The sequence below is a fragment of the Henckelia pumila genome, chromosome 2, assembly GCF_033568475.1.
Source record: "Henckelia pumila isolate YLH828 chromosome 2, ASM3356847v2, whole genome shotgun sequence".
NCBI classification, from domain to species: Eukaryota; Viridiplantae; Streptophyta; class Magnoliopsida; order Lamiales; family Gesneriaceae; genus Henckelia; species Henckelia pumila.
The window spans coordinates 152,876,127-152,948,215 of record NC_133121.1 but is presented as its reverse complement, the minus strand read 5'-3'; the positions used below and the strand labels follow the sequence as shown (position 1 = coordinate 152,948,215).

General features: G+C 34.5%; 4 protein-coding genes and 1 non-coding gene across 6 annotated transcripts in view; 4 read left to right on the top strand and 1 right to left on the bottom strand.

The window, feature by feature from the left end:
- Positions 1 to 1,928, top strand: part of LOC140878721 (uncharacterized) — a 6,187-nt gene extending 4,259 nt beyond the window's left edge. Inside the window, exon 9 of the mRNA XM_073282334.1 lies at positions 1,723 to 1,928. Within this exon, the coding sequence (XP_073138435.1) occupies positions 1,723 to 1,928 (206 nt within the window). The remainder of the gene's footprint in view (positions 1 to 1,722) is intronic.
- Positions 1,929 to 4,971: 3,043 nt separating this feature from the next.
- Positions 4,972 to 9,595, top strand: LOC140882776 (pentatricopeptide repeat-containing protein At3g26782, mitochondrial). 2 transcript variants are annotated; one of them, XM_073288970.1, is made up of 3 exons: positions 4,972 to 6,075; positions 6,168 to 7,252; positions 9,513 to 9,595. In XM_073288970.1, exons 1-2 carry the CDS (start codon positions 5,119 to 5,121, stop codon positions 7,209 to 7,211), a joined length of 2,001 nt encoding a protein of 666 aa, XP_073145071.1. In that variant the 5' UTR covers positions 4,972 to 5,118; the 3' UTR covers positions 7,212 to 7,252; positions 9,513 to 9,595. The 2 variants fall into 2 exon arrangements, with proteins under 2 accessions (XP_073145071.1, XP_073145070.1); XM_073288969.1 differs by lacking the exon at positions 9,513 to 9,595 and having other exon boundaries at positions 6,168 to 7,604.
- A 34,486-nt stretch (positions 9,596 to 44,081) lies between these two features.
- Positions 44,082 to 46,178, top strand: LOC140883114 (pentatricopeptide repeat-containing protein At4g32450, mitochondrial-like). The gene has a single exon (XM_073289448.1). The coding sequence runs from the start codon at positions 44,149 to 44,151 to the stop codon at positions 46,000 to 46,002; it is 1,854 nt and encodes a 617-aa protein (XP_073145549.1). The 5' UTR covers positions 44,082 to 44,148; the 3' UTR covers positions 46,003 to 46,178.
- Positions 46,179 to 48,001: 1,823 nt separating this feature from the next.
- LOC140883937 (GDSL esterase/lipase 5) lies at positions 48,002 to 59,058 on the bottom strand. Its single transcript, XM_073290559.1, has 5 exons — positions 58,740 to 59,058; positions 58,342 to 58,475; positions 54,504 to 54,734; positions 48,470 to 48,725; positions 48,002 to 48,379 (listed from the first exon to the last, which is right to left on the bottom strand). Exons 1-5 carry the CDS (start codon positions 59,023 to 59,025, stop codon positions 48,147 to 48,149), a joined length of 1,140 nt encoding a protein of 379 aa, XP_073146660.1. The 5' UTR covers positions 59,026 to 59,058; the 3' UTR covers positions 48,002 to 48,146.
- Positions 50,154 to 50,280, top strand: LOC140885993 (small nucleolar RNA Z247). The gene has a single exon (XR_012151403.1). It is a non-coding gene; the product is annotated as a small nucleolar RNA Z247 (small nucleolar RNA).
- Positions 59,059 to 72,089: the final 13,031 nt, after the last annotated feature.

Here is a 72,089-nt window from a genome sequence, read left to right as displayed (position 1 = left end):
GGCTGGTGTTGACAACACCATGTATCGCAGCATGATAGGGAGTCTTTTATATTTGACTGCTAGTCATCCTGATATGTTCAGTATGTGTTTATGTGCTAGGTACCAATCTGATCCAAAGGTAACCCATTTAAAAGTTGTTATGAGAATTTTGAAATATGTTTCGGGTACATTGGATTTGGGATTGTGGTATACGAGGGAAACCAACACTAACCTTGTAGGTTTTAGTGATGCTGATTGGGCTGGTGATGTGAACGATAGAAAGAGCACTACGGGTAGGTGTTTTTACCTTGGCAATTATTTTGTTTCATGGTATAGTCGTAAGAAAAACTGTCTGTCACTTTCGACTGCTGAATCTGAATATGTGGCAGCCGAAAGTTGTTGTTCACGACTTCTTTGGATGAACCAAATGATTGAAAATTATGGTTTTAAAAGTGAACCACCCATTGTTTATTGTGATAATTCGAGTGCTATTGATATATCAAAGAATCCAGTTCAACACTCACACACAAAACACATTGACATTCGTCATCACTTTATTCGAGATTTGGTAGAAAAAGGTATGATTCGAATGGAGTTTATTGGAACCAATAACCAATTGGCAGACATTTTTACTAAAGCATTAGATCATGAGAGATTCTCAACTCTTCGGAGGTCTCTCAGCATGTGTGCATTATAATCCTTTGCGGGTGTTGTCTGCGGTGTTACAACACTACCGACAACACTGTTGTTTTTTTTGTCATGAATTTTTAGGATTTTAGGCATTCTGCACTCACTCTGTTATGTGTAGTGTTTAAATCTCTGTTTCACTGATTCAATCAATGCCAAGTTTTTCTGTAAAATTTCTATTGAACCACACTGGCCCTTGCAAATCGAACTCTGACTAAACGACTAAGTAGTTGAGGGATGTACGTGTATTTCATGTTCTTGTCCCATGTGAACGGTGGTTTTGCAAATTCAGTGTTCAGCTTTTTAATAAAGTTTGATGACCAATGTCATATGTACAAGCTTTATAAATAATCGGAAGAAAATGAAAAAAGCTACCTGTTTGAGTCCAATGAAGACTGTTCTTTTAGTGTGCATGCTACCACTTCTGGAATTGTTTCTAAATCAAGGGTAATCAAGTGTGTAAGTCTCAAATGTTTTTTGAAAAAATTTGTGTTGTTGATGATGTTGGCAATATGAGAGGCAACACTACACTTGTCAACATATCGTTTGCTTGTGATTGCATTTTTATTTTATGTTACACTCTGTTTAGGCATAAAATAGGTCATGCATATGCATTTTTGGTAATAGGGTTCTGTTTTTGGGTAAGGTTCTAAATAGACGAATTTTGATAATTTACCCTATTTACTAAAAATTGAATTTTTGTGATTGATTTTTATTTCAGTGGAGTTAGGCTGATGTGGAGTTAATTCTAGAAGATTTGGGCTAAAATACGTATCTTGGATTATTGCCTTATTTAGGGGATTTTATCTCTTAAATCTCGGTTTTTTTTAAATCTTAGTCGTTTAGAAAAAGTTACCGTTTGTAACTTGGGGAGATAAGGGATCAGGGTAATTATGAGTTTGTTAGAGGGAAAATGTTACTGTTTTGTGATAGGATTCTTATATATTTGGTTTCCTTTGTATCGGGTGTTATCTTCTTCCTGATTTTCTCATTACCCGATTGAGTTTTTTGCAAACCCTACCCTTCTCTCACTCTCAAATTTTATTGCAATGGCAGGCTTTGATCCTCAAGACATTCGAAGCGAGATGGGTAATAAAGAACCCAATGTTGCTGCCGGTGTTACAACACCAGAAATCCCATCCACGGCGTCTTCTCTGTCGATTATTCCAGTTCCCATGGAACCCGTTCCACTTGCTGTTCTCATGCCAAGCGAACCTGGAACTCCATTTATCTCGAGAATCCACCGGATTTTTCTGTCCTGAATCGTGTAAACCCTCCTCCGCCGATGGCTCGCCGATCGAAGAGGCAAGCTGGGTATAACCCCGATTTTACCCAATCTAAAAGGTTTTACAAGGGTCCACGCATCTCCATGGCTGAAGAAGATCGCAGCTCCGGTGATGATTCTGATGATGCTAACTATGAATTTTTGGCGAGGAAGAAACCCTCTGGTTCTGCTGCTGCCTCTGCCTCTGCTTCGATAATTGAATCTGCTTCTGATAGCAAAGATTCAAACTCTTCTGATGGTGTTCCTCCTAAGGACACTCCTGCAGCTACTGTCCCTCAAGAAAGTGCTGATTCCGATGAAGATGCCACCTTGGCACAAATTTTGGAAAGCCTTAAGCAAGAAAAGGCCTCCTCGTCTGTTCCTTCTTCTGCTCATCTCTCCGATGATGAACCTGACGCTGAGATGATGGAGGAGTTTGCTGCAAACAAAGCCCATCAAGCTAATGATTCTTCCTCCTCTTCCTCCTCTGCCGAGTCTCATGCCGACTCTTCTGATAAGAGTGCTGATATTGGAGATGAAGAAGACTCTGAAGATATTTTCAGCATGGATGCTGATGAAAACCCTCTGGACCAAGAGGTTGTGTCTACTGCTGATGCCCGTGTTGCTGTTGGTGCTGACAACACCATAGACAACACTGTTGATGAGGACTATGACATGGATGCTGCTCATTCCCTCATGTTTTACTCTGGTAATGCTGCTGCTGTTTGGCCTCTCTTCGCTCATAGAGGTCTACTGGATGAGAGGAACATTGATGTACTCTCCTATGATAGGTACAATTTGATTGATTTTTTGAAGCTTAGACAGCTCTATTCTACTATTGTTGCCGTGATACCCTATTGTAAGAGGGTGATTCTGGAGTTCTACGCCAACTTAACCTCAAGCATTGAAGATCCAGAATTTGCTAAGTATGGCTTGGTGTATCTTCGGGGTCGGCTGTTCGAATTCACTCCAGTCGTGATCAACTCTCTTTATTCTACCCCGGACGTTGATGAAGGCAATCCTCCAGAGATCAATGAAGTGATTACTGTTCTCACTGGTGGTATGGTCAAACAATTCTCTGACTATTTTTCTGCAGCTAAGCTCACCTCATTTTATTCTGTGCTGCATAAGATAGCTGTAAGGAATTGGACTCCTTCATCCAACTCAACAGTTATCATAAGACCACAGGCGGTCATTTTGTATGCCATTGGGACTGGGAGTCCCTTCAATTTTGGAAAGATGGTATTCAAGACAGTGCTCCAGTTTGCTGATGGAGGACTCAAATCTACAAAGCTGCCATTCCCATCTTTGATATATGGCATTTTGGAATCTCAGGCTTTCATCCGCAATATCACAAAAGATCTCACTGATCAACCTGAGATTTTGAAGTTAGCAGCTGGACTTTTCAAGGGAAATCGGGTTCTGGATTTGCCCTGGACTGCTTCTTCTACTCCTACTGCTGACATTGTTGGTGTTGCACCCGGTGTTGCCAACACGGGTGACAACACTGAAGAAACAGTGCCTACTCCTACTACCCTGGAATTCACCACTTCCACTATTCAGCTGCTGATGACTCGTGCTGAAGAGAAAATCGTGCAAGCACAGGAAGATATTGTCTTCTACAGCATGGTCTTGGCTGATTGTCGGAGACAACTTGACATTTCTGGCCAAACAGGGGGAGATAGTGCACAAGCTGAAGCTGGTCCTGCACAAGCTGAAGCTGGTCCATCTGGGACTAAAGATGATGAGGATGAAGCCTCTGATCAAGATGGATCTGATAGTGATCAAATTTAGATTTTGATTCTTCTCTCATCTTTGCTTTAATAGTTTCATTTTGATTATAATGTAAGTGTTTTTGTTCGTTCTAGTTATGTGCCTCAAGTGCTCTTACATGCCTTAACTAGACTAACATCTTCTACCCCACTTATGCTCTGATATATGAATTATAGAATCCCATGTGTTATTGTCCATTTTATCCACCGTGTTACGACACGGGGGACAACACTTCAGGGGGAGACTTTAAAATTCAGGGGGAGAAACTTTTTAAACTCAGGGGGAGTTTTATGATTATTTCATACTTGTGCGGTGTTTTGTCCAGAAAGCAAAAGGGGGAGATTAAAAGGAATTTTATTCCTTGAATATTTTGGCCCTAATTAATTGGAGATTATAAGATTTTGCTTTCTAGATAAGATAGAATATTTTGTAAATATATTGTGTATATCACGATTATGTTAAGTTATATATTTTTCAAGTTTAAATCATGTCTTGATAAGGTGATTATTTGATATAATACAATTCGATATTATCATGTTTTGATTTTCAAATATTTGATAGAGTTTATTTCCTACTAAAAGATTGTTGCTTATTCTTGTAGGACTCTATCTAAGAAAATCTTCAAGATTTGAATGCTAATCTATAAAAAGGAATTTCACGCACAAGATGAAAGGAGACTTCAGACGTACAATTCTTTAAGCAAAGACTGAAGAATTCCATTGAAAAATTTGATGAACTCTGAAGCAAGGTTTGCAACCATCGTTGTTGCATGTCCCCGTGTTGCCGTTCGTGTTGAAGACATCAGAGACAACACTGTGGGAACTGTGTTGTTGAAGATTTTTTTAGTCTCTTCAATTTAGGCTACGGGAGTTGCATCCAATTTCTTTTATACTCTGTTGTATTTTAGGATGCAAGTTTGATTTCTCAACTTATTGAGAAATTTAGGATTTAATGACTTTTCGTAAAATTACTAGGATTGCTTTGTAAGACTGATCTTACGTTTACTAGTAATATTTAGCCCTAAGGCACCCGCACGAGTTTTTATACTCGTGCAAAATTAATTACTTGTGTTTTTATTTACGCTTTAAATTTCCGCTGCACTGTATTGTCTATGGTATTACAACACAAAAGAAAACACTGTCTATTTTACATAACCAACCACGTACATAGTTTCTTTCAAACATGATATATACCTTTGAAAGTGGATTTAAAATACGTTAATTATATTCCTACCACAATATTTTGAAATAAAATATGAAATAACCCCCTGCAGATATGTGATACGAAGTTTGAAGAGTGGCGGCTCCCATTACCATATATGGTAGAGTTTGTTTATATTTTGGACATATTGTAATAAAATATTTAATCGAATTCCGCTTCTTGGGCAATTTGCGAATGATTGAACAAAAAGGGGAATGATCAAAGCTGAGTACTGGAGATGGAATTCACGTGTATTGTCATGCAATTGCAAACGCCGCCTTTGTCTTTATTCTACTACTAATGCAAATATCGCAAATCTGTTCAACAAGTATGTGGACAAGAGTAGCATCTTTTCTTGGAACTCCGTCATCGGAGAATTGGCTCGAAGTGGCAACCCAGTGGAAGCTCTCAAAGCTTTTTCTTTCATCCGCAACTCATTACTCATCAGACCCAACCGTTCAACTTTTCCTTGTGCTATTAAATCCTGCTCTGCGCTCTGTGATCTCAACTCGGGTAAGCAAGCCCACCAACAAGCTTTCATCTTCGGTTACGCTTCTGATGTTTTTGTAACGTCCGCACTTGTTGATATGTATGCGAAATGTAGACAGTTGGAGGATGCGAGAAAAGTGTTTGACGAAATTCCGCGCAGAAATGTGGTTTCTTGGACGTCTATGATTAATGGATATGTTCAAAATGATTATCCCCGTGAAGCATTGTTGCTTTTTAAAGACCAGTTGGCTGAAGATTGCGGAAGCAGCTATGACGAGGAAGAAGAAGAGTGCATTGATGGGGTTGCCATGGCTTCCATTTTATCGGCATGTTCTCGAGTTTGTGAGAAGTATGTCACGCAAGTGGTGTATGGCTTTGTGACCAAAAGTGGATTGGATTCAGTTTTGGTCGTCGGAAATACTTTGATAGAGGCTTTTGCCAAGTGTGGCTCTGTAGAGTTTTCTAGGAAGGTGTTTGATGATATGGAAGAAAGAGATTTAATTTCTTGGAATTCTATGATCGCCGTTTGTGTGCAAAATGGGTTAGCTGCAGAGGCCATTGAAGTTTTCCGTTTAATGGTAACAAGTGCAGACCTCGAGTATAATGCAGTGACGTTGTCTACTGTTTTGTTTTCTTGTGCGAATAGTGGAGCGTTGCAGATAGGCAAGTGTGTGCACGATCAGGTACCTTCAATTTTCCTAATGGATGATGCATTTTATGTTAAATTTTGGTTTGGTTTACTTTAGCAATTTTTTGGTTTTCTTTGACTATGTAGGTTATAAAGAGGAATCTTGAGAACGATGTTTACGTGGGCACTTCAATTATTGACATGTATAGCAAATGTGGGAGAGTAAATATGGCGAGGAGAGCGTTCGATAGGATGAACGAAAAGAATGTAAAGTCCTGGTCTGCCATGGTTGCTGGTTACGGGATGCATGGTCAAGCAAAGGAAGCGCTTGAAGTATTCTCTGGTATGATTCGGGCAGGTGTAAAACCAAACAGCATCAGTTTTGTATCAGTCCTGTCAGCTTGTTGCCATGGTGGCCTGGTAGATGAAGGGTGGCACTGGTTTTGCGCGATGCAACATAGCTTTAATATAGAACCAAGTATAGAACATTACGGTTGCATGGTTGATCTTCTTGGTCGTGTAGGTTATGTAACAAAGGCGTATAAGTTGATCATGGAGATGAGGGTGAGACCCGATTTTGTTATTTGGTGTTCCCTTTTGGCTGCCTGCAGAATACATAAAAATGTGGATCTTGGGGAGATATCTGCAAATAAATTGTTCGAGTTGGATCCAAACAACTCGGTTTATTACACGCTACTCTCGAATATCTATGCTGATGCCGGTAGGTGGCAAGATGTAGAAAGAATGAGGGTGTTTATGAAAAACCGAGGATTTGTTAAATCACCAGGATTTAGTCTCATTGAACTAAAGGGTCGTGTTCATACATTTCTTGCTGGGGACAGGAAACATCCTCAGCATGAGAAAATTTACGATTATCTGGAAGAATTATCTGTGAAGCTGTTAGAAGTTGGATATGTACCCTCTGTAGCATCAGTGCTCCATGATGTTGACGAGGAAGAAAAGGAAATCGTTTTACGAATTCACAGTGAGAAGCTTGCTGTGGCTTTTGGGATTCTGAACACAGTGGCAGGGAGTACCATCCAGGTGATAAAAAATCTTAGAACTTGTGGAGACTGTCATACTGTGGTTAAGCTGATATCCAAGATCACGGGTCGCGAAATCATTATAAGAGATCCAAAAAGGTTTCACCATTTCAGATATGGTGCTTGTTCATGTGGCGATTACTGGTGATGTTATACAAGAATGAAAGCCAATTCTTCATGTTTTAGCCGGTAAAATTTTCCTATCCTCAATTTACGAATATAGAACTTCAATCCATAAAGAGTTTTCAATTTTCAATTCACAAGGCTCTGTAGGAAAACTTATTATTATTAGACAAAAAAAAAAAAGTAGGAGGATAAAATTTGGATTGGTTAAGAACAGAAATCTGATGGGTCACCCGTTATTCCCATAATCACTAATGTTGGATATTCTCTATCCAAACCAACAACTGGGTTGATGTTGGAAAAGTGAGAAGTTTTGTATTTTAATATAATTGTACTAATAATATATTATAAAATAGAAGCATTGGATATGGGGTGAGTATATGAGTTTGTAGTTGATGGAGAGGTTTGGATAATTGGTCCATGAAATATTCAATTATTTGGAAATCATGTCTTGCATATTTTTTTTTCTTTGCCTCCTTGTTCCTATCTATACATCAACTTCAAATTAAATCCAACTACCGATTCATTCCCCTTTTCCTGCCATTTTGGCTCACATATATTTTTCAAGTGGTTTAAAAAGAGAACGCGGAAAACAAATATATCACATCAACTCATGATTCAGGACTTTTGTCTATGATATTTTTAAAATCACTTTAGGGTATAATTTATTACCAACAATACTTCGGTGGGTTTAATTTCCTACTTTAATGCCACTCGATTATAAATATAGCTGTTATAATGAGCTTGATTTTTTTTAAAAAAAAATAAACAAATAAAATTTTAATCCCAAAACCATCTCGCGATCCTATCTCACAAAAATTTCGTGAGATTGTCTCAAAAATTAATTTTTTGACAAATCTCATATTTAACACCATCTATGAAAAATATGTTTAAGTGAAATTATCTCAAGACAATCTGCCCATTTTACCTTATATGGTAGTTATATATATATTTTATAGCCACAATGAAATTTGTACATTAATTTGTAAAACACAAAAAATTTATTTATCAAAATCTCATGATAAATTGAATACAAAATATCGCGATATAATAACAAAATCTCAGAGAATGTGCAGATATCCCATGAATTTGTTTCCTCATTCGTAAAATAAAACATGGATTAAACTCTAATGTTCGACATCCGTTATATCAAAAATTTGTTCCAGCAAAAGCATGACAATTTTTAAGTTCAACTCATTTTGTATATACTCTATCTCTGCACAACTGTGAACTTCAGATGATGACAGCAATTCTATATCTCAAACTACATCGATCCAAAGGATCATCATTAAAAAAAAAAAAAAAAAACAGAAGAATACACTCGTAAGTCATTGCTTAAAGAACTAATGCGAAAAATAGACAAGGCCCACGAATGCAAGAAGCAAAAACAGCGTCCTACAACACGAATCATTAAACTACGTACAATTCACAAAACCAAAAACCAATAATTGGAATGAAATGCGAGAAAGGCAGACCTACGGCTGTTTGCAGCGGCGGACCTACATGGTCCCGAAAGGGTGCGATCGTTCTTCCTGAAATTATAAAAAATTTTAGTACTATATACATAATATATATTTTAAATATAAATTTAATTTTGCGACCGCCCCTTTGAATTTTTTTTTAAAAACTTAGTTCTATATATAATATATATTTTAGAATGTTGATTTAATTTTATATTGATTAGAATGATATTTGATGAATAAGATAAAAATAAATTTATTTTAGACTATAATAGATTTAACAGTATGTTTTGTATTGACTCATATTTATTTTTGAAAAATGAAATGTCTTTTATGCTTGAATGTAACATGAGAAATTTGATTCAGTTTACTCAATTTTATCCACCTGATTTCTTCTTGATGTATTTAATGCATCTTGAGTATCAACTTCATAACTTTATTTTTGACATGCGAAGTAACAATCGGTTCTCTAAGGCTGGGAGGATTAGCGAACTTGCTAAAATGATGTTCCAATCGAATAAAGATCGATTATATCATTTGAGATATTTACTTTTAAAGTTAACATTGTTATTACTTGTTGCAACTGCTACCGTAGAGACAGTGTTTTCAACAATAACAATAATCAAAATATCACCTCGTAATCGGTTGGGAGATGATGTGTTAGATGATGGTTTGATATCATATGTTGAGCGTGATATGTTTGATACAGTTGATATTGAAATTATTATTCAACATTTTTAAACTATGAAATTTCGGAGTGTATTGTAAAATCATATGAAGTTAATATATGACTTTTTATTATACACTTTGTGGTGTAATATTTTTTTTAATTTATTAAATTCACCCCTCCTGATTGATAATCTTAGGTACGCCACTGGCTGTTTGGAGTAAGAAGTGGAGGAAGGACCCGCCCGTTTATTGCGAAACATCATGTAGCCCAGTGGCATCATTATCACATATCTTGTTGGGGATAGTCTTAAAGCATCGTAATCGTACATGTTTTTATTAATAATAGTGACATTTATTATCGAACAGTTTTGCATGCAATTATCGTCTTGAATATTATAGCAAAATCCCTAATTTATTGGATGTAATCATAATTTTAGTGTATATAAGAGTTATATATACAAGAGGATTAAAATTATGAATAATAAATTTAAATAAAATCCGTGATGAAATTAATTAAAATATGAGATCTTTAATTAAAGCTTCACTAATGCGGCTCATGAACATTATGAATGTGACCGTCTTATCCGGACTGTCGATGGGGATACATCTAGATGGAGGCATTTATATATAATGAGATTATGTAGGACTTGGACTGATTTAATTATATATTTCATAATAAATTTCGTTATTAATATAAAATTCTAATTAAATCATAAGATTATCATATATGAAAAATTATTAATTCTGAGGTGATTATAGACTCTTGTTCATTTCAATGTAATTCTTAATTTGCTTGTTTAAAGTTTACAATTGTGTATTCTCAACACTTGCATTTTAGATTTATATTTGAAATGAGTAGCTGAGAATATTAATTCACAGACATGGAATCCATTCTTTCCTACGGGAAGTAGAAAAACAATTCTCTCATTTGTTAATTCTGACACTGAATGTTGGGCCCAACTAATTTATAACTGCATTATAAATTGAACCACTCACTAGTGAATTAATGGTAAATGATGATAAAATAATTGGATAGGTCAACGAAAAATTCCTAGCTCCAAATTACAAATTGTCTATGGAGGATTAATTCATATGTAATGATTATATCAATGGACTGCTCATTTAGTAGAGTAAAATATTACATGATTAAGAAGAGTGCAATTTCGTATTTTTAGTGGAGTAATGACGAAATTAATAAGTTGGATTAATTGATTAAAGAATTTAATTGTTTATCTGATTTATGGGAGCTTCTAATTATGGGTCCATGGTCCCCGACACACCTTCTTGATAAATAACGGGTTAGAACGCAAATAAGAAATCAAATGTAACAATGCAAAACTGTTCCATATATTTAAGGGCTTGTACATATATAATTAAATATGATATATTTATTTGATTTAAATTATAATTATGAGATAATTATATATTTGGATTATTATGGTAATATCCAAACAAAAATCAATAATATATATTGAGAATATATATTATATATCTAAAAGATTTGATATGTTGGAATTCAAATTCGAAATTCTTGAGATAGTTTAGGATTTGTGAAATCCTACAATATTTAAAGATAAGAGATTTTAAGAATAAAAATTTTAAAATAACAAATATTTAAATAATTATAATAACACCAAAACGTTGGTGTTATATAATTATATATATATATAATATATTTTAAGTAAAGATATAAAGATATTTTTTGTTTTTTTAATTTTAAAATAGAATTTCGAGAATCCTATACTGATCAAGATTGTTGTATTGTTAGAAAACGAAAAAAAGATTGAGAGAAATCTGTGAGATACAAGCCCTCTACGTTTTCATGTGTTGAAAATAACGTAGAAAAAATTTGATTTTCTTTGTGTTTGAGTGCCCACTCACTCGTTGAAGGAAGGTTCGTGCTGGAAGATTATGGTTTCTGCACACATCGATTCGTGATAACACAAAGAGAAAAATTACAAGAGGTTAGTTTTCTAGAATTTTATTTGTAAATTTAAATTCTTGATTAATTTATATTCATGTGAATATTCCTAGATTTATGAAACCGCTTTCGCTCTTATTAGATTTGATCGAATTTATAATCATATTTTTGCCGGAATTGTTCCGGTGACTCGATGATTTCTAACAAATGGTATCAGAGCCGGGTTTCACACGAATATAAATTATTAGAATTTAGCTTACCATTTTTTAGAAAGCATCGAGTCACCGGAACAATTTCGATAAAAATAGGATTATAAATTCAAAATAGTTCTATTATACAAGCCCATCGAAAATAACGGTACTAATATCCCAAATACAGAAACCCGGTACAGTACAAATCCACTCTGTTGCAGCTCAACAGCCACTACCACTTGGTCCGTCCAACATGAGTCCTGTCCCATGAAATGGGGTGTCTAGAACAAAATCGAGGACATGAGCATAACAAGCTCAGTATGAAAGCATGAGTATATAAGTGCTATGAATGCTAATGCAAGTGAAGGATACCGGAAACCTATCCAGAAATCACTGCTCAGTCAAATGCGTCATGATATGTAGTACGCTGGGCCGTCGCATTTGGAGGCACTCCCATACTATAAATCTGTGGACATATCCGGTTCCAAAACTTTGGTATCCATCCACAAAATATAAATGGGCTGAGCAACCTCTCTACTGATTATAACAATAATACAGACTCAAAGTGTAATGCATACAACAATAATATCCCTGACATAATCCATGCATAATAATCAATGCCACATAAACATGCAACATAGAACGTGCATATACTCAATCAGGGTATCTCGGATAGTACGTCCGTACCTCAAAGTAGGCAACCTAGCGATACAAGTCCTCTAGTCCAAGCCTATAAGTATACAATTATTGTATCACTATTTATCCTCTAAAAGCTCTAACTAGACTAATAGATACTTACTTAAACTAATCTGTGTCTAGTAGTATACCTGTGTCCGTCGATATGTCTTTGATGGCGATGACCCCAAAACTTGAACACAACTCCGCTACAATCCCGGTAACAAATTGCTATTGACCGATCTCCGAAAGAATGCCCAAAAGCCCTAAAATCTAGTAGAAATCGAGAGGGAAAAGTTGGATCAACTGAAAATGAGCTCTCGACCCCCTATTTCCGATCTCGCGATCGGAGCTTCTCGTTCTCCTCCAACCACGTATCTCCGATTTGACCACTCACATGCCGACAGTAGTTCGGAATTACCGATCCTAATTCGGAACTTCCGAACTCCTTCTTTTCCAATCACCCAATCAAAGCCCATGCCCTATCCTACTGTCACACGATCGGAACTAACGATCTCACGTTCGGAACTTCCGAACTGTTTGTAGCATCCGATCAACCATACTAGCTTCAGAACACGATCGGAGCTTCCGATCCTCCTTCGGAACGTCCGATCTCTCCCAAATATTCGAAGTCTTAGAAACCATTTTTAATCATTTTGAATTTGATTATCAATTCTTTAAGCTCAAATTAGAATCCCTTAATCATACTTAAGCAATAGATTAGCTCAAGTAGGAGTCGGGCTACTAAAATTTTCCTATACTCATACTTCTGATATTGTATGTTATTGGTGTCAATAAATTGGGCATGATATTAGCCAACGTTCAAATGAGGTGATGAAACTGGTGGATTCTCAAGTAGAGTTTGAATCCAAGGTTATAGCTGATCTTGAATGTAAATTTGAAGTTGAGTATGATGAGACTCCAATGATTGATTAAGTGAATAATGAAAAACATGTGGTGTAAAGTGAATCTTTATATGATGAAGTAGTTTGTAATGTGCATGTTGTGGAGGATAGTCATATTGATATTACTAGTGAGACTAGTAATGAGTTATTGGAGAAACCATCGATTTTAACTTTTCAATTGACTCTAAAATAAGTTCTTGAAGATCGATTAGAATTTTATTGAGTGAGTGATATGACCGAAAGAAAGAGTGAACAAAAAATGAGATGGTCATGTAAAAGAAAGAAAAATAAAAAGAAGAAAAAAGAGAAGAGGCCGAAAAAAGAGATATGTCGATGATGAGGCAAAAGAGATTCAATGTGAAAATGATAAACATGTTTGATACATGTAAAGTTGAGCCCATACAAGGTGAGGTTGGAGGTTTGAAAGTTGTTTCCTTTGAAAGGTATGATTTAAATTCAAGTCTAAAATACAAAATTAATGTCAACTTTTTCAAAGGTATGATCTCAATTCTAAATTGCTTGGATTAAAATACTTTGATGAGAGATTTGAGAAAGTGCAATCTATGAAATATGCTTTGATTTCAAATCTTGATATTAAGTTGTTTAAATCTTGGTATGTTAAGAAATTGAGTGATGTGAGTTATATTGATGTGTGTGAATGGTGCATGAGTTGTATAGTTAGATAATCTTGTTTTGTTGAATGGTTAGTCTTATCTATTGGACTAATTAATGTGCCTAAAATTTTTATGACATTGATGAGTCATGTTTGCAAGCACATATGGATAAATTTGTTGTGGTATACTTTGACGATATCTTAGTATATGTCAAAATTTTTAATGAGCATGTTGAACATTTGAAACTTGTGTTAATTATGTTGGACTTAAAGTTTTGGGGTTATGAGCATGTCAAGGTTTTCGATGTGTCGGATGGTGATTTTAAGAACATCTTTGAACTCTGTTTGATTGGTATTCATGATACATTCTATGAGAGCAAGTTCTTGTTTAAAGAGGACAAAATTTTCACTCCATCTTCATCATTGAATGAGTTACTTGTTGAGGGAGCCCATAATATAAACTTGATGGGCTGTTTGGAAGAACCCAAAACAATGGATATTTTGCATAGATATTTGTTATGGTTACACATGAAGAGGTATGTCGAATAGAGTTGTGAGAGACATATTGCATGTATACAAAGAATTCCTAGGGCACAATTGTATGATTTGAATAAATCACCTCTCATTCCTAGAGTACAACGGTTATCTATGACTTTTGTGTTGCGGTTAACTAGGTCTAAGAAGGAGAAAAATTTGATTTATATCATACATAATGAAAATTTGATCATATTTTTGCATGCTAATGGTGTTAAGGTGTTTAATTTGGACATAAAGAATTTTGTGTTCTTTGACTTTGTTGTGAGTGTGCAAGGTACACGAGTTGATGATGAGAATATAGAAGCAAGCAATCATCGAGATTGAGTCATTGAAATTTTTGTATGACTTGGGTGATAAATCTTATAAGATGGGCTTACAAGGTAATTAAGTATAGTGTCAATAAATTTTTTAATGTCATTGATATTTTTTTGTTTGATGTAGGCGACGAGCAAAATTTGAGGACAAATCATTTTCAAGAAGGAGAGTATAATGCAATCATGGATAGCTCAAGATGTAATCAAGCTAAGAGGAAATGAGATCCGCTAGAGTTCCCGCAAGGTCCAACAACGAAGGGACGGAGCAAGATGGTTAAAGAAGCGCTTTAAGGATTCGCAACGAATTATCAAGAAGTGTCTACAAAATTGTCATCAAGACTAGAAGGATTTGGAGAGAATTGCAACAAATTTGGAGGGTATTTTAACATGATTCGAGTGTAATAAGATCGAGGAGACAAGACACACTCGGACCAGACTCGAACCAAGCCAAGGACCAAGCCTGGGCCCATGTCCATACCCGGACCAAGGTCCGTTCCCCATCCGTGCATGGCACGGACCCAACACGGACCTAGTGACCGGCTAAATCGGTGTGATATAAATCTACTGAAAAGCGTACCAGGTCAAGTAATAGTAAAGTGGACAGAGAGTCCAAGTATCGATTCCACAGGGACTGCAGTCAATTCTCAAGAATTAATTATTTAGCTTAATCAAGACAAAATCATAAAAAGCAATTTGATTTAAATAAAATAAGAATAAAAAATAAAAACTGATTAAGAAATAAGAATAAAAATAACTAATGATAAAAATAATTAAAACAAAGACAACCAAGACACACGTAAATACCGAACAAATCATGTAACATGTGATCGATTCAGGACTCAGATTTAATCTTAAATTACGGGAATTCTCCTATCTTGTTCAAAGGTCTATTTCTAGAACAATCAAACCTATTCAAATATTGATGAACTAATCTTTCGTAATTCTAATCAAATTTGAATGAATTAAATATTTATGAAAATTCAGTTTACACCCAAACCGCACACTGAAACCGAATTCTATTTCTAGTCAGATTTACCATATGTTGATTATCAAAGTGATCGAAATCAATACCTCCTCTGTCGACTTGGAATCGATTAACATGCAAGCAAACAGTTGATCAGACTATTCACAAGACAAATATAAATCTGACAATCAATAAAATAAAATCAACTTTGAAAAATCCCAAATAAACATCCAAGTTTTCTACATAAATTTGTTCGGCCCAATCACGTCGTCTTGGTTGAAAATAAACTACTCAATAACTAAAAACAATAATTCAAAAATAAAAATAAGAAGAAAAAAATAAAAGAGAAATCTTCTCTCCCAAGCCTTGTAGCCGCCTCCTCTGCGTTGTCTGCGCTCTGGATCTTCGGAACCCTCAAAAATATGTTATATCTTGTATATATATGGTCCGAAACTTGTACCAATTAATTTCCTTCACAAAATAGGACTTTTCGGAACAAAACTAACCCCGGAACACGCGCGCGCGCCTGGGAAGCCTCGCGCGCCCGCAGCATTAAAAAACAGAGTCTGAACCAGCAACTCGCGCGCGCGCAACACTAAAATTCTGCTGCGAGCGACGATTTTTAAAAATTTATATCTCAAGATCTAACCGTCGGATCGAGCTGAAATATGGACAGCAGCTTTTAAACATCTTGAAATTTATTCTGAACGGTGGAGATCGGATTTGGTATTCTATAAAATTAAATTTGATTTTTTTAACAAAGCTGCTCCGTAATTCACTCTTCAACAATTCATTTTCCTACAAAATTAACCCGATGAGTGAAATACACACACATGCACTAAAACACATAAACACACATAAAAACAATATGAATGCACACAAAATAGACATAAAAATATCACAAACTAATGCATACAAAATGCACTTATCACCTAGCATGGGGTCTGTGCCAATTGATGTCGTAAATTTCGAATTCGCGGTGGGCACACGGACCTATGTCCAAACCTTTATCTAGCGTCTGTTCACACACACAGTGCATCATGTTTTGTGTGTCGCGAGGCTTTTTGCTATTTTTTTGATATTTTTCTTATTTTTGAGAGTTTGAGAGTCATTAGGAAACTTTTTTTTTTTTGGCATATTTGACATTATCTTTTGTCTTTTGAAGTTGTAAACAAAAACAAACAGATACATTAATTATTCAATTCAGGATTCAGATTATTGATTTACTACTCAAAATTCTTTTTAGAATTTTATTGAAGTTTTTTCCTTTGTTTACAAAAAATCAAATTTATCAAAGTTTTTACTTTGTGGCGTTTGTCGATTGTTCTTCATCGTGGATTATCAAAGACAAGTTCTTTGAAGGTTCCTTTTAATTTGTCATCTCGTATTTATTTGTTACTAAACATCATAGTTTAGGGGTGAATATCACAAAATTACTTGTTTCAAAGATCGGGACAACTTATTTGAATTTTTTTATTATCGAATTGATGGCGCGATTTCACCTATAATCACGTTTGTTTTTCATGCTAATTAAGGATTCTTATAACCATGTGTCTGTGCACTTTTGACACCTCACTAATTTGCATGATCTAACTCTACTTTGAACGTTGTTCTCTCATTCAGAAGATCCGATCTTATTTTCGGTGCTTCCGAACTCACATCGGTGGATCCGTACTCTTCGGAAGGTCCGAACCCAAATATTTTGGTTCCGAATATTTAATCCCTTGATTTACTTAATTAATGATTTTTAATCGTGTTTAACATTAAAATTGCATAAAATGATACTTGGGTCACTATAAATTTTCTCGTCAATTAACTTAATATAGTTGTTGCAAGGTAGCCGATTAAAAATAATAATATTATTTATTTTAAATAATAATCATTTAAAGATTCTAAATAAAATTAGAAATGTATTTTATTTAATACAAAATAATGATAAAGATGAATGAGTGGACATTGGGGAGTGTGAGACCTAAAAATAATGAATAATGAGTGTTAAAGTGAATGTGAGAAAATAAGAATGTTAATAAGATGACATGTGGCATGTGGACCTCATGATTTTTTAGGAAGCGGTTGGTGTTATGACACCCACCAATGCGAATGCTCTAAATTATAGAACCGGTCCGCGGTTCGGACTGGTTCCAAGGTTTTTACATTGGAACCAGAATCGGTTCTGTACGTTCTGAAATAGGTTGGAACCGGACCCGAACTAAAACTGGGGAACCGTTAAGCATATCTAGTTTCAAGGATATAAATATGTGAGACAGTATAAAAAAGCTCATTTTAAATTTTATTATGATGATGTCGAAAATTTAATTCGGGTTCGGTCTGGTATAATGGATCCTCCAACTCCCTTATGAAGTAGGTCGGGTCGAGTACCAATGAATTTTGCACAAGCAACAACTAGGTCAGGGGGCGCCGAAGGTGTTTTCGGCGTGATCCCTCCGATGCCTAAGTCAGTGTCTTGAAGGCAGAGAGTATGATGAATGCGAAAACAGAAGAATATGAGTGTGTGAATGTGAATTGAGAGTGAGTGTTGATGAATGAATAAAACAATAAAAGTACCTGTATTTATAGGGGTAGGAGGAGCAAGTTACCTAGTCGAAGTAGAACTAGTCCTGAGGTAGGACTCCTCATTCATTGGACCACCTTTAAAACTTATCCCTATCTCGTGAATATATGTAACTTGTCAAGCTTATCTTGTATGCATCTGAGTCCTATTTGAACTAGAAAAGGGTACATGCGCGACCCATTAGGCCCAACTCGGGTAAGCCCAATAGAGGCAACCCAGGTCATGACAAGACCTACCATGTAGAGAACTGGGCTGGACCTTACCCTCTAATAATAATTCCACAGTTGGGCCAAACATTATAAACCATTAAAGAACGGGTTCGGGTTAGAATAATTTCACGGGATATCAATAGTACCTCCCGAACTGGTTTAAAAGAAGAATGACCTTAGACCGAGAATGAGTAAAATACCGAACCCCGTGTGTTTCTTATGGACGGCTCAGATTTCGATCCGCGTGATGTTTTTTATTTGAACGGCCCAGATCTCTTCAACGATACGGTTCCCAAGACCTGCTAGCGCTGAATCGGCCTGTCCCGAGCCGTCGATCAAGAGAACAATCAATGGTCCAGATCAATTCACCCCTTTATAAATAGGCAGTAAAATTTTTTTATTTTTACCTTTCACCTTCGTACTGTTACGCTGCTAAAATCTTGAGAGCGCTCCCAACTTGGACTGCTTGCCTTCGCCTTGTTTGGACTAATCTCGATCTCTGACACCACAACCCTCCTATCTGTAAGTGTTGTCTCCTTTTTGTAAAATTGACTTAACATGTCTTCCCCTGATGAGACTTCCCTTAAGGAGATAATAGATTTTATTGAAACACCTTCCTCTCCTCTCAAAGATCCCGAGCCCTCAAATTCCCATAGTTCAGAAACAAAACTAGATCTATCTGAAACTCGTGAGGAGAAAATGAGAAGGCTGCATAAGCTTAGATCTGATGAAGCCCGCCTAGCTGCTAAGGGTAAACAATGGTATGAAGTCTTGGCCTCCCATTTGAGCCCTGACCTAGGCCCCACTATCAGAGAGAGATCTGGAATGCTTGAGTCCTAAGACCTCGTAAGGACCGGGCCCATAAACCACCCACTGATTTTTTAAGTTTTAGCTTAGATCAGGTGAAAATGGATTTAAGGTTTCCCATCCCGAGCTGCGTATTACACTCGTGTCAATATTTTTGTGTGTGCTCGAGTCAATTATCCCCGAACTCTTTTAGTTCTATTCTTTCGCTGGGTATCTTATTCTGCTTTTTCAGAGTTCCCTTAGACATAGGAAATTTCCTGAAATTTCTTCAAATTAAAAAGACCGCCCCAGACGGATTTTACATTTCTATGCGACCCGAGTACCCATTTTTAAGGGAAAAACCTAGTTCCCACAAGGGCTGGACCAACAGGTACTTTTATATCAAACCCAACCAGCCCTGGGAATGCCAAGCTAATTGGGCGATGAACTTTACGACTCCTGATCCCCCAGCTCTGACCTCTTTTGACTTCACAAATTTTCTTAACACAATGTCCGCTCAAACCTTTGACATCGAGAACCTGATCGAGGATGATTTGCTCTGCCATTACGGGTTCAGTGGGAAAGGAGTAGAGATCCAAGGGGATGTAGGTAGTACCCCTGTACTCGTGCTCTCGTTATTTGAATTATTTTGCACCCTTATTTATTGTATTATTATGTTTCAGACGACATGATTCGGTTAGCCATTATGTTTGCCAATGTCAGAGCTACTATGAAAAATTTGAAAAAGGAAGAAACCTGAAACTAAGGCTACTTCCCACCTCGAGCCAGATACTACCGAGCCCGAGGGGAAAAAAACTTCCAAATCAATCCAAGATCAAGGCCATGTTGAGATGCCCGAACACGGGCCCGAACTGGTGTCTCATACCGCCCACATGGCAAAAGTCCAGTTACTGATTCTGGACCCCTAACTGATGTGGCAGCTTGAGGTTTCACCCCTCAAACCGGGAACCCTGACATGTACGTCATTCTTTTCTTAAACCGATCCGCGGGGAAGCTTAGGCATAATGCAGAACCTAATATCCCGAGCTGATTTAAAAATTCTGCAAGACGTGCCCAACTTGGAAGTCGAGCAGAATTTTTCCTTGACCTTTATGCAGGTATGTTGACTTTTTTTTTTTTTTTAAGTTTCCTGTCTTGTACCTTGAGCTGCTATTTATCCTTGTATATTATCATATGCCCTAGCTTGGGAAGGGGAGATCACCAGTCGAGCTTTCAAAGCCCGAAAAGAACATGTCATGAACCAGGAAGCGTTTGTGGCTTGAATTTCTGATCTCACGCGAAAGACACGTGATATGAAGAGGGAACATGATGAAGAAATGGCCGGGATGAAGGCTGAAGTTAAGTCCAGCCGTACTGCTTTGGAATCAGAGTCATGGTCTGATGGAACCAATGTTGGATGGAATCCTCGAAAACTCAAGGAGAAGAAGTTTGAGGCCCCGATTAAGATCCATGAAAAATCTCTCGAATGGACGCTCCCGAAAATTCATGTAAGGCGTGTGCCACAACACATTGAAGATGAGTAGGCTCGATTGGAGAGACGGATTGAGGGGAGGCCTGGTGGGACTTCGTTTGATGGGACTTCGTTTGAGGGGAGGATTGTTAGGAATGGTCAACCAAGTCCCACATTGGAAAATTAAAGGAAAGATCATGGATTAATATATGGAATGATATCTCCATTGGTATGAGACCTTTTGGATGGGTTTCAAAAAACAAAACCATGAGTACTTGTACCCAAAGTGAACAATATCATACCATTGTGGAGAGATCTAGATTCCATTGATCAACATATTATATACTAGTGTCCTTTGCACGCGATGCGTGCATAACATAAAAAAATTTTACGCTAATTAATTTTCATGTTATATGATCATGATTGTCATGATAAATTAAATATTAGGGGTGTGCAATCGATTAAAATCGAATCGATCGAACCGAAAGTTTTAATAACCGAACCGACCGATCAATTTTATGAATAACCAAACCGACCGAATTATACTAACAAAACCGAATTAACCGAACCAATTAATAATCGGTTATTTCGGTTAAAAACTGAAATAACCGAATTTGTTATTGAAAACATTAAGCTGTGACAGTGTCACCAAAATATGTCAATTGCAATAAGATAATACATGATTCGAATACAGAACTAAACTTTAGCTATAAAGTTCAAGTTTTAAACCAACTAAAGAATAATAAAACATGCCCAAATATTCTAAACTTCTAGTTTCAAATGAATGAACGAGTGGTCCAGTAACCAAATCTTCAAGATTGACTTGTGATTTGTGTCAACTGTCAAGAGGTGTTAAAATTGAGAGCTTCACAACGTTGGTAAATTTAGCTGCAAAATAGAGATATTTTACCAACTTTTTCTTAATCCCACGGGAGAGGAGATTACTTGGATGGATCGTTGTGGGTTCTCTTTTCTTTGTTCTCGATTCTTCAAAGATTTAGGAAAAGCACGCCAACAGCCAACGTCAAGAATGGATGCGAGGGAGTGAAACAAAGGGATGGGAGGGAACGAGCGATCTGCTAGACTGCTAGCAGGGAGAGAAAAAGAGAAAAGGGTTGGGAATTAGGGCTCTGTAGGCATCGGCGCATCGCGATGTGAATTCTGAGGAGTGAGGAGGGAAGCCACAAATCGTGAATTGGACACAATATGGATGAGACTTCTAATTGGATATTGGGCTAGGGAATTAAATGGATTCATCCAGAAAGCCCAACGTAAATATAACACATCGAGAGGAAATTAAAGACCCAATATATTTTATTTTAATATGTAAAAATATTATCGGTTAAACCGTATAATTTTCAAAAAAATCGAAACCGAACCGATAAAACCGATATAACCAAGAATTTTAAAAAAATCAAACCGACCAACCGAATAAACCGAACCGATTTTCCAATTTTTCTCGGTTCGGTTGGTTTTCTCGGTTAGACCGATATTTTGCTCACCCCTATTAAATATTCAAAAATTTAAATTAAGATAAAAAAAAATTTCAGTATTAAAAAAAATTAAATACTAAACTAGTTATTATTCTATTTCTTTACTCTTTAACATTATTAATATTATATAGGCTGTGTTTGATAGATGTAATGGGATAAATTAGGGATTGATAATTTGGTGGATAATGAATGGATAATTTAAATATGAAATTAATTGTGTGTTGTTTGGTATGGATGATTCACGTAAATAAATAATATGTATATGGTGTTTGTTTCTCATGATAAACTATTGGACAAATAATACTCATTGTTAATTGACCAAAACACCCTCCACTTAATTTTAGACCATTCACCAGCAAGTCTTGGTGTAGGCCACACGTGTATTGTATTGCTCCTCTTCTTCTCTTTCACCCAGCTCCTGTGCAGCTCGGATGAATATGCTACTTTGACATTCTCTACTCGGTAATCTCATCATTTTTTCAATATTGGCTGGACAAAATATGATTTCATAATGTATTTGGCTGCAATCTGAAACGATCTTCCTACGGTATTTATTTTTATCTCGATTCACATTCGAATCAGACCCATATTCATGGAAATATTTTAATATTTTAGTTTATATTTATTTCAGTTCATGTTAATTAAAGGTGGAAATGCGATTCAGATGGATTATTGAGTCATATTCGTTGCCTTCAAAATTTTGATGACCTAATTCCCAATAAATGAGTTACCTTCGTAGCTGTGAAAGTTGGAAGATAAGAAAGAAGAAGCGGCGGATAGGGTGAAGAAACACTGAGGCAAAGGGCAGAAGAGTCCAATAATCCTCAATCCGAGTAACTGTAGACGCTTGGGCTTAATAATATCACCTAAAAGGCCCAAACAATAATACATCATTTTCCATCGTGAACAGTTGTTATTACCGGCCCTTTGGTATAAGTAATTTTCACAAAAAATACAACCAAACGTCGGACACTTCGCTTTTCCTAAATTAATCAAGGCTATCAAACACAGCCATATATATATATTAATCTGGATTAGGAAAATGTACACAAGTGACCAAACGACAAACTTTTTGTGATGCAGTGCAGGTATAATGCAAACGACCTCATGATTTGCATTTCAATTTTGTTAGTTTGTCCCAAATCCACACGCTATACTCGTGAAGTTTGGACACGCATTTAGAGGAAACAACAGCATGTATTTTCATTTGAAAAGCATATTTCAAAGAATTAATGGGGCATTGTTCTTTCTTGAAAAGAGCTAAAATTCATGCAACCCCACAAATAAAAAAAGACATTTTTCTCCGATTCTATATAAAAACAAAAACCAAAATCAAATCCATTAGTCGTAACCAATTTAAATTGAGTAGAATATATGTTAGTCAAGACTCAGAAAATCGAATCACAAAAATTAATTTTATGTGATTCCAATAATCTCAGAAAAACAGGATCATGATCGTTTTCTGTATTTAACACGAATTAATTAATTCAACATACAAAGGAATTGAGATTACCCTTGAAGCGTGCTTTACGTTATCTTGTCTGCAAGAGATCTGCAACTCAACGCTTCAAACCTTCAAGCTTTCTCCGGTGTTCTCTTAAACTCAAACGTAAGAAAATTGTACGTGGTATACAACTTTCTGCCAGACTACGTTATATCAAGTAGTCTAGAAAGATAAGATAATTTCAAGAATGAAATTATCTCTTTTCCATAAATTAAAAGATTATCAAGCGTATCAAATCTTATCGTATCGGTAAAGTTTTAATTCAAACTTTCCATAGATAAAGATACTATAATCATATTAATTTATTCCTACGAATTCCATAAATTATAACTCATATAATTTATTTGAGTTTATATTTGAGCCACCAAAGCGACCTGATCGGACCCAATTAAATTAAGCTCCAATAAATTAATTTGATCTAATTAACTCATGATTAATCAAGATAATTTATTAATCTTATTCTACTCCACTAAAAGAACAAGATTGCACTCTTAATTTAATTGAAATTACTGAAGCATAAAATCAATAATTACATCCTAAGATTGATCGACCCAACATATCACCCCCGTCGATCAACTAGAACATCTAAAATAGGATACCATGACCATGTTGCCTATATTAGATATTCATAACCACTCACCCTCATCTTCTATTTGACAGTCACATGTGATCGCATCACATAATTAATTCAACAAATAATATTGAATTACTGAGCTCAGATTTTACTGTCTTTTAGAAGAACTCGTGAGTTCATGATCATGTAGGTGACGGATTCCATATTGCAAATATATGTTCTTTGTTATTTCATTTTGATTCCCAAAACATCGATATATTGACCAATGGTCTGATCTCACTCATTGATGTCTCAAAGAACTTCAAGTTAGTAATCAAAGTTCATTACCCGCTCAGGATTAAGGTGTTATGTACGATAACCTAGTGGATTTGAATTAGTATGGTCAATTCAAATTCAATTCTCACGTGGTCCGGTCCAATACATCAAAATATATCTCCAATTTTATTACCTAGTCAAAGATAAACTTCAATAAAATTGAAACGATCTTGTCAAAATAATTTGTCCCTATTTATTTTCCGATCGTGGAAATTAAAAATATGAATTGAATTATAAATTGAATCTTTCTGTGTTTAACAACATAAACACTCAATTTATAATAATACAACAATTCAATGGACATATGCATTGCTCAAAACAATTTATTTAAAAATAAATAAATAAAACATTATTATAATTTCAAAATGTCATAATACATGAGAAATTACTCGATGGACAAATACTGTTAAACATTCTTTTTCCACTTGCCCTAGAGTAAATGAGACATGTCCAACACACCCATATTTTGAATATGTTCCTCAAAAGCTCTAGCAGGTAAGCTTTTAGTAAACGGATCAGCAAGATTTTCAGCAGATGCTATCTTGCACACTGTCACATCCCCTCGTTGAACGATATCTCTCACTAGGTGATACTTTCGTTCAATGTGTTTTCCACATTGATGGTTTCTGGGTTCTTTTGCATTTTCCACTGCACCACTGTTATCAGGGTATAAAGTAATGGCATTTGATGCAAAAGGAACAACCTCGAGGCTGAGCAAAAACTTTCAGTCAAACGGCTTCTTTTGCTACTTCACAAGCCGCCACATACTCCGCTTCCATAGTGGAATCAGCTATGCAAGATTGCTTTATACTCCTCCAAATAACGGCACCACCACCCAATGTGAACACAGATCCTGATGTAGACTTACGAGAGTCTCTGTCAGCTTGAAAATCAGAATCAGTATATCCCACAGGTGCCAACTCAGAAGCTGTATAAACAAGCATATTCCCTCTAGTTCGACGAAGATACTTGAGAATATGCTTTACAGCAGTCCAATGCTCTGGTCCTGGGTTTGACTGATATCTACTAACAATCCCAACAGCATAACAAATATATGGTCGAGTGCATAGCATAGCATAGCATACATAAGACTTCCTACAGCCGAAGCATATGGAACTCTTTTCATGTATTCTATTTCACTTTGAGTCTTAGGATTGTGGTCCTTGGACAAGTGAATTCCATGTCTAAAAGATGTTTGACCTTTCTTGGAATTTTCCATTGCATATCTCACCAATATTTTATCAATGTATGAAGCTTGAGATAAGGTAATCCGCCTGTTCTTCCTATCCCGAAAGATCTGGATACCTAGAACAAAATTTGCTTCTCCCAAGTCCTTCATATCAAAATGTTGAGCCAACCATCTCTTAGCAGATGTCATCACCCCCACATTATTTCCAATCAGTAGGTTGTCATCCACATATAACACGAGAAAAATCACCTTGTCATCTAAAACTTTCTTATAGACACAAGGCTCATCAATATTTTGATCGAAACCATAATCCTTCACAATTTGATCAAATCTGATGTTCCAAGATCTAGACGCTTGCTTAAGTCCATAAATAGACCTTTTAAGTTTGCATATTTTATGCTCTTGACCGTTTTGGATAAAACCATCTGGTTGCATCATATAAATGCTTTCGTCAAGATTTCCATTTAGAAATGTTGTCTTGACGTCAATTTGCCACACCTCATAATCAAAATGAGCTGCAATGGATAAGAGAATCCGAATAGACTTTACCATAGCCACATGTGAGAAGGTTTCATCATAATCGATTCCTTCTCGTTGGCTAAAACCTTTAGCTACTAATCTAGCCTTAAAGGTTTTTACTTTTCCATCTATTCCTCTCTTTTTCTTGTAGACCCACTTACACCCAATATGTTTGACCCCTTCAGGCATATCTACAAGATCCCAGACAGAGTTAGTGTACATGGATCGCATTTCTGAGTCCATAGCACTCCTCCATTGGTCAGCGTCTATATCCTCCAAAGCTTCTTTGTACGTAATGGGATCCTCCTCTTGTTCTATAGAGACTGCCTCTAAAAACTCTCCATAGAGCAAGTATCTAGAAGGTGGTCGGATGACCCTCTCACTACGTCTAAGTCGTGGAGGTTCTTGGTTGATTGGATTTGTGTGGGGACCTCGGGTTGCTAATCTCATCTTAGGGCAACTAATGATTAATAAGTCAATTAATCAGACATTAGAATAAATAAACCAAGAGCTAAAAAAAAATTTAAATCAAAGCCTCGCTCGATCGGGCAAAATCAGCCGATCGAGCGAGCAATAAAATCATGCTCTCGGTCTACACAATATTTGGCCTTACTCGATCGGTCAAATCTTACCGATCGAGCGAGAACAAAATGCTCGACTCTCTGCTTTAAAAATTAAGGGCCTCGCTCGATCGGTAGAGTTCACCCGATCGAGCGGGCCCCTCTTCTTCAAAAATCTGCAGTATCAATATTGCTGTCAAAACCGTGCACCATCAATTCCCATCACCAAAATCAATACAAGACATTGTTTAAAAGATCTGGAACTTGCATCTACATATAAACAAGGTCTCAAGCAACATGTCATGCATAAATATATCCATCGAACAATTCATTCAAAGGTTGATAAAAGGCATAACTATCTCAAGTTCCATACAATACTTCAAATCCAACAAGTTCTAAGGTTATTGACGCTTCTATCTCTTCTAAGTTCAGCTACAACCCGAGTCCTCACGTGCTAGACTCTCTCCCAGCTGCCAATAACGTCGATAACCAGCTTCTGCCCCATCTATTGTTATGAACACATACAAAACAAGATAACAGCCGGATAAACTCCGGTGAGAAAAAAATCTCAGTATAATCAACATATAGAAAGCGTTAAATAAATCATAATGACTCTATTCAATTGACTCAACAAATAGAGTAAATAACGCTTATTTTGATCCATCGGGAATTGATTCATACTTATTCGTTGCCATCAAGATTCTTATCCGATCTTGACATGAATATTCATCTATCAAAATCATTCCGAATTTGAAAATAAGGTCGTTCTCCGACCTCGGCATATAATCAATTTGTATCATCATCGTATCAACATCATATCGACTCAAAATCAAAGATCCACTACCTGAGATGGATCGACAACATCAAATTCAAATTGAAATAATAAATACGTATGTGGTTTTGGCGGGACAACTCAAGAAGAATCGATCTTGAGTTTCAAAATCCCTGACTCTCGATGTCGTCATTATACCTTCGTTTATCTCGATTTTGAACTCTTCAATTCTGAAAAATACAATCAAAATACATATATCAAACTTCATTCTAATCTATCGTATCAAAATCGAGTCGAAAACATCATAAGATTATCAATCAAACTCATTTCAAACCTCAATCAAACTTATTCGGTACAAAGTCGACGTCTTGATTTGTTGGCCTTCCAAACTCAACTGAAACTGAAGAATAAAAATGCTATAACATTCATAACATCTAGATAAAGACTTCAGCTCAGATATAGACCATCAAAACAGTCTAAAAACTCAATTCAACGGTGTAGCGATTGAAAATCGGTAACCGACAAATTATCGAAATCATTTCTAACTTCAAACCAACTCATACATGTATTCAATTCAATAACCAGCTGATATATCATTAAAATCCTCATCTCAATAGCTATAATAACCGATTAACATACTGGAATCAAGATTGGATACATTGAATACAAACTCTTCAATCCGGTTTCGAGATAGAATCGCATAAACAACGATAAACATGATCAAGAACTCAAAACCTGATCACAAACTGATTTCAAAATTCATATAAAACATCATAAAACTTACACAAGATCGAAGCCCTCGTTGTAAGGATTCCAGAACAATTTACGAAATCAAAATCGGACAACAGGAGCAAAAGTTACAAGAATTTGAAAATCACAATTTCAAAGGACAATGAAAATTCCCTCGGCTCTGTTCATGCTATTCTGAATTATTAAGACATGAACACGTATCAATCTGACTAAAAATAGTAAATTCAGATAACTTCATTAAATATTGCAATTTATTCCCTGACAACTTCGTAAATTGCAATTCAGTCCTCAGCCTTCTTTTTAATTCAATTTCAATCCTAAATAATTTAAGAATATTAGAATTTAAAATCAAAACTCTAAATATTCCCAAATTAAATATACTCGGATTAAAATTAAATAAATTCGGATTAATAATAATTAATCCCGGGCCTTACAATTTGATTGTTGGTTCCTTGAGTTTCCTTCTTCACCATGTGCCTCATTCTCCATGTCGGTACGGTGAGGTGAATTAACATTAGGAACATTATCTTCCACCATATCAGTTGTTCTAAAAATAGTGATTAATGGTGGTATAGATGTGAAATCAAACTGAGTAGGTTCAGTGCGGATCTCTGGAGTAGATGATGTTTCAATAATCTCTTCCAAAAGAACCTTACTCTTTGATTCACGATCTTCTATGTATCTGTCCTCTAAGAAGGTTGCATTTGTACTCACAAATACCTTCTTATCCTGAGGACTATAGAAGTAGTATCCTCTCGTTCCCTTAGGATATCCAACAAACACACATGCTTCTGATCTAGATTCCATTTTATCCATCTTTCTCTTGAGCACATACGCAGGACACCCCCATATCCGAATATGTCTTAGATTAGGTATACGCTTGTGAGGACCTCGGGTTGCTAATCTCGTTTTGGGGCAACTAATGATTAATTAAACAATTAATCAAATAATTAAAGAATAATAAATCAAGAGCATAAATTTTTTTTTTTTTAAATTTCTCGAGCCTCGCTCGATCGGGCAAAAGCTACCGATCGAGCGAGCATCAAATCAAAAGTCTCGGTCTGCAGCACAAAAAGCCTCGCTCGATCGGCCAAAAGCTACCGATCGAGCGAGCAAGAAAATCAAATTCACTGCCCTTGAAAAACAGGCCTCGCTCGATCGGTAACTTTTACCCGATCGAGCGAGCCCTTATTCGCTCGAATTTTGCTGTTGAGTTTTTGCTGTCAAAACCAAGTCCAAGGTATATATCAACATTCAAATCAAATCTAAGCATGTTATAAAATCTGAGAACATGCATATAATCATATAAAAAGTTTCATGCATTATAACATAAGCTTATTACATCCAATAAATAGCATAAAGATATGAAACAATAAGCTACACATCATCTTCAAAGGTGAGCTTCTAAACACAAGTTCATATCAAGTTCTATGCTATCAAAGTATCATTCTTTCAACCTATAACCCGAGTCCACACTTGCTACATCTCTCTCCCGAGCTATCAAGGTCGTCTCAACCATGCTCCTGCCCCTCCTGTTGCAATGCACACATACAAAACAAAACAACAGCCGGATAAACTCCGGTGAGAAATTATTCTCAGTATAATCGACATATAAATGAGTTAAATAAATTCATATCAACCCTAAACATATCAACTCAAGAATAGAGTAAAAATAACGCATAGCTCGCTTCAAAATTGATTCATAAATCATCGTTGCCATCAAGATTCGTTTCCGATCTTGACATGGATATCCATCTATCAAAATCATTCCGGATTCGAATAAAGTCGTCCTCCGACCTTGGCATAGGAAAATAAAGTCGTCCTCCGACCTTGGCATAGAATAAATTTGTATCATCATCATATCAAAATCATATCAACTCAAAATAAAAGATCCACTACCTGGGATGGATCGACAACATCAAAACAATAACAAGTTCTTCAATCAAAAGAAAACATAATCAGTATGTGATTTGGCGGACTACTCAAGATTCATAAATCCTGGGTATCATAGTCCTGAAACTCGATATCGTCTTATACCTTTCGTTTCATTGAGTCTTAGTTGCTTCAAATCTGTACAATCTTCATCAAAGAATAGCAATCAAACTTGCTCAAGTTCATCATCCAATCTTCAAGGTAGCATAACTTCAACCTTGAGCTATTCGATCTCGTTTCTCAAATGCTAAAATCTCGAGTCCGAATATCTTATTTACAATCTGAAACATATCATATCAAGCTATTTATATCAGCTACAACTCACATAAAAATCAGCTCAATCATAACTCAAACTTCAAGCAAAATGAGTTACAAAACTTTGCTCAATTCTTGACCGATTCGAATTGTAGCTTCTCGAAATCGAAACATTCAAGTATAATCTGATATGAAGTGTAAACATGCCGTATAAATCAGCAACCAACTCATATCTAACTCAGCTCAAGCATTATAAACTCAAACATGACCAAAGTCTTGAATCGACGACATAACGGTATAAAATCGGTTACCGAAACGATATCGAATTCAAATAACATCGTATTCATCATATATCAGCAATATACCATCCTAAACCAGCATCTCAGCACCTATACATCTCGAAATATATGCTGGAAATCGTTTCAAGTTCATGCAATAATCAATATTCAAGTCGGTTTCGATATCGAACGGCATACGAACTCACGAAAACAAATATCAAGTCATAATCTGATCTCTGCCAAATTTCGTTATTCAAAACCTATGAGAAACATCAAAATACTTACATGAAATCGAAGCCCTCGTCACAAGGATTCCAGAACATCTTCCGGAATTGAAATCGGACGAATGGATCAAAAGTTACGGCAATTTGAAAAATCAAAATCTCAAGACAATGGAAGGGAATTCGAATTCTGTTCTGAATTTCTCATTCTCTCTGAACAATCCACGTAATATGCTTATACATCTGATTCAAATCGGATATATATTGCATATTTGCAATTTAGTCCCTCAAGTCTTCATTAATTACATTTCAGTCTTCGGCCTTCGTTTTAATTCAATTTCAATCCAAAATAATTTAAGAATATTAGAATTAAAATCGAAACTCTAAATATTCCCAAATTAAATATACTCGGATTAAAATAAATAAATTTGGATTAATTAAATAATCCTGGCCTTTTGCACTTTAACCCTTGCAACTTCGATATTTGCAAATCAGTCCCTGATCGGTTTGTATCTTCACAATTAATCTTCGTTAATTCCCGAAACATGGAATTTAATCTTAAATCCCATAAATATTCAAATCGAATATTTATTCTTTTAATTTAAGAATTCTCGGAATTTAATTCTCAAAATTCGTAAATTTTCAAATTAAATATTTTCGGCTCGAAAATTAAATCTATCATTTCCATAACTTCTCAAATCAATATTAACCCATAATATGAAATTTAATTCTCAAATCCCATAATTAATAATTTAATATTTTCGAGCCTTACAATTCCTTCCCTCTAAGAAATGATTTCGTCCTCGAAATCGTAGTCAATCCAAATATCAAGTCCGATAAACTGAATGATTATCTTTAGTGATTCCCACTTCAATCATCTAATTCTGCATTTCGTATCTCACTTCATCTTTCAATCTCTTGTCAGATTATTACCTCGAATCTGCTTCTATTCTCTTGTGTTCGGTATCTATTCAGTTGTACTTTAAGTCATTGAAAAGAATTCGTTCTGAGCTATTTGTTTTTCTTCAATCAAGAATTTGTCGAATAATCGACTTAACTCAGAATCTCATCAATATATCTCATCCGAATAAAGTACATACGAAGAATCTAATGATACTTCTTTCGCTTAGATACTGAACTTATCAAGTTGAAGAGAATACTTTTGTTCAATGAAATTATCAATTCTGTCTGACCTTTCATTCAGTGAAATTCAACTTTTGTGACGACTTGATTCTTTCTCTATTTCATTCTATACAGAGTATAGAACATAAATCAAGTCTACACTGGTATTCAGTTCATCGCTTCAAGATTCGTATTCAACTTCATATTCTGAATCTGTAAAGTAACTCTTCTCTTTCTCTATTCTGAATTAAATGATGTTTCAAGAATAACTTTTCCACTTAACTAATCAATTTCAGCTTCAAAAGTTATATCTATCATTCAATTACTAACTCTGGTTCATCATCTCTGCTTTCATTCCGTATAGATTCATATTCATTATCCTTGTGTTCTTCAAATCACATCTGATCTGCTGTCAACAAATCATGTCCGATCTGATATCATATACTTCAGTAGTATCATTTCAACACAAGAAAATCGGATTTATATCATCATAATCTTATCTCAAAATCGATTCAGTAGATGTTACAGGAAATTATAATCTTCAAGTGGCAACACATCAAGACAGATAATACCGAATCAGGTATCAAAGTTCTGAGAATATTCTCAATATTCGGAAAATCAACTCAGATAATCCATCAATCAACAAATGGTATAATGCAATCATATATAACCAATTCTCAGAACATCAATCAATCAATCGATGCCACATTCTGTCAAATAAATCCAAAGTCTTAATCCTGACAATAGATTGTAATCATTCCTGCAATTCATCATATCTCTCACTTCTTCACAGATTTCAACATATTCAGAACTGTTGATAATCGGTATCATGTCAGATATAACTTCATTCTCGAAATTCAATTCATCTTCTCTAATTATTCTTCCAATTCAAGAATAACATATTGTACCTTTACCTCAAAAAGTACTCAAAGTCTTCGAATCATCTATATTACACTGTAATAGTAAACACAATGTTTCAATCTGAAACATTATTTCTTGGCTTACTGTTCGTCTTGCAACAAATCTAATCACAATTCAGTGATTTTATTGTACAGATAGATCATCGTATACAATAATTTCAATCATTCTGTTCCTAACTACCACATGTTTACTTCATATAAACTGTTTCATCTTGGTCGTTTCACAAAATATTCTTTCATATCATGATCTCATACCAATTCTGGAGTTTCTAAACTGTCATTGAACTCATCTGGTCAACGATTTTTAACTTCATCAGAAATTCTCTGTACGTTTAACTTCGAAAACGTACTAATTCGGTTACTTCTAGTTGCTTTATCTTCTGATAAAACAATTATTGAACGAATATTGAATTCATTATTGTGCAATTCTTCAAATTCTGATATTTCTTTGCGAAAACATCAAGCACAATCAGATAATCAATCATCATAGAATTCATTCATTTTGACCTGAAGCTTCAATTCATATCTCAATCTGGCATTCTGTACTGAATTCTCATCGCTGCAGTTACTTTCTGTGTTTATTTCATCCTCCGAACAGTTTTGGCTTACTTCCAATCGAAAATCATTCTGATTGAAGATATATTCATCTGAATATTTAAACCAGAATACACAGAAATCTAAAATCAATTCATCGGATGCCTATTTCATTCTTTTTTTTCGATCTCCAAATACCGACAATTCATATCATCTAATCCCAAAAATTCAGGAACCAAATTCAAATTCTTCTATCAGTTACGAGCCAACAATCTTCAAATACGCTGAAATATCATCAAAGGATCAATAATTCTCAAAATCAAAAGAATAAATCAAGATTGAGAAAATCCCTCAATCAAGTTCATCCAAAAATCAAATCATCTGGATAACAAACTCTGCAAAGTGAAAACAACTCACTTTCATCGCATAACTCCGAATGAGTGAATCAACACAGGCTCTAAACGAAAGCAATGTGCCATGAGAGCCAATCAATATTCAATCATTCAAGAATTATATCCCCAGTTGATGTAATCGAGTCAGTATAATCAAAAAAAAAACTCATCTGTAACTGATTTTCATATCATTCTTTAGCTTCTAAACCTCAAAATCACTATTCAGTTCATAATCTTATCACGTCGGTAATTCACCAATTCATAAATTCACTATTGAATTTCAGTTCACAATTGAATCTAAAGTCAAAAATATTACTGAAACATTTCCGTAATCTCTATTCATTGGCATACCTATCACTGCTGATTTAGATCTTGAACATATCTCGTGCATCGAATATACTGATTTCGGAATATTTCTGTAATCACACATCATATAACAACCCGAAATCACAGAATTTTAATTCGAGATTCTATATCATATCATCATATTCATATGCACATCATGTTCTTGTTGATCTAATTTCATCGCTTCTTATCATCATACTGATTGGTTAAATCACAAAATCCAGTGATTCAATAATCTGCAACTATCACTAATTAGTACTTGGGTATAGTCTTATAATCTATCATGCATCGCAACCGCATAATTCCCATATGAACAATATCATGTTCGGTTTCAGTTCATCGAAGCAATAGTTCTATTCTTCAGTTTAATTCACAAAATCCCTTTTCCGATACAGAGGTAATCATATTGATACAGAGGTAATCATATAATAAGCTTTCAGCTATCATAAATCTATTGCACCTACAACATAAACAGGTTAAAACAACATAAATATGTTACCTGTAAGTCTCATTCTCAGGTGCAATGTTATTATGATCCTCTGTATACTTCTGGAATTTATTCATTGAATAAATTTTAGCACATCTGTCTGACTTGTCCTTACACTGTTTGTTCGGATATCTTCCTCCACAATGTGTGTAATAATTTCTAATATACTCTGCATTCAAAATCAGAATAATCCATCTCGATTCGCTAAAGTTAAAGATTTATTTTCATATTATTCACTTCATATCTGTTTTGGAATAAAAATTGTAGATAAAGTTGTGAATATCTCACATACTCTTGCATGTCTACAATTCCATTCTCTTAACTCATCATTCAGCTTCAAAGCTCTTAGACAGGACTATGTCTTTAAAACAAATGTTTCAGTCGTCAACACTTATTCAGACATAATCTGCAGATTCAAGCCATTAAATAATTCACTCAATCTTGAGATTTTCATCATTTACAATTCAAAGAATTGTAATAGGCTTGAAAATTCTAATAAGGCATTCCTCCAATTCAAAATATTCAACTTCTAACGGGTATATTTTTATTTCTCAGAATTTCTATCTGTTGTGGCAGAAAAACATTAATAAAACGTTGTTCTAAGCACTTACCAACAAATAAATATACCTCTCGTTTGTCAGAATTTCTTCGTCAATCAAAATCTATCAGCTAATTGCTAGGTCTTGAAGTTGATAGATAGTCAATCTGATACATCACTCATCTGTCTCTTTCAGGTATCTGAACGACTGATCAATTCTTCAAAACAACTTCTACCCGCAATACATCTATTCATTCGCTGATATTCGGTTCTATTTAATCAGAGATACTTCATTCAGCTGAGCAATAATACAGTTCTGTTCACTCTGACCATATAACTCTGTTCAGTCTGGCCATACCACTCTGTCAGTCTGGGGTGCTTACATCACCCAAAGAACACTGTTCTCTTCGATTCTGGGTGCTTACATCACCCGGGGAAATTCTTATAATAACATCGATAAGAATTCGAAAATTTACAAATCAGTAAATTAATCAATTCAATTTCAAAAATAGATCAAGAGTACATGCAATTTATTAAATCATAGAATCAAATACTGCATAATCATGCAATACTATAAATGCATGTAACTCACTCTACCCCGCTCAGCTTCTATCTCAGTCCAGAAACTTAGGCTTTGATACCACCTGTTGTGAGGACCTCGGGTTGCTAATCTCGTTTTGGGACAACTAATGATTAATTAAACAATTAATAAAACAATTAAAGAATAATAAATCAAGAGCATAAAAATTTTATTTTTTTAAAATTTCCCGAGCCTCGCTCGATCGGGCAAAAACTACCGATCGAGCGAGCATCAAATCAAAAGTCTCGGTCTGCAGCACAAAAAGCCTCGCTCGAACGGCCAAAAGCTACCGATCGAGCGAGCAAGAAAATCAAATTCACTGCCCTTGAAAAACAGACCTCGCTCGATCGGTAACTTTTACCCGATCGAGCGAGCCCTTATTCGCTCGAATTCTGCTGCTGAGTTTTTGCTGTCAAAACCAAGTCCAAGGTATATATCAACATTCAAATCAAATCTAAGCATGTTATAAAATCTGAGAACATGCATATAATCATATAACAAGTTTCCTACATTATAACATAAGCTTATTACATCCAATAAATAGCATAAATATATGAAACAATAAGCTACACATCATCTTCAAAGGTGAGCTTCTAAACACAAGTTCATATCAAGTTCTATGCTATCAAAGTATCATTCTTTCAACCTATAACCCGAGTCCACACTTGCTACATCTCTCTTCCGAGCTATCAAGGTCGTCTCAACCATGCTCCTGCCCCTCCTATTGCAATGCACACATACAAAACAAAATAACAGCCGGATAAACTCCGGTGAGAAATTATTCTCAGTATAATCGACATATAAATGCATTAAATAAATTCATATCAACCCTAAACATATCAACTCAAGAATAGAGTAAAAATAACGCATAGCTCGCTTCAAAATTGATTCATAAATCATCGTTGCCATCAAGATTCGTTTCCGATCTTGACATGGATATCCATCTATCAAAATCATTCCGGATTTGAATAAAGTCGTCCTCCGACCTTGGCATAGGAAAATAAAGTCGTCCTCCAACCTTGGCATAGAATCAATTCGTATCATCATCATATCAAAATCATATCAACTCAAAATAAAAGATCAACTACCTGGGATGGATCGACAACATCAAACAATAACAAGTTCTTCAATCAAAAGAAAACATAATCAGTATGTGATTTGGCGGACTACTCAAGATTCATAAATCCTGAGTTTCATAGTCCTGAAACTCGATATCATCTTATACCTTTCGTTTCATTGAGTCTTAGTTGCTTCAAATCCGTACAATCTTCATCAAAGAATAGCAATCAAACTTGCTCAAGTTCATCATCCAATCTTCAAGGTAGCATAACTTCAACCTTGAGCTATTCGATCTCGTTTCTCAAATGCTAAAATCTTGAGTCCGAATATCTTATTTACAATCTAAAACATATCATATCAAGCTATTTATATCAGCTACAACTCACATAAAAATCAGCTCAATCATAACTCAAACTTCAAGCAAAATGAGTTACAAAACTTTTCTCAATTCTTGACCGATTCGAATTGTAGCTTCTCGAACTCAAAACATTCAAGTATAATCTGATATGAAGTGTAAACATGCTGTATAAATCAGCAACCAACTCATATCTAACTCAGCTCAAGAATTATAAACTCAAACATGACCAAAGTCTTGAACCGACGGTATAACGGTATAAAATCGGTTACCGAAACGATATCGAATTCAACTAACATCATATTCATCATATATCAGAAATATACCATCCTAAACCAGCATCTCAGCACCTATACATCTCGAAATATATGCTGGAAATCGTTTCAAGTTCATGCAATAATCAATATTCAAGTCGGTTTCGATATCGAACGGCATACGAACTCACGAAAACAAATATCAAGTCATAATCTGATCTCTGCCAAATTTAGTTCTTCAAAACCTATGAGAAACATCAAAATACTTACATGAAATCAAAGCCCTCGTCACAAGGATTCCAGAACATCTTCCGGAATTGAAATCGGACGAGGGGATCAAAAGTTACGGCAATTTGAAAAATCAAAATCTCAAGACAATGAAAGGGAATTCGAACTCTGTTCTGAATTTATCATTCTCTCTTAACAATCCACGTAATATGCTTATACATCTGATTCAAATCGGATATATATTGCATATTTGCAATTTAGTTCCTCAAGTCTTCATTAATTGCATTTTAGTTCTCGACCTTCGTTTTAATTCAATTTCAATCCAAAATAATTTAAGAATATTAGAATTAAAATCGAAACTCTAAATATTTCCAAATTAAATATACTCGGATTAAAATAAAAAAATTTTGATTAATTAAATAATCCTGGCCTTTTGCACTTTAACCCTTGCAACTTTGATATTTGCAAATCAGTCCCTGATCGGTTTGTATCTTCACAATTAATCTTCGTTAATTCCCGAAACATGGAATTTAATCTTAAATCCCATAAATATTCAAATCGAATATTTATTATTTTAATTTAAGAATTCTCGGAATTTAATTCTCAAAATCCGTAAATTCTCAAATTAAATATTTTCGGCTCGAAAATTAAATCTATCATTTCCATAACTTTTCAAATAAATATTAACCCATAATATGGAATTTAATTCTCAAATCCCATAATTAATAATTTAATATTTTTGGGCCTTACAACGCTCATTTCACAATTCTAGGGGTGTCTTAGAGACAGATTTAGAAGGAACCATGTTCAATATGTATATTGCAGTTTGAATGGCATATCTCCAAAAGGATGTACTGAGCGTAGAGAAACCTAACATGGATCTAACCATGTCCAACAAAGTCCTATTTCTCCTTTCCGAGACACCATTTTGTTGAGGAGTATATGATGCGCTCAATTGGGATAAAATCCCATTATCTGATAAGTAAAAGTCACTGGATAGATACTCACCACCTCGATCTGATCGAAGTGTTTTTATGCTCTTACCTAATTGTTTTTCCACTTCATTTCTGAATTCTTTGAACTTTTCAAAAGCTTCAGATTTGTGGGACATTAGGTAAACATAACCGTATCTAGAGTAGTCATCAGTGAAGGTGATGAAGTACTGAAATTCGCCTCTAGCTTGAACACTAATTGGTCCACATACATCAGTGTGAACTAATTCCAAAACTTCATTGGCTCTTAGTCCTTTAGATTTAAAGGACCTCTTAGTCATTTTACCCTCCAAACAAGATTCGCATACAGGCAAGGATTCCACCTTTAAATCACTTAAAGGACCATCTTTTACCAACTTTTGAATCCTATTAAGGTTGATATGACCAAGCCTCAAATGCCACAAATAAGTTTCATTAGTGGGAGATAATTTTATTCGTTTGTTGGATTGAGTGTGATACAAAGAGCTGTCAACAGGTTTTAAGACATACAAATCATTATTCAAATGTCCTTTGCATATAGAAGCTTTATTCAAGGAAATATCAACCATCATTTGTGAAAAATGAACAAAATATCCTTGTCTAAACAATAAAGCAACAGAAATCAAATTTCTAGTAATGTCAGAAACATAATAACAATTTCTCAAAACCAAATGTTTATTATTTTGAAAATAAAGATAAACGACTCCAACAGCTCTTGCAGATACCACAGCTCCCGTGCCAACTCTAAGAGTATGTTCCCCTTCAATGAGCTCCTTGGTTACTTGGAACCCCTGCAATGAATTTCATATATGATTAGTGACTCCAGAATATACAATCCAAGTATCAATAGAATCAACTGCTAAACAAGACTAAATAAATGATAACTCACCACCACCTTGCTTTTTGGAAACTAGGTATCCTTGGCAGTTCCTCTTCCAATGACCCTTCTCTCCACAATGGAAACATTTTCCTTTGGGTTTGCCATCTATTTTGACTTTCTTTGCCTTTTGTTGTGGACCCTTCTTGTTGGGCTTCTTCCTCTTATTATTTCCAATTTTACCTTTCGGTTTGGAATAGGATGGTCCAACAGAAGCAACATCAAGTGCATCACCACTTTGAGTTTTAAGAACACTTTCAGCATTTTGGAGTTCCTTCATCAACTCAGTCAGGGACATGTTTAGCTTGTTCATATTATAGCTAACATTAAATTGTGAGAACATCTCAGGGAGAGTCTCAAGTGCCATGTCAACCTGAGTCTCTGATTTGATTTCAGCCCCTAAAACCTCAGCCACATTGAATTGACCGATCAATGCAAGCATATGATCCCTCACGGGCATCCCAGGTTTCATGCGCATGTTCATAATGCTCCTAATGGCTGCTTGACGTGCCTAGCGTCCTTGATGCTCAAACATTTCCTGAAGGCTTTCCATGATTTTTACCGCGGTTTCCATATTCTGATGTTTTTGTTGCAACACATTTGAGATGGATCCCAAAATGTAGCAACGAGCCATCTCATCAGAACGGGCCCACTTATCATAAGCCTGCCTTTGTGCAGTAGTGGACTCCGCCGTAGGCACTGAGGGACATTGTTCAGTAAGCACATATTTATGTTTCTCCGCAGTTAAGACAATCATCAAATTGCGTTTCCAATCAATGTAATTTTCCCCAACTAGTTGGTTGTTTGTTAAAAGCATGGACAATGACAGTGAGTTTGAAGACATTTTTCTGAAATTAAAATAAATTAAATGAGCAACACATACAATAAATAAAATGACATGTGTTATGCAAAAAAAAAATGCATTAGTAGACCTAAAAACTACTACAACACAGCAATGACCTAAAACTCCAAAATCAAATTATACTTTTCTTTAGGAAAAGTAAACACGATTTATAGCTAGGCTGGGACCCTCCCACTAAATTCAATATATCTAGCATCTCATGCAATATTAATTTTGTATTGCTTGATTTTGACCATCAAAAATACATTGTTTGACTATTCTATAGGAATTTCTCACAATGTCATTGACTTAAGTGTATACCCTTATATTGATTATTTTTCAAGTACTTAATTAATTATGTCACCTATAGGGTGATCAAAATTAATTTTACTTTAAAAATTATCACCATGTCGGGTCCAATCAAGTAACCGAAACAGTGCAGCCCTCCTATAGTAAGACCAATGAAAATTGACACGAGTCATACACAAATTCTTACTAATGGACTAATAAGGAAGACCATGGGCTCATATAAAATGCACCCGTCACACTTAATATTTTTGAAAAATAATTTTGGGTTTTATCCGATTAATAATATCCTAACTATTTTAACTCATAAAATAGTTCAATTATTAATCAAAAATTTATTTTCTATATATAAAAATAAAAAATAAATAAAATTTTGAGTTTTGTCCGATTAATAATATCCTAACTATTTTAACTCATAAAATAGTTCAATTATTAATCAAAATTTTATTTTTTATATATAAAAATTGAAAATAAATAAAATCTTATTTTATGCATGACAATGTAGTACCTAAAGCGGTGTTTATGCAATCTACATGACATCATACATGAATGACATATAATGCATATAATAATTAAAACAATAAGCAATAAAGAAACAAGAACAAATTTATGGCCCATCCTAGACACAAAAGTACAAATAAATTAATTGGACCACAAACTGGCCCAATCTTTCAATTTAGATGTTTGTGTCCAACCCATTCTTCAATCCATCAAGCCAAATAAGACCCAGGGCCCAACACAAAATCCATGAATCACGACCCGGTTCATGACCCACGACCCGAAAAACCATGGACCAAAAAACCCGTGACCCACGACCCGGATTTTTGCTTCAGCCCTAGCCATGCCGCCGCCTGGGGAATTCGCCGGAAACATCACACAGCTCGTCGCTACGCCAAACACGGAGAAGATCACCATGACTTTTCTACCGATTCGAAAACGAAAACATTAGCCAAAAAATTTTCTCCGAGCTTCTCTGTTCCAGCGACGTTGATGGCTACGCTGCCAAGTTTCAGCTCACGCCATCTATCGAAAGCAGCAGTGCGAAGGTTTCCCGAGTTTTAGCAACGACTTGGCTTGCTTCTGCGATCAAATCTGGAGCTTCCATGGAGGAATTCAGAAATTGCAGAACAGGCCCTCGAATTGTTGAAGAAGATGCAGTCTGGTCCCTGGTTAATTTGGAAGAAATTGCAGATTGACCCTCCAGAAGTTTGAATAATGGCAGAAAACTCCAGTTTCGAAAATTACAATAAAAATTGCAATAAAATAAACAAGGGGAAACATGGAGTCGTAATCCACCCCCTTGGTTACATACTCGATAATTACGAAATACAATTTCACCAAAATCTAGGGTCATAAACTTTTCAAAAAATTATATTTATTTATCCAAACCATAATCACATAAATCTAACACCGCTTTAAACTAAAACATGCATACAAAATTAATTAATTCGAAATACGCAAAACACTATCAAAACCTGTGTCTCTGATACCATATATTAGCCAAGACTGAGAAAATCGAATCACAAAAATTAATTTTATGTGATTCCAATAATCTCATAAAAACAGGATCATGATCGTTTTCCGTATTTAACACGAATTAATTAATTCAACATACAAAGGAATTGAGATTACCCTTGAAGCATGCTTTACGTTATCTTGTCTGCAAGAGATCTGCAACTCAACGCTTCAAACCTTCAAGCCTTCTCCGGTGTTCTCTTAAACTCAAACGTAAGAAAATTGTACGTGGTATACAACTTTCTGCCATACTACGTTATATCAAGTAGTCTAGAAAGATAAGATAATTTTTTCCATAAATTAAAAGATTATCAAGCGTATCAAATCTTATCGTATCGGTAAAGTTTTAATTCAAACTTTTCATAGATAAAGATACTATAATCATATTAATTTATTTCTACGAATTCCATAAATTATAACTCATATAATTTATTTGAGTTTATATTTGAGCCACCAAAGGGACCTGATCGGACCCAATTAAATTAAGCTCCAATAAATTAATTTGATCTAATCAACTCATGATTAATCAAGATAATTTATTAATCTTATTCTACTCCACTAAAAGAACAAGATTGCACTCTTAATTTAATTGAAATTACTGAAGCATAAAATCAATAATTACATCCTCAGATTGAACAATATATTCCGAAAAGCTACTGTCATGTCGAACAATATCAAATGGAACACTGATCATCTTGTAACAAAATGGAAGAATCCTATGAAATTAATGGTATTGAATTTTAGAGGATCCATTTTTTTTATACCCCCGAGCCCTCTTAAATGAGTTTAACCGTGGAAGCTTTTAACTTCATAATCTTTCAATTTTTATTATTATCATATATATATGCGTGACAATCTGCAAGTTATCAAATTATATCGAAAACTAACAAATAAAAAAAAACTTCAGGTTTATAAGAGTAAATAACAAACTCAACCATTTACAAAAAGATCAACCAAGCAAAGTTAATTAGGACAAATTTTTTGTTATATTGTGGCTAAATCTTTATATGTTGGTGATGACTGTAACTAAAAAAATGTTTTTTTTTTCCCATTGAACAAAGAAAAATTATGTAGGCTATTAGAATGGACATGGCAACAATTACTTGGATTTATCTTCTTCCTCGTATTTGTATGTGTAAAATGGGTCTTTAATTTTTTTTTATACAGTGAGATTTACTAGTTTTATCATATTTTTATAACATCCAACATAATTTGACCTATGAAAGAGAGAAGTGTCTATCAAATCAACACTAACATTCAATCTCAAGCATGCTTTCGTGCAAAAGAAAACCAGAAAATATTATATCTAACTATATTTTTTTAAAAAAAACAAAAACAAAAACAGATACTCTAAATTATCAATTTACGAATGTGAATTCGACATATAATTATAACAAATTATTTGTAAACTTAAAAACATAAATTACTAGAGTAAAGCAAAACGAAATGGGAATATTTGGGATAATAGACTCGGTCAAATATTTTTTAAAAAATTTAACCTCCCCAAGTATATTTTAAACTAGTGGTCGGGCACACGCGATGCGTGTGTAATAAAAAAATGATATAAGGGAAAAAATTAGGTATGTATTTATTTAAAAAAATGAATTAAAGTTAATGGTAAAATGAATGAATATAAGAAAAACCACAACCACGTATAGTGAAAAATTAATTGGAAGGTAAAATGGGAAAGAAAGTTGGTGTCTTCACATCAAATTAAAAAAAATAATTTTTATAAGGGTTTCAACTATTCTAAAATAGTAGAAATACACTGCAGAAGATAATTTGTTTAAAAAAATGTTATGCCGATGTTAGATAATAAAATACGGACTAATGGGATCGTGGGCCCAAATTCATGTCACATGGGCTTTGGCTAGGGCTTACATAGATATTTGGTTTGAGTTCGAATGGATTTGGATGGGATCCGTTGCATCTCCTTTTCCTTCGTGGAATTTCCACAGCACTGAGTGAACGAGACGAGACGACGCCGAAATGTACACTAGAAGACCTTCACTCGCCACCCTCAACTCTCTCACCCGTCTATTTCACCTCAGTGCTCTCAAAAAGCTTAGTTCTTTCACGGAATCCCTTTATCTGGTGAGAAATCTATCCACAGCTTCTGAAAGAACAGATTTTTACGACCCGAATTTTGGTGGGGTTGAGCGAAATAGAAGCCCTAATGGGTTTCAAGGGGACAACCCAATTGGCCAGTTTGGTGATTTTCAACCTTCTTACGCCCCTCAAAATGGCTTTCGTAATGATTGGAATGCTGGAGGTTTTGATGGAGTTAATTATGGCCAAACCTCAACTGGTGTTTATGGGCAGTACCAGAACGACCGCTACGAGAATTCGAGGAACGAGGTAATTTCGGGTGGGTTTGATGTGGGAATGCAAAAACCCGGTGGAGTACGCGGACATGAGGCTTTAGAGAGTGGTTTCTCAGGGCGATACCAAACATCGATATCTCAGCAGAATTACAGTGGCAATCACTTTGGAAATTATCAGAAGACTGGGGGTGGGGATTATTACTCCAATGCTGGAAACTATAAACAGAATTGGAGGGAGTATCAAGTTGGCGGAATAGTTGATTCTCAAGTAGCAAATAATCCGAATGAGGGGTCTCTTGGAATTGTTGAAGAGAGTCTGCCCGTAAGGAAAACTGAGGATATAGATGAGTTGTGCAAGGAAGGAAAACTGAAGGAAGCAGTGGAACTTTTGGGACAGCTAGAACAGCAGGGTATCTCAGTTGATCTGCCTAGATACCTGGCTGTAATGCAGCTCTGCGGTGAGAATAAGGCTTTGGAAGAGGCCAAATCTGTTCATGAGCATCTTCTGAAGTCAACGCCGCATCCTGAAATTAGAATATACAATAATATTCTTGAGATGTACTCTAAATGTGGTTCCATGGTCGACGCATTTGAGGTCTTCGATAAAATGCCTAGACGTAATCTGACATCTTGGGACATTTTGATATACTGGCTTGCTAAAAATGATAACGGAGAAGATTCCATCTATTTGTTTGAGCAATTCAAAAAATCTGGGCTGAAACCTGATGGCCAGATGTTTTTGGGTGTCTTTTCTGCGTGTGGTGTCCTAGGTGACATTGTAGAAGGAATGCTGCATTTTGAATCCATGAGCAAGGATTATGGAATATTTCCGTCAATTGAGCATTATGTTGGCGTAGTGGACATGCTTGGAAGAGCAGGATTCCTGGATGAAGCCTTGGAATTCATGGAAAAAATGCCTGTTGAACCCGGAGTAGAAATTTGGGAAACCTTGATGAATTTCTGTAGAATGCATGGAAATCTGGAGCTTGGAGAACGATGTGCTGATATTGTGCAACTTTTGGATCCATCCCGCCTTAATGAGCAATCAAGAGAGGGCCTCATACCAATAAATGCTGCTGACCTTGCAAAAGAGAAAGAGAGAAAGAAGTTAAGTGGCCAAAATCTTCTAGAGGTTCGGAGTAGAGTCCACGAATATAGAGCAGGTGACAGATCTCACCCTGATCATGAAAGGATCTACGCAGTGCTAAGGGGACTGAAACAGCAAATGAAAGAGGTGGGTTATGTTCCAGAGACTAAATTTGTGCTCCATGATGTTGACATAGAAGCTAAGGAGGAAGCTCTCATGGCTCATAGCGAGAGACTTGCTGCTGCACAAGGTTTCTTAACCACTCCAGCACGATCCCCTCTGCGAATTATTAAGAATCTTCGTGTTTGTGGTGATTGCCACAATGCATTTAAAATTATCTCAAGTATAGTTGGTAGGGAAATTATTGCACGAGATAGTAAGAGGTTTCACCATTTTAAAGATGGATTATGTTCTTGTAATGATTATTGGTGAAAGGTACTGACTTATGAGGTATTTGAACACATATATCATCTCATATTGATAGTGTTTGTACTCTCAGCTGATGTTTTGATATAAAGTTATAGATGAAGCATTTTTACTCAAGTTTTTGGATTCCAAATTGTATAACTGTGTCCTGTAAGTTTTCCCTTCCATCCTCTCTTTGGGCCTTTGACTAAACTGTGTGATCAATGCTTTATTAATGTCTATGTACCTAAAACCTCTGGACGATTAACTACGTAGTCTGATTGTTTTTCTCTGTATATGTGAGTCACCACTTACATAACTTGGAGCTTGTTAAACTGAGAAAGTGGATGGTCAGAAGTGGACCTTGAAGTTTGTCTTTCATTTTGTTATCTTTGATCTGCTCCTGATTCTTCAAGTGTGATGTCTTTTTAGAATGCTGCATTCCCTGGTAAAATGTTTCTTGATCAAGCTCTTAATAATCAATCTTTCAATATTACTCATTCTAACTTCTTGATCTCTTACGATGGAATAAGCTTTTGATCTTCTAAAGGTTTTGTTTTTTAGTTTATTATGTCAAGTTACTCTTTGAATGCTGTCGAATTTAAGTTGCATAGTGAGTTTGGTCCTGCTAACATCAAGCTTCATGTCATCACAATGAAATGGTTGTCGTCGTCATCATACTGCCGCTCAGCTGTCATCTCAGAAGCTTAACAGAGAGTGGAGACACCATTCTTCTGAGTCAACTACATGCCTTTCATTGAAGGTGCACTCAGCTCTCTCTTTTGTTATATATATATGTATATATTGGTAAAAATAAATTTGTAGATCAAAATGTATCTCTTTTGTACTATTACATCTATGAGACGTTGAAGCATATGTTCTTGGATAAACTGAACTTCAAGTTAATGCATCAGAGATATAAACTTCCGCTCGCCTAATGGTATTTAGCTTGCGATATTTGAGAATCGCTCTCTTAGGCAGTGATTATGAATTCATCGCAACTTCCTGAGTTTTTCTGCTTGGATTGTCTTACTTAGCTTTTTATATTTTTCCTATTATATTTGTCACAAATATTTCAAAATGTAAAGGGTAACTATTGAATTCATAATTCAGAGAGAACTTGATAAGAATTTTAGCCGTATATTCCATGGTTTGGGTTATAAGATCACCCGACCAAGCAATTGCTTTGTCTTGTCTCTGCTCTAACTCTTCATTTATAATCACTCATACAAAAGCAAAATAAAAGACAGACATACACAACAAAAAACCATTATGTGGTGAATACGCTTAAGGAAAAAGATCGAGGAATTTTATATAACAGGTATTTTGAAAACTAGGGCCAATCCCAGACTTTGAAGGGTCAGGTGCGAAAACAATTTTGAGCCGCCCTACATAGTCATGTAAAAATAATAATAAAATCGATGTCATAAAGATAATTTCATTAGCTCAACATATAAAACTGAGATATATAATAATGAAAAACATTATGTTCCACGTTGCTAATAATTAGTACCATTACATCATAGAAAAGGGAAAAGACCTATTAGAATTAAGTATGAACTCTGAAAAACCAATCTTGCATTTTTTTTAATCTGTGAAGTCATCAATCAATCTTTCATAATTAATATTTTTCTAGAAACTCACTCATTCAAAATCATAGCCAATGCATTTAATCTTGTTTGTGTCATGGTTGATCTCAAACAAGATTTCAACTTCAACTTGGAAGATCTTTCTTCTGCAAAGGCAACAGTCACCGGAATAGTTAATAATTTCCTGTGTGCAATGAATGAATTCGGGAAACAATTATTTCTTTGCCAAAAAAAAATTAGTATGTCACTTGCTGTTTTGTATCTTTTTGGTAGAATATGTTGTATGATTTTCAGTTTGTGATATAAATCTTCTCAAGTTCAGTGAATTAAAGTTTAGGAATACTTATATTTACCCCCAACTAGAAATATACCAATATTCCCCCAATTAAAAAAAAAAGAAATAAATTACTTTAAAAAAAATTGGGGGCCTTCTCCGGTGGGGGATTCTTGTGTGGCGACACCGCCTTGACCACCCCAGGGTCTCCCCTGATGGAAACCAACTTCTGTCCGAATGAGTTGTTCAAGGACTATTACATATTAAATAGCAATGCTCGAGAATATTTATTAAAATGAATAAAGATTTTAGAATGATTGAAAAAAACTTTTTAGGGTATTTGTTCCTGTTTGGTCTTCTCCCCACATGCGATCTGCCATTTGTTTGTACACGTTCTCTGTGAGATGATAAGAATCCCAAAAGATGAACTCATCTGGATTTTTGCACAGCTCAAATTCCTTTACCAGTCTTTTCCCCCCACAGCTGAATATTCCATTAAGACTTCCCGTTCCACAGCATGCCTTTTTACTTTCTTTGAGACCTGGAAATACAGGGTTACTTTTGTTGAGTTACATATGAGCTTAATTTGTCTGTCTTAGACACAAGTGACATTGTTTTAAGAAATGAATACCATATTTTGAAGGTTGATCAACTTTTCGGGCTAAATCCTGGTTGAAATCGTAGAGAAAATGCTTGAAGCCATGTAACTTCATCTCTATTTCTGATAAAGCCTTGGCAAGTTCACTGTTGTGTAGTGTTGCTAAACTTGAAGCATCTTCCAAGCATCCACCTTCACTTTTGGTATCAAGAATTCTTAGGCCAGGAAAACACCCCAAGTCTCCTAAATTCAGAAAACCAAATTTTCTTCCACCGTTTCTGTATATTTCCTTGGAAAAAAAAATTCATGAATACTTGTCAAATATGTTGTGATATAAACAGACGCATATAACAATAACAAAGTAACAAACCAACCAATCAAGGTTGTTGATAAGTACGATTTATATCATGGCCTTTTGCAGAATAAACTGCCATGTAAGTGTTTATTTGGAATTTCTTATTCCTATTTATGCGCATCAATGATTTTTTTTTTCTTATGTGTAGGCTGAATGAGAACGTAAATATTTTATTAACATAAAGAAGATTGCACATAATGTTTGGCCACGTTTCAAAGAGCTAGGGAAAAGAGTGGTTGAAATATTGAGTGAAGATGAAAGTTGACTCTTTGCTCGTCCATATTTCGAGTATAGATCCACGACGATGAGTCTGTGAAGGTGACTATGCTTACGTTCCATTTCCTATTTATGCAGCTATCCGAAAACCAGGTTCATCCTATGAAAGTTATCCAATTCGATGCTGTTTAACTTAAAACAGTTTAATGCATGGGAAGAGCGACCACAGAACCTTGCAACATCCCCTGGTCGAGTCCATCCCTAGTTTCATAAAATGTCAACTGTCTGTTTGACCCACAAAGTGAGTATGAGGTCAGCTACGATTCATGGAGATCAAGTACGGGAACAAAGCCTCTGACTCGTGCTAACATCCATGGTAATGACCATGCTTATGCATGTTAAAGTATTAGAATATTAATACTAATTGTATTGTTTTGTAAATAGCTTACTGTAGAAATTATGGTTACTAGTTTGTTAGTAGCTGATGTCATTAGATGGTTCTCGATTGGATTCTTTGGGTCTATATATTGTACAGTAAACAATGATGTAAATTCATTCAATAATATAATATTTTTTTCTCACCTTTATCTTAACTTGGTATCAGAAGCCATTAGCTTACAGCTTCTATGGATTCCTCTATTTCTTTCACTTCGCCTAACCCACCACCGCCGATCCCTACTTCTCTTTCAAATCTCATCAATCCGGCAAACCAGCTAGCTACTGTACGCTTGGACGATGGAAATTATCTTATGTGGAAGCAACAACTTGAAGCTGGAATTCGTGGACTCGGGCTTGAAGATTTCATCTACGGCAAAGCGATCTGCCCATCTGAGCTCTTGCCATCAGAAAATGGCCGCCCAGGGTCTCTCAACCCTGCATATGTCCTCTTTCAGCGACAGGACTCGTTGATTTTCTCTTATCTCCTGGCCACCATGGCTGAAAATATTCAAGCTCAAATGGTCGGCTGCAATACAGCCTATGATGTTTGGAAGGCAGCCTCTGTTTTATTCGGTTCGAGATCACAAGCCAAAATCATGCAATTTAAGCTTCAGCTTCAAACTCTTAAAAAGGGTGGTCTTACGATGATCGATTATCTCGCAAAAATGAAGACAACAACGGATACTCTTGCTTTGGCTGGTCATCGTATCCCTAATGAAGACCAAATTCTCCATATTCTTGCTGGTTTAGGACTAGAGTATGATTCTGTTGTGGTTAATATCACTAATCGCACTGAACCTCTCTCTTTGGATGAAGTTCGTGCTGTTCTTCAAGCACAAGAAGCTCGTCTCGACCAATTTCATATTACATCAGATGTTTCTGCTCCCATGGCAAATCTTGCCTTTCATCACAAAAAATTTGGAGGCCGTGGATCTGGGTCTTCACCCTCTAACTCCACTTTTCACAATGGTTCACAGAATCAAGGTACTCGTGGTCGAGGTCGAGGAAATAGAGGAGGTCGCTTTTGGAACAATGGAAATCGTCCTCAATGCCAGCTTTGTGGCAAATTTGGGCATACCGTTCAAAAGTGCTATTATCGCTTTGATTCAAATTTCACAGGGTTTAATTCAAATACAAGTTCTGGAAGCCAACTCTCTACCAATTCTTCCCAACAGAGAAATTCTCCGATGGCTGCTATTGCCTCTGCTTCAGAGAACTTTCCAGACCCAAACTGGTACCCCGATTCTGGAGCCACGAATCATGTCACAAATGAGCTAAGTAATCTCAGCGTTGGATCCGAGTATACTGGTAATCACCAACTCTTCATGGGTAATGGTATGGGTCTTCCTATATCTCATACAGGGTCTTTTAATTTTTGCTCTCCAATTACCAGTAAAGTTTTTACCCTTCGGAATATGCTTCATGTTCCCCATATTACTAAAAATCTGATCAGTGTCAGCCAATTTACTAAAGATAATGGAGTTTCCATTGAGTTTAACCCATCTTCTTGTTTTGTGAAGGATCTCACAACGGGAACCAAGCTTCTCCAAGGGAGTCTACATAATGGGTTATACCGGTTCGAGATATCTCTGTGCTTCCTCCCATCCTACTCAACAGCCTTCGTCTCCTCTTGTTTTTGCAGCTGAATCCCAAGACCAAAGTGTTTGTCACAGTCTTCAAAAGTTGGATTCTGTTTTTGATCTCTGGCATAGAAAGTTAGGACATCCATCTATATCTGTACTTAAGAAAATTTTGTCAGCAAAAAAAGAATTAGTTGATATCAATGAGAATTTTCATTTCTGTTCTGCGTGTCAACTTGGAAAAAGTCATAGATTACCTTTCTCTCATTCTGAAACAGAATACACAGAACCTTTGCATCTAATTCACTCTGACTTATGGTGTGGTGCTCATGTGTTATCCCACAATGGAAATCGGTATTATGTTAGCTTTATAGATGCTGCTACTCGTTATAGTTGGACATACTTTCTCAAAACAAAAGCAGATGTCTATAAAGCATTTCTCCATTTCAAAAATAAAGTTGAACTCCTACTCAATCGCAAAATTAAAATTGTTCAATCTGATTGGGGTGGAGAGTATCGAGCACTCACAACATTCTTCCTTGATCATGGTGTGTCTCATCGAGTCTCTTGTCCTCATACCTCATCCCAAAATGGTGTTGCTGAGCGAAAACATCGCCATATCATTGAAACAACCCTTACTCTTTTAGCTCAAGCATCCTTACCTTACAAATTCTGGGATGAAGCATGTGAAACTGCGGTGTATTTGATCAACCGGCTTCCTACACCTGTGCTAGATGGACAGACACCTTTGGAAAAGCTGTTCCATACTTCACCCAACTATGATTTTCTTAAGGTATTTGGCTGCCAATGCTTTCCTTATATTAGACCTTTTAATTCTCATAAACTTGAATTTCGCTCATCCCCATGTGTTTTCTTAGGATATAGTGGTCAACATAAAGGGTATAAATGTTTATCAAAATGTGGAAAATTTTATATCTCTAGACATGTTGTTTTTAATGAGTCTTGTTTCCCTTTTGCAACCTCTAATGATACTTCATCATCTCCAAAGCAGTTTCCTAGTTGTTTTCCTAGAGCTGTTCCAGATTATATATCACCAGAAACACAACAACATTCTTCCCAAACTAATACTTATTCACAATCTCTGTTATCCAAGGATGCTCATCCCACGACATCCTCTCCTCACTCTTCCTTACAGTCTAGTGACAGTATTCCATTATCTCCACAGCTCATCTCTAAGTCAAATGGTCCACCATCACCTTCTCCTACCTTACCCATGTCTGAATTACCAGTTGTACAACAAAATACTCATCCAATGATTACCAGATCTAAACATGGAATTTACAAGCCTAAGGCGTGGCTTGCTAATCTTTCTGAGGTTGAACCTCAAACTTGCACGCAAGCCCTAGGTCATACTCTTTGGAAACAAGCCATGCAACAAGAGTTTGATGCTCTTATTCACAATCAAACCTGGACATTGGTAACTCCACCTTCAAACAGTGCCATTGTTGGTTGCCGATGGGTGTATAAAATCAAAAGAAATTCTGATGGTTCTGTTGCTCGTTACAAGGCACGTCTAGTGGCCAAAGGCTACCTTCAAACTGCAGGTTTGGATTTCAAAGAAACTTTCAGCCCCGTAGTGAAACCTATCACTGTTCGAATTATTCTCTCTTTGGCCATTTTTCGTGGATGGAAGATTCAACAGCTTGATGTAAGCAATGCCTTTTTACATGGTGTTTTGAATGAAACAGTATATATGGATCAACCACCTGGTTTTGAGGTATCTTCCTCTACTGGTCAACCTCTTGTATGCAAACTTCATAAAGCTTTGTATGGCCTTAAGCAGGCACCTAGGGCATGGTTCGAAAAGTTAAAAGGATTTCTTATCTCAGAAGGCTTCACAAGCTCTCGAGCTGATCATTCGTTATTTATCAGAAGTGCTGGCTGTTCTTGTATATATATTCTAGTGTATGTTGATGATATATTAATTACCGGAAGTGACCCAGCCAAGATCAAACAACTCATTACCAGACTCGGTCTTGTTTTCGCTTTAAAAGATCTTGGAGAACTTCATTATTTTCTTGGTGTTGAAGTGAAATATACTTCTGATGGTGGCTTACTTCTTACCCAACAGAAATATGTGAGAGAGCTTCTTGCTCGTGCTAGTATGGATAATGCTAGACCTTTGCCTACACCAATGATCACAAATGATTATTTATCTGCACATAAGGGAGAAGCTTTCTCAGATCCTTCTCTGTATCGGAGTATTGTTGGAGCGTTACAGTACCTTACTATCACAAGGCCAGAGATTTCTTTCTCGGTAAACAAAGTCTGCCAGTTCATGCATGCCCCTAAAGATATTCACTGGAAAGCCGTAAAAAGAATTTTACGATATTTGCAAGGAACTTCAGATCATGGGTTATTTTTTCCCAAGTCTACTTCTCTTGATCTTGTTGGGTTCTCTGATGCGGATTGGGCCACTGACCCTGATGACAGAAAATCAGTTTCAGGTTTTTGCATTTATTTAGGCAAATGTTTGATTGCTTGGAGCTCAAAAAGGCAACATACCATCTCACGATCCAGTACTGAAGCAGAATACCGCAGCTTAGCAAGTGCTGCTGCAGAAATAACGTGGATCCAATCACTTTTACATGAGCTTCAAATTATTTTGCCAAAAGCTCCTGTTATTTGGTGTGATAACCTAAGTACGGTCTCTATGAGTGCAAATCCAGTTCTACACTCTCGTACCAAACACATCGAGCTCGACTTATACTTTGTTCGGGAGAAAGTACTTGCTGGAACCTTACTCGTTCAACATGTTCCAGCTCTTGATCAAATTGCGGATATACTTACCAAACCACTCTCATTTGCCTCCTTTGACAGATTGCGTTCCAAGCTAAGTGTGATGTCGTCCACCAAGCTTAGCTTGCGGGGGAATGTTAAAGTATTAGAATATTAATACTAATTGTATTGTTTTGTAAATAGCTTACTGTAGAAATTATGGTTACTAGTTTGTTAGTAGCTGATGTCATTAGATGGTTCTCGATTGGATTCTTTGGGTCTATATATTGTACAGTAAACAATGATGTAAATTCATTCAATAATATAATATTTTCTTCTCACCTTTATCTTAACTATGCATCTGTGATTTCGTCCCTATTATAAATGGTAAAAGCTTCATTCATTGTTTGGACTCCATTTTTCAGAGCATGGAGGTTAGAATTTTGAAGCTATTTTGGACGGTTAAAAAGATAGAGATTTCAGATAGCCTATTCAATTTTTTGGTAGTAATGAGGCAAAAACAAGCAACGTACTTTGATTTGGTTATTTTTAATTATACACCGAAAACGTGATATATATTTGATACGGATGGTTGTTTTAGTAGCTTCTGGGTGAATACAAATGAGAGTTTTCCGTTGATTCTATACTAGTTTGTGTATCCCCAGTCTGGCTCAAGAATCAATGGTCCATATCCAAAATTGAATGAAAGAAAAAAAAAGTGAGGTGTAAGTTCACTTACATGGACAGCAATTGTCAAGTTCCCAACAACCATCCTAACATATTGTGATGGTGTGAAGCTGAGCATTGCCGTCGAATTCAAGAGGAAGCGGCTTGTGTAATCGTTGGTTCCGATGCTGAAAAAATAAACTGCATTTGATAATATATCCTTGGCACCAACGAGGTTTAATTTGTGTTCTAATCGTTTCACTTCTGTGTTGTAGTATTCCAGTTGTGACATAAGATCAATCACCTGAAAATTTGCCTTGATGAACTAAACAACATAGGAATTGAACACGGGGAAGCAAAGTAGCATGAAATAACTACGTTTTAGGTGAGTATAATAATCATCTTTTGGATACACAATCTTTCTTGCCACTCTGTGTATATATATTCATTCCAGTGAAAAGAAGCTCGATTCCCTTTAAACAAAGTTTCAGTCTTTCCTGTTGAGTTATGTGAATGAAAGGATCACGCCTGAGATAAATTAGGCTCAGGAGGAATAAAAATATATGCATTTTCATTAACTTGAACACTCTTCTCGTTTTTTTTTTTTTTTTTTTTTAAGCAAAGTCATCACTTTTTGATATTTTATAATGAATAATTGTGCAAGAATAACTAAATCCAGAGCAACGTAAAATAGTACTGAATAATGAACTCAAAAACAAACAAAAATAAATATGTATACATGGGAGATAATAAATTAGCATAATATGAATTAATAAAATAATAATGCAACTATTACATTAGGAATTATCAAATGAAGAATCAGGAGAAAATAACTTTTTGTTAAATTACTCAATTTCACAACTTGAAATCAGAATGATGAACATGGTTTAATTATATAACAAGTAAAAAAAACTTGAGGATATGTCTACCTAGAAAGTAATGGAGGTTTGTAAGAAATTTAAATGCTTAGGTTAAATTGTCAAACGTATGAGGAAAAAAAATGGAAGTTACAAAAAAATTTAGTGGGCTACGAAAGGTCGTGATAATCTAAATCAATTGGAGCAAATGTTTTGCCATAAAAACCTTTTATCAAATTCTTTATTTTGTTATATCATTTTTATTAACTAAATTTAAATAGATTTTATATAAGTACTAATTTTATAAAAATAATTGGGCCCCGGTCTCAAGGTGGGGTCCTAGACGGTCGCCCACCCCGCCCTAACTTAGGGCCGACCCTGAAAAGGATAAATGTACAAAACATCTAATTTGTAATAGATATGATTATGAACATCGCGTCTCATCCACCACTAAATTTATGTGAGACGGTCTCATCGGTCATCTTATTTGGTTTACCCATGAAAAATTATTACTTTTCATATAAAAAATATTACTTTTTATTATAAATATGATATGATGGAATCGTCTCATAGATAAAGATCTATGCGACCCTTAACAAAAGACGTACTTATCATCTACGCGGGGTTAGTTCGATGCTACCCCCAGGATAGTGTCCTGGGGGTAGCGTGACGGATCATGATTGATCAAAATTAATGGGCCCCACATGGAACCCACTAATTTTGATCAATCATAGAGTTACACGCCACCCGCAGGGGTGGCATGAACAAAACCCTACGCGGGACACATCTTATCCTTCTTGCAATTACCAAAAGAAATTTCAGTCAAGGTTTTACAAGTCTCGAGTGTAACACTAATAATTTTAGAAATCGTCATCAATTAATGTGTGGGCCGCAAATGGTGGGCCTTGATATGTTGGGCCTCGCCTTAGAAGCTGACAGCCAAAGAGGGCCTTTTCAAATGGGACCACCTTTCAAAGTATGTTGTCGCTCTTTCTTACAAACTCGATATGGACACTTGTTAAAACGTTTGTGATTGAAGGGCCAGCGAGTTTAAGTACAACATATTAATTAGTTTTTTTTAAGGTAACATATTAATTAGTTTTTTAAAGGTAACATATTAATTAGTTTTAAATGTTGATTATTGCCTTTTTATTTTATTTTTGGAAAAAAATACAATTGAAGTTAACTGAATAATAAAACTAACATATTTTATATAATTTTTTGTTCGTATTTTTGTGGCCAAAAAACAAATTTTATCCTCGAAGAATATTAAACATATTATATTAAATCTTGGGTGCATCAAGATTTGACCCCAAAACAAAAAGTTGACACCGACAGAGTAAAACACATGAAAGTAATAAAAAAACATCGAGGGTGGAAATAAACCTAACCTACTATAATATATATAATATAATATATATAAAATACATAAAAATTAAGAGATATGCCTAATAAATTGTCTCCTTCATTGACCTTAATTAACTCTTGAATCTTGATGGCTTCCAAGCAATCATTATGCTCGCACAGATTTAGTTAAAATTACATAATTGACAACTATTGAATGTAATGTAATTTAATATGCTAAATAACGTTGAATGAAATAAATCAATCTTGTAGTTAAGGCAATCTATTTACTATCAATTATTTTGGTCCGAGAAGCATTTTATATACGGTATTCATAGTTTAGATAGAACAAATTTTTTATGATTCTAACACACGTGACATGTGAATTAACAGATTGGGATGTAACATTTATCTATGTCAGAGAGCAATCGAAACGTGATGTTTAAACAATTGTACGGTTTAAAAAGATTAGAGTTCCACTAGTACCATTAACCATAGTTTTTAATAAAACGGTAAAACAGTACCCCATCCCACGATTGATATAAGATCCGTCATGTCATGTGGTCGATTCACATGGATTAATGCACGGAATATAATTATTAGGAAGAAAATATAGTTATGGTGCAAAAATTTTCTTTGCTAAGATAGCAATCCAAGTGATCTTGGACCGATGTATCATTTAAAAAGATTAGGAAGACATCATTATAATCACCGTCTATAATTTTTAATAAAACACGAGACTTTTGGTCCTACAATATTCATACATATTATGCTATATACCACATACGGATTATTTTTTTTGTTATCAAATATACTATTTCCTACAATAAAATTACTGAAAATTGATCTATATATATGTTTTATTTTTTATTTTTTTTTTAAAAAAAAGCGATTATAACTTAATTTAAAGCACAAAAATACTTCTCATGATTCATAATATTTTGATTTCAAGATAATATCTTGTTTGGTGTTCCGTCTATGCTGATGTAAAAAAGTGAAATGACATCTGAAATAAGCAATATACTCACTCATTTCAATATCTATCATGATTATTCATTCATGTTTATTTAGGAAAATTACATTGTACCCCTGATACACAATCTTTTTTTTTTTTTTAAAAAGTAATCAACATAATTATATAAATGATTAAACATAGTAAAATTATTGTTGGCGTGGTCAACCAAACTAATTAAAACAATAGCTGGTGAACTGAATTTTTTAAACATATATAATTTAAACTTGTTGCTGCACCCGGCCAGACTCAACCATCAAGACCTGTTCGATTAAGAAGATGAAGAAATTATTGTACAAGTTATAGTTGATCGCTAGGCTTGTCGTCTGGTCGATCGGTAGAGGTCGGTTAGAAGTTATAATCCCGACTCACTAAGTATATATGTTAGGAGTTCTAACTGAGAATGTGAATCAAATCTTCTAATGAAACTTTTCAGAAACTGAGGAAGAGAAAGACGTAGAGTGATTTGATCATCGAACTTTCAGAAACAAATTTGTGTGTTATTTTCTATTTTATATTTATATAATTTTGATGATAGTTTTATTTACTATTTCAAATATAAAACTATCATTATGTATTTTAGGTTTATATATTTTTGCAAATATATATATTATATTATTGGTGTAACGTGTACATAGAAAATAAATTTTTTTTAAACAATTGGGTATTTGGCAAGAGAAAAAAGAAAAGGTACGTACCGATCCTTGGAAAGTTTCTTTTAATGCTCCAGCTCCGGCTGAAGCAAAATTCACCCCATGGTAGTAATTATTATTGGAATCTTCATTTCTTGGCTGTAGATAGGGACCAATCATAGGCAACTTTGCATGTTCAGCTACACATGCCAAATATGTATTATAAGATAAAAATTACATGGCCAACATTTCTCCTCAATAACAATAATAATTCACTCATATACCAATGCACAAATTAAAATAAAGAATAATATAATAATTTATTCACACAAATAAATGTAATTGTGCATATACATATATGAGCACAGAGGAGACATTAATTAATCTGTGACATCGTTCGATATCTAGTAGTGAAAAAATACATGATTTATATGCATGGTGGGTAGTAATTAAGTAGTACTAACCGATGAAATCTATTATGAGACGGCCATTGGAAAATCTTCCGGTGGGGTAGTTGAAGTATGTTTCACCATATGGCCAGAAATTGGCTTGATCAAGAGTGGTCGTGTTGATATAATTGTTGTTTCCGGGGTCGAAATATGAGTCCCCGAATACAAAGAGAGCGGTCGGTTTCGGGCCCGAGATGTGTTTCAAGCTAGCTGCTGATGGTGGGAAGGAATCTAGGCGGGCACAAATGAAGATGAAGATTAATGGTGAAATCGGCATAGAGTTGACTTGGTGTTGGTACATTGATTTTGATGTATATATATGTGGATAGGTACTCTCTTCTCTTCTCTTCTCTTCTCTTACCTTACTTTATATATATGAATCAATATTTTGATTATTTTTCACGTGCATTTGGTTTAAATATTTAAAGTAGGTTAGCTCCCGTTTTTATGGTCATGGCGGAACTTAAGGTTACTAAAATTCAAGTCATGCAAAAGTAGCTTTATAAATTTAGAGCATTACATGATATTGTTTTCTAAGTCGAATTTATGCGGAAATGGTTGTTTACCTATTTTCTTTTTAAAGACGATTCGATCTATATATGTATTGAGATGTAATATTTTGATATAAAATTAATATTTTTCATGATTCAAATCAGAATAGAAATTTTTCTCATAAAATTAACTCATGAGAAAGTCTCGTAAGAGTTTTTGTGTATGGTTAATTATTGGACTATGATAATTAGGTTACTATTTACCATCCAAACTATTTACCATCCAAATTAATTTACAAAGTTAATTGGCAACCAAATATTACTAGGGTAGTGTTTGGGAAAGCCTATAAACCCCAAGGTTATTCCGTATGAAGCCTCTAAGAAGCACTTCTCAACTTTTTATTCACAAAATTTTGTGAATAAAAAGTTGAGAAATGCTTCCTAAAAGCTCTTTCAAACACTACCTAGGTATCTTATCATATCATGAGGTAGTCATATTTATCTTGAGTCGCGTCAATGAATTAATTCTACTTCCAATTATTCTTTACATGAAAACTAAAATAATTCCTTTTAATTCTCGAAAACATCATTAAAGAGTTTTTCTAGTGGGAATGAGTCAGAGTACAAACTAAATAAAAAATAATAATGGTTATTTTTCGTTTAATTTCAAATTCATCCATCCTTCAATTGAATTCGATTACACCTTTTCAAATTAAAGTTTATGTATACATATATTATATGTGTGTGTGAGAGAGAACAATTATTATTAATTTTTTTTTTTGAGAAGGTGAGACAGAACAATTTCGATTTCGCTGATTCCTTTATGCTAGGCTGCTAGGTTAATATTCGAAGCCCAAATGAGTGCTTATTTTAGTAGCCGGCCGGCCCTTTGTAGTTTCACGAAGCCCAGATATTGAACCCGTGATGCTCACGTTCCCCTTCCCTAACCAAATATCCTTCAGTTTAATTTATATTTGTCACGTTAGAATTAATATTAAAAAATTTTGGTGTTAGATAAGTTTTTTCATGAAAAATTTAAAAATTATTTAAAATTAAAGTTTAAATAATTTTTTTAAAATGTTATAGCTGATATGTAAAAATTCAAAAAATAGACAAAGAAAAAAAAATATTTTTTTAGGATATTATATTTATACAGTAAAACCTCTACAAATTAATTGTTTCAGGATCATGAAATTTTATTAATTGATAGAGGTATTAATTAATGAATAAATTAATAATTTATTATTTTAACAAAAAGTGAATTTTCGACATAACTAATATATTTTAATTAAGTTGATGTATCACTAGAAGTTTTCATATTATTTACTAAAAAATATTTTCATATTATCCCGATGAAAATGCTAGAAGCAAGAACGTATAGTCACTCGAACTATGTTAGAAGAAAGAAGGGTCGTGCAAGTGATCATCATAGGGTTGTTCGTGCTATAATAAAGAACCAAATACTCGATTTAAAAATTTTATTCAAATGGATGTAGTTTGTTGTTTGACTTTAATTTGTATAATTCCATTAAAAAATAGGATGCCTTGGCCTAATCGTCTTCCTTATATGAATTTTATTCTAATGGATGTAGTTTGTTGTTTATGTCTTCGAATATAGCCCCACTCTTAAGCGATTAATTTTAAAGACAAATCCATCCAAAGTTAGGAAAATTAGCTCTAAAAATTATTTGAAAATAAATTTTGTTTCATGATTTCCATATAAAAAATTTCTGATATAAAATAATAATTATTTTAACTCAAACTTTAATTTTTTTTTAAAAAATATATATATATATATATACATTTTTTATATGTAAAATAAAAAACTAGATTCTTAATAAATTAAAAATATCTATGTGTGTAGGATCAAGTGCTCGTCGATATAACAAAAGTTATAGCCGGTGGTAAAAGCGCAACTCAAAATTTTAAATCGCACAACAGCTCAAACGTCATGGTTCGATCGCTCTACTAAACAGAGACAATTATTGCACCTCAACAATATCTCACTCAATAATTGCACTCCTTGCAATAAATGAGAATCGAATCTATGACTTTGACTCTGATACCTATTATAGGACCGAACGTTTGTCGCTTTAGCAAAAGTTAAAACCAGTGGTAATTGTGTGCAACTCAAATCTTTTAATTCGCACATCAACCCAATTGACATGGTTCATGAATCGGATCTATTAAGTAGGAACAATTATTTTATTGCACACCAACCGTGTGTAGATATCTAGCTAGCTCAGATATGGGTCGTTTACAATATTTTATATATAAAATGATCATACTCTAAAAAAAGATTATTTATTTATAAAAAAAATACATGTAACAAAATGATATTAAATTTGAATTTAAAGATCAGTACTCGGACAAGTTGGTTATTGCATGTGAGTACCGCAGGATCAGTCTATTTTATCATTATTTTGTACCTTAACTCCACATGCGTAATGTAGGTGAGTAATAAGGAAATAAATATCTAGCAGACATGAAAAATATACACCTATCGTGTTTTCTTTAAAATATATATGTAAATCTATAATTTATTGAAAAAAATTTATTGTTTAATTAATTTAATTGATTGAAACATTAATTAAATATAGCTCAAGTTAAAATTTCATTAAATCCATTTAATTCGATTCTAAAATTGCTATTGAAGTCATGATCGATTATAAGATTCAAGTAAAGGTTAATTTCATACGTACATTACCGTGTAAAATCATGAAGTTACTCAAAACGCCTTGTAACTGTTCGTATTTTCAAATTTTGAGTACAAACACCCCTGAAAACACATATAGACAAGAGGGTGAATACTCAAAATTTGAAAATATAGGAATGTATGGGCTCAAGATTTGTAAACACAAAGAGTTAATATATCATATTTTTTTCATAGGGGTTTATAGCAATTTTGAAATTTCACAAGAGTGGTGTATTCAACTAACCCTTTAAGTAATTGCAAATGGATGCAATTAATCGTTTAAAAAACAATGTATTAATGAATGATCAATACAAAGCCGTATATATCTATGTTGATAAGGATTGATGCGAAAAATAAAAAAAATAAGTATTCTTATATGGTAAATAACTGTAAATTTCAGTTTGCTATAACAAATACGATAGACACACACACACACACATATATATATATATATATGCATTCGCATGCACACACAATAGAAAAAAATATATTACATTAGTAACAAGTAAAAAAAATAATAATATAATTGCATAAATAATAGTCTTACTATAGCAAAATGCACATGCTTTTGCATGTGTAAAATAAATGATTAATTTTATGTAATTTTTTTTAAACCAAGAAATAGATTGAGAGACAGGTTTATTGAGATAGTGGATAAGAAAGGGTAAGTATGGAATAAATAATTTTGGTGTCCTCAAAGTTAGTTACTATAATAGATTCAACTTTTATATAATAGTATAAATATATAGTTGTTTTAGAGGTGAAAATATTTGTCAAATCATCAGTATATCTAGTTGTCAGATAATTTTTTTTATCAGTCGACAAAAAACTAGCCCATTTAGTCTATCGTGTGACATCATTGATCGAAAATAATTCTTGATTAACTTCAATTTTGAGAAACTTCTTTCTGCTGATGAAACTGTTACTCGTGTAAGTGAAATCTTGTTGACAATATAACTATTTGATAATAAACCATTAATTTTTGTCAAACATATTGTAACATATTAATTACATTTTTTGTTATTTATTAAAAATTATATTACAACAAGCAACTCCGAATACGACTCATCATCATTAACGTCTGAACGTCTGTCGTAATAAAAAAAATAGTTAAAACTTCATACAAGACTTCATCAAATTAACTAGTTTAAATGTCATTCTTCAACTTTTCCAAATTAAAAAAAAATCTCAAAGTCTGTTGAATTGTTTAAATTGTTCAAACCGTACTCAAAAGAAAAAAAAAATCAAGTTTTATCAGTTATGAACATAAAATTAAAACAATGTTTCCAAAATCGGCATTTCTAACCGGGAACCGGTCACAGGTTCGGTTCGGTCTGGAACACTTTCAAAAACCATTTTAGCAGTCAAACCGGCCAGAACCAGTCGGATCGGAGGTTGACCTTTTCTTTTGTTTTTTTTTTTAATTTTTTTTGAAAAATTAGTTTTTTATTTTATTTTTAAACCTTAAACTTAATATTTTATTATATCTATACATGTACAGTTATATTATATTATATAGATGTCTTTCTGGTTTGATCGTCCGGTTAAAACGTTCTGACCGGTTGGACTTTTTTTTAAGGTCGATCGATTCGATCATCGGTCCGATTATGAAAAAATTGCAAAAAATATTCAGATGTGATTTTTTTTTAATTTAATATTAAGCTAGACTTAAAAAAAATCAGTAAGTCACCAATTCAACATACATATATATATATAATTAAAAAAAAATTGGACACTCCTGAATCGAGTCCTAAGGCTGAGGCAGTGGCCTCCCTTGCCTTATAAAAATTCAGTAAGTGAATCGATTCCTAAGGCTGATTCAGGAGTGTCCAATTTTTTTTTCAGCTGCCCAACCATTTCTGCCCAACTCGTTCCCGACCACTAAAATCCGCTACCGAGGTTTTAGTTGTTTTTTTTAAAAAAAATTCGTATCAATTGAACCCACTATCGGGTTTTAGTTGTCAGGGATGAGTTGGACATAATTGGTTGGGCAGCTGAAAATTTCTATATATATATATATATATATAACTTTTTTTAAAAACATATATATATATATATTATGATTATTATTTTTAAATTTAATTAATTTAAGTTCTTTATTTGATTAATGTGTTAATAAATGTTAATTATTTATCTAAATAATTTTATTGTACAACTTATTTGTTTAATGATTTTAAAGGTTTAAGTTTGCTTATTTAAATGGTTTTAATTGTTCAGCTTATTTATTTAAAATGACTTAAGTTAATCGGTTAGTTATTTAAATAATTTTTAAATGTCTAGCTTATTTATTTAAATGCTTTTAATTGTCCAACTGATTTAAAGATTTTTAATCTGCTTGTGTATTTATTTAAATGACTTTTATATGTTCATATAGTTTATTTAAATTAATTTAATCGTTCCGTTTAGTATTTAAATGTTTTAATTATTTATGTGACATCAAAATATTTAAGTAATGATTTAAAAAGAATTCTCGAGTTCATGTGGTTTCAGGGCCGACGAGGGAAGCCGAGGAAGTTGAGGTATCTTTTATTTAGAGATTTTTAAATCTTTAAAATTTGAAAAAAGTAGATAAAGCTTCATTTTAAGGATTTTCGAGTAATCATAGTTATTTTAAAAAGAATTGTAGGATTTATTTATTCACCTTCAAAATTAGTATTTTTAAATCCGGATAGATATTATTTAATTTCTTTCAAGTTGCAATCTTCAAAGATAAGTATTTTAATTAAGTATAGTGAGTGTAATGTAGTAGTCGTTATTTTAAATAGTAGCACTTCTATTAGTTTGTAGTAGCAACTACTAAACACACACATGTACATACACACATTTATCACTCAAAACTTAACCCTAAAATTTAATTTACATTTTTTTCCTTCTCTCCCCAAGACCCCATGCGCCGCCATCCGACCTATGGATTTGTCGACCCTGCTGCATTTTCCTTGGCCATGATTGGCTAATTTCCAATTTTCATGTGGGCCCCATATGAAAATTGTGGGGTCCACATAAAAATTAGCCAATCATGGCCAAGGAAACACAGAGGGGGTAATACCCCCTCTGTAGGATCGACCTTCCCCCGACCTATATACCTGAAACGAATCACCAACATCAACAAACATGGCTTAGAAAATCTGCACATAACCACCTCACCTTAAACCACTCTTAACCTATCCAAAACTTAATCGAATTGCTCCCAATTTGAACCGACACACTCCCAACATCCGGGACTTGACTTAGGAACAACCCACACCCAGCCCTTGCAGCCCGAACCACCCACCTGAACTGTAACGCCCAGAAATTCGTCGCGTAAATTCGCATGCATAACTAGGAGATTTAATGATTTTAAAATAAAGTAAAAATGTGTTAAATTTATTTTATGTGTTATTATGTGAATTATGTGATTTAGTTGCATGTTTTAAATATTATTGCGGAATTTAAACCGCTAGGTGGTAATTTATGAATTTATTTGAGAAAGGTTATTTTATGATCGCGTAGGCGGGACCGTGGACGGACGAGATATTAGTTTTTCACCCAAAATATTTTATGAGATTTTTAGGAGCCTTAAATATTATTTTAAGGTATTATTTCAAGAAAATTATAGTATTTATATATATATTTTTATGTGCCCGTTTTTACCCAAAATAAGTTATTTTTATGACTTTTATTAACCTTTAAAAATCCCTTAATTATATATTTCGGGATTTTCATGCTATTATCAGATTAATATGTTTTCATGAGTGTTAAATTCTATTTTATTATGGTATATTATCTTTTTAAATAATTAATGTATTTATCCAAAAATATTCTACCCTAATTCCTCCCTAACCTCACGTAAACTCCCTAGCCGCCTCCCTCATCCTTTCTCCATCATCTTCATCGTTCCAACAAGAGTTTTCACATCCCCATAGCCGAGCTTTTAAGGTTTTATATTGGTTTGGAGATCCGTTCGTCCCGGAGAGCCGTACGTGCGACATAAACATTATTTCTTGCAACTCATCGAGGCACGTTTGAATCCCTTCCTTGCTCACCGTTTAAATCATAATACACTGATTTATGCATAAAAAATTGGATGTTGCATGTGTATGTGGTTTTAGAATAAAGATCTTCATGTTCATACCAAGCATTCACGTTTTTATGACATGTTGACTTGTTTATGCATGTTTCTGATCCATGGGCTGTTCGAGGGGCTAACCATCAGTTCAAGGTCTGACTTAGGGTACCTAGGGTCGAGCAAGGTCAGGGTTTGGGGATGGAATGGGCTGGAACCGAAGCAATCTCTTCTGGTTGCACAACAGGTCGCAGTTTGAGCGGTCTGCATAAAACGGCTCGTTCTCGATCCATAGGGCGAGTTTAGGCCTGGTGCTAGTTGGGTTAGAACCACAAGACCTTTGGGAAGGTTTTCCAGGTGTTTATCCGGCTGTTTATGGCCGGATTTGGGCTGCCGAATGGCCGGAAGTCAGCGGTCGCGTTCTGCACGTACAACAGCAGAGGGGCTATGTTGTTTTGGTTCGTTCTCCTTCTACAAGGCTTGGTTTAAGGTAAAATTTGTTGGGTTAGAACCGTCTGGGTGTTGGGTAAGTATGGGAGGTGGTTTAACGGCCTAAGGTGGTTTGAGAACGCGGCACAATCAGATTTTTTGAAGCCGCTCAGGGCTGCCTCGAGTTGGGCTTAGGGAGAGGTAAGCTAGGGTTCTGTCTTGTGTTTTGGCATGCCGGGCTCGGATTTTCGGTTCCGGGTAGGGTCTAAAATATAATGGGTCGAGTTAGTTTGGTCCAGGTTCGGGTTATATTAGTTAGGCTCGGGTATTTTTATTTTAAATTAAATACGAGATTAAGTTAATAATTAATGGATTTGGGCTTGACTTAATTAATTAATTAGACTAATTTAATATCAAGTATGAGCTTAAATAATTAATGAAGTGAGCCTACTAATTTTTCATGGGCCGTGTGATCCATGAGAATTATTGGGTCAAGTTGTGCCGGGTTTAGTAATTTAAATGGACTTAAATAATGTTTTTAGTGAACTCATTAGTTTTCCATGGGCCTGAGGTCTAGGAGAGTAATGAGTCAAGTCATGTTGGGCTAAATGCTTATTGGGCCAGTCTAGAAATTTTTGGGTTTAAGTTAAGTGGTCAGCAGCTTGAACAATTCCTTGGAAAAAAATAAAATGTCCGTAAATATATATTTAATTCATGCATGCATTTTTAATACATATATAAGTATGATTTTTAAGAAAATAAATTAAATATATATTTACGGATAAATTTTCATGAAATAAAGAAATAATGAGAATTTTTTAAGTTCATGCATCATGTAAGATTTTTATGTGAAGTTTAAGGGCATGTTAAGAAACATAAATTTTTATGGAAGTTGAAGTGACGGTGGAAAGTGATGTGGTTGGAGGCCGAGATACCTGGGCTGGTGACCTTCCTGATAATGTATATGTTATAATGAGCTTATGGATCCAACATCGAGTGTTGGTAAAGTGGCAGCACAGAGGTGGAAACCCCACCTCCACGTACGTTGGTTTTTATGATTGATCAATCGTTAAGTATGAGGCCACCGACATGGATACGACCTGTTGAGAACTAAGAAATTAAGACATGTCATTTTATGAAACATATTACGTATAATGTTTATGATACAGTATGATGATGATGTTTATGATTAATTTATACATGTTTATATGCATATATTTTTAAGATCATGCACGTATAAGTATATTCACGTATTTTATATGATGCGTGGTTGTGTGTGGTTTCATGTTGTTACATAAGGATAAAACGTGCTGAGCCTCTAGGCACACTAGATTTAAATGGTGCAGATGGGCATGAGAATAATGAAGAGAATGTGGTCCGGACTAGCGGCGAGGGCGTATGAGCATCCAGGCAGCTAGCACTCGTGACCATAGCTCAATTCATGATATTGATGTTTTGAGAGTAAAACAAATATTCCGCACATGTTTTATTATTTTGTGGTTGAGAGTATGCATGGATTTTTATATTTGCCTATTTATGTTCAAGTTGCATTTATTTGTTGAAGAAATTTATTTAAGTATTTAGTAATGAGATTTTTAATGCATGAGATTCTTATCATGATTTAGTAATTAATTTAATGTATTTATTTGCATGTAATATACTTATATATATATATATATATATATATATATATAGTGTATATTAAGTTGTGTAAAAGTATTTTAAGTATGATATATATGTATGGGTATGTATATATATATTAATACTATTTTATAGTAAAAAAATAAATTAAAGTATAAAGTATATTTTTTTAAAAAAATTAGTAGTAGTTTTTGGGTCGTTTCATGAACCTAATGCCAACAGCCCTACACATGGCTAGGAAAAATCTGCACAACTCCAACATGCAACAACAAGCCCCCTTTCGATCCTATCCCTCACAACCAGCAGCCTATGACCACTCTACACAACCACCATGGGACATCACTTGAACCATTTCCAGACCCCTAACCAGCCTAGGTCCGACCACAACCCACATTGCTCGAGTCAAACCCATGTGTGTTGGGGAAAGAGAGAGAGAGAGAGGGGGGGGGGGGGGGGGGGGGCATGGGGTCTTGGGGAGAGAAGGGAAAAATGTAAATTAAATCCTAGTGTTAAATTGTGAGTGAAAAATGTGTGTATGTGTATGTACATGTGTGTGTATAGTAGTTGCTACTATAAACTAATAGAAGTGTTACTATTTAAAATAACAACTACTATACCACACCCATTACACTTAATTAAAATACTTATCTTTGTAGATTTCAAGTTGAAAGGAATTAAATAACATCTATCCAGGTTTAAAAATACTAATTTTGAAGGTGACTAAATAATACAATTCTTTTTAAAATAATTATGATTACTCGAAAATCCTTAAAATGAAGCTTTATCTACTTTAATCAACTTTTAAGGATTTAAAAATCTCTAAATAAAATATAACGCAACATCCTCGGCTCCCCTCGTCAGCCCTGAAACCACAGAAACTCAAGAATTCTTTTTAAATTATTACTTAAACATTTTGATGCCACATAGATAATTAAAACATTTAAATATTAAACGGAGCGATTAAAATAATTTAAATAAACTAGATGAACATATAAAAGTCATTTAAATAAATACACAAGCAGATTAAAAACTTTTAAAACCAGTTGAACAATTAAAATCATTTAAATAAATAAGCTAGACATTCAAAAATTATTTAAATAAATAACCGATAAACTTAAGTAATTTTAAATAAATAAGTTGGACAATTAAAATCATTTAAATAAGCAAGCTTAAACCTTTAAAATCATTGAAACAAATAAGTTATACAATAAAATCATTTAGATAAATAATTAACATTTTATTAACGCATGAATCTAATAAAGAATTTAAATCAATTAAACTTAAAAATAATAATCATAATATTTATTTAATTTTATACATGTGATTTAGTAGATTAGATTTTAGGCGTTACAAATATATAATTTTCTTCCTACCTTTTTAATTTCAAAATTAAGAACCATATGTTAAATTTTTTATTTATTTTTTTAAATTATTAAAATTCCATGTGCCGACGTTTAATCAGTACAAGGTTGCATTGTCAACAAGGTAGATATATAACTATTTAAAAATTTTAAAAATAAAAATGACATTTATTCATATATTATTCAGAATAAATTTTATTTTATATATTTTTAATTTTTTTTAGAAAATGCTTGAATAGTTAAGAAGCCTCACCGACCTAAACTGAATTTGTAATAAACAAATAAATAATATATATCTATGTATACACATATGTAGTAATTTATAAAGCGATAATATATCTGTTCAAGGAAAAATACAAATAACTAAAATCTTGTGCCCGCAAAAAAATAAAATATATAAAAACATAAAATATTTTCCTTTTGAACTGTGGAAATGACGATGACGATGAGTTTTGTTTCCTCTAAATGGGAACAAAAAAGAGTGCCTTAATTACTTTAGATTAATTCTGTTTTCAGACCACCGTCAAAAAAAAAAAAAAAAAAAAAAAAAATCTGTTTGCAGACCGAGTGAATGCAAGCTGGTTATCGATGAATATTAATTATTATTGGACAATAAATTATATATATTTATATATAAATGTGGACTACAATTGGAATAGACGTGGGAACAAACCCAGCCCCTTTCACAACAATATAATTAAATGCGGTTTTTGTATGATCTAAAGATGCATGATAAACGTTTCAACCAAATCATCAAAGATATCAATTCATTTATTTACATTACCATCAAATCTTTTCAAATCAACTGCCATTGCGATGTAAAGAATAATATAAGCAAATCAAAATAGAGCCTATTTTTAACGATCACGATGATCATTCGGCTGAAATTGAACTTAATGAACCGAATTCTTCATAACTAGATTAACCGATATTTTTAATCAACCGAATCAGCCTATTTTTAATTTTTAATTTTTAATTTTATATTTAAAAAAAAAAACTGAAATAACTGAAGGAATCTAAAATCAGTTATTTAATTAGGTACGGTAACTGAATTTTCAGATTTTTTTTTAAAAAAATAGAAAACCCACGGAGATAAACACAATCTACACACTTTACTGGGTAAAGAGAATGAGAAGAGATCGATGCATTGCTTTCTTCCCAACTTTGCAACACAATTAAAACCATACAGAGAAGTTTAAAGTTGTTTTGAAAAATAACTCGGTAAATTTTTCTTAACTGATTTTTTTTACATCTATTTCGGAAATTGATTCAATTAAACTGTAAAAATAAAATTTCGATCTCCGAATTAACCTAATTGTGAATGTAAATATTGTATTTGCATTGAATATTTAGAATATTTACACGATACATAGAGTCATTTATACAATCTTGCCAGTTCTAGATAAGGAAGAAATCAATTAAAGAATATACGGAGAATCCCTTAATTGAAGGGAAATCAAAACTTAAATGAGTGAATTATTTTATGCTATCATCCCCCTCAAGCGAGACGTGGGATGTGGGCCAACGCAGAGCTTGTTCCGAAAGAATTCAAAGAGTGGGCGATGAAGAGCCTTTGTGAAGATGTCCGCAATTTGTAAGTTGGATGAGATGAATTGCGTGTCTAAACGACCCGACGAAACGAGCTCCCGAACGAAGTGATAATCAATATCAATGTGTTTTGCTCGTTTATGTGCACTTGGATTTTGGCTAAGAAAAATAGCACTGTTGTTGTCCGAGAAAAGAGTGGGACATGAGGGAATATTGACTTGAAGTTTTCGAAGAAGTTGAAGGACCCAAACCACTTCAGAAGCTGCATTGGCGAGGGCACGATATTCAAACTCGCAACTAGAGCGTGAAACTGTAGGTTGTTTCTTGGCAATCCAAGAGACGAGATTTCCACCAAGATAAATGGAGTACCCATAAGTAGAACGACGAGTTTCCACACAGCGAGCCCAATCAGCATCGGAATAGGCAACGAGCGTAGGAAGCGAACTATGAGAGAAAGAAAAACCAAAAGATGGAGTGTGTTTCACATAGCGAAGGATGCGCTTTACAGCCTGAAAATGCTCAATAGTCGGACTTTGTAGGTGCTGACTGACAAGATTTACTGTCACGCCCCGAGATCGGAACGTAGCATCGGCGTTGTTAACAATTTTAAATCGTAAAACAACAAGCCTTGTAGTGTAAAAATAGCCTTCAACCAGTCTTTTACAAATCCATAAACGTCTTTACAATATCAAAACATAACAGTAGCGGAAACGAAATATAAAAGATAATAAAACTAGTAAGACTGCTAGCATTTTCATCATTCTAGACTTGATCACCAACCCCAGAAAGTGTGTTGCTCATCATCATCCAATTGCTCTTCGGTATCTGGGAAGGGAAGTAAGGGGGCCAATCGTACATGCAAAAGTTGAATATACATATATATAGGAGTTCAAAGGGAGCATGTTCCAACACATGTCGCAACATAAATCAAGACAAGGCAAAACTTGAAACTGAGCATCAATACATATCATGAATGGAACATAAACTTAGACATAGCACTGTTATTCATCTCGTTAATCATGGCTACTGATCAGTCCCTAATTTTTACTCCTCTAAGGGGGCGAGGCCATAAACGGTTATTATAACCCACCGCGTCAGGGCCATATAATATCTTATCATGTTTTCAGAATTCTTTACCACTTCTTAAGTCGATTTCTA

Bases quoted from the DNA above. Each gene is read 5' to 3' on its own strand.
- LOC140882776 (XM_073288970.1), top strand. From the start codon at position 5,119: ATGATCAAAGCTGAGTACTGGAGATGGAATTCACGTGTATTGTCATGC. The intron at 6,076-6,167 runs GTACCTTCAATT...TTGACTATGTAG, and splicing joins GCAAGTGTGTGCACGATCAG to GTTATAAAGAGGAATCTTGA.
- LOC140883114 (XM_073289448.1), top strand. From the start codon at position 44,149: ATGTACACTAGAAGACCTTCACTCGCCACCCTCAACTCTCTCACCCGT.
- LOC140883937 (XM_073290559.1), bottom strand. From the start codon at position 59,025: ATGTACCAACACCAAGTCAACTCTATGCCGATTTCACCATTAATCTTC. The intron at 58,476-58,739 runs GTTAGTACTACT...TGGCATGTGTAG, and splicing joins TCTCATAATAGATTTCATCG to CTGAACATGCAAAGTTGCCT. The intron at 54,735-58,341 runs GTACGTACCTTT...GCAAATTTTCAG, and splicing joins AAGAAACTTTCCAAGGATCG to GTGATTGATCTTATGTCACA.